The sequence below is a fragment of the Pygocentrus nattereri genome, chromosome 1, assembly GCF_015220715.1.
Source record: "Pygocentrus nattereri isolate fPygNat1 chromosome 1, fPygNat1.pri, whole genome shotgun sequence".
Taxonomy (NCBI): Eukaryota; Metazoa; Chordata; class Actinopteri; order Characiformes; family Serrasalmidae; genus Pygocentrus; species Pygocentrus nattereri.
Window position 1 is genome coordinate 26008337 of NC_051211.1, and position 68632 is coordinate 26076968.

Sequence of the window (68632 nt, forward strand, 5' to 3'; positions counted from 1 at the left end):
TGGGCGTCGGGAATGGTCTTCTCCAACTTTCCCATCAACCAGGACCCTCTTGGAGCCCTTTCATCCACGATGAGTACGACATCCCCCTCTTTCACGTTTCTTTTCTTTTCCAGCCACTTCTGCCGTTCTTGTAGGAGGGGCAAGTATTCTCTAGACCATCGCTTCCAAAAGATGTCGGAGATATACTGCACCTGCCTCCATCTTCGTCTACAGTATAGATCCTCTTTCTGAAATATGCCCGGAGGGAGTGCTGGCTTACCCTTGAGCAGAAGAAGATGATACGGCGTCAGTGGCTCGAGGTCGTCGACATCATCTGATGACTTGGTAAGTGGTCTGCTGTTGATCACTGCTTCCACTTCACACATTACAGTGTACAGACATTCGTCGTCAAGTGACTGGAGCTTCAGGACACTGTTAAGTACTTTGCACACTGTTCTTATTTGGCGCTCCCAGATCCCGCCGTGGTGCGACCCAGCAGGTGGGTTGAAGATCCAGGTAACTCCCTTCTGCAGCAGAGCTTCAGAGATCTGGAATTGATTCCATTCCTTCATTGCTTTGCGAAGCTCATGTTCTGTAGCTACTAGGTTAGTACCGTTATCGGATCTCATAACTTTCACTTGTCCTCGTCTTGCTATGAAACGCCTTACTGCGTTTATACAAGAATCTGTGTCCAGTGAATGTGCAATTTCAATGTGGATGGCTCTGACTGTAAGGCAAGTAAATAAGACTCTGTAGCGTTTAACTCGTGCTCGTCCACGCTTGGCTTCAAAGGGGCCGAAATAGTCTACGCCGACGTTGGTGAACGGTGGGTGGTCTGGCTGAAGACGGTCTGGTGGTAGATTCGCCATCTTCTGTTCACCAACAGCAGCTTGACTCTTTCGGCATTTCACGCACCTTGAAAGCACACTTCTCACTGCTGCATTCCCTTTGCATATCCAGACCCTTTGTCTCAGCCGAGCGAGGGTGTGGTTCCTCCCTCCATGTCCGATCTCCTCATGCGTGTTCCTTATGATGAGAGTTGTGACATGATGGTTCTTGGCTAGAATAGCCGGATGCCTTTTGTGTTCCGGCAAGGCTGCATGGTGCAGTCTTCCACCAACCCGGAAGACACCGTCTTGGAGGAAAGGATCCAATTTCACAATGAAACTGCTTCTCCTGATCTTATCACCCTTCTGCAGTGCACAAAGCCTGAGCCAGCTGGAGTAATGATGAATCAGCTTGAAGAGAGGATCTGTGCTTGGATTGCTGGCATTGATGATGTTCACAGTGATCTTGCGCTTCACCTCAGCATCGTCATCACTTATCTCTCTTGAGAACTCTGATAAGACTGGCCAGTGAGACTCATCCTTGGCAAGGAAGTCAGGTCCTTCAATCCAATGCTGACACTTCATGAAGTACTCTGCCTTCATTCCTCGTGATGCATGGTCAGCTGGGTTAGAAGACGTGCTGACATATCTCCACTGTGTTGGCCTTGTGTTCTCTCTGATTGTTGACACTCTATTTGCCACAAAGGTTTTAAAGCGTGCGCCGTCATTATCAATATATCGGAGGACAGTGGTGCTATCAGTCCATAGCACAGAGTCTTTGAGGTCCATCCGAAGTTCTCGCTTCATAAACTTGTCCATTTTCACCGCAATGGTAGCTGCTGTCAGCTCGAGACGTGGCACGGTGACTGGCTTGAGCGGCGTCACTCTGGATTTTCCCAGAAGAAATGAGCAATGGACTTGACCGTGGCTGTTCTTGATGCGAATGTAGCTGACAATGCCGTAGCCCTTCTCACTTGCATCAGAGAAATGGTGCAGCTGTGCTGACACTACAGGACCAAATCCCTCAGGTTTGATGCACCTCTTGACAGAGAAGCTGGTGAACTGGCTCAAGTCAGACAGCCAGGCACACCATCTGTTTGCTAAGTCTTCAGGAATCTCATCATCCCAGGTAAGTTTCATTCGACAGAGATTCTGCAAAATGGTCTTGGCAAGAAGAATGAACGGCGACAGGAAACCAAGGGGGTCGTAAATTGAACTTACAATTGATAGGATACCCCTTCTGGTGACAGGCATGTTCTTCACAAAGATGCGGAACTTAAAGGAATCTGATTCTATGCACCAGTCTACTCCTAGTGCCCTCTCCATGGGTAACTTATCCCTGTCCAGATCTAGATTCTTGATCTCCTTTGCACGCTCATTTTTGGGAAGTGATGAGTTCACGGCTGTTACTAGACCATTTAGCCAAATGGAATCCTCCGCTTGCACAGAGTGTAATGAGGTCTTTGGTCAAGGAAGTAGCTTTCGTCTTGTCAGATGCTGAGACAAGACAGTCGTCTACGTAAAAGTGCTCGAGAACTGTAGTTACTGCCTCCGGTGATGACCTATCTTTCCCATCCTCTGCAGTCCACCGCAAAGCGTAGTTGGCACAGCTCGGGCTAGACTTGGCCCCGAACAAGTGAACAACCTTCTTGTACTCACGCAGAGGCTGGTTCAGATCTCCTTCTGGCCACCAGAGGAATCGCAAAAGATTGGAATCTTCATCAGGGACTCTCATCTGATGGTACATTGCCTCAATGTCAGAGATGAGTGCAATGTGGTCATGGCGTAACCTTGTCAGGACTCCAACCAGACTATTCGTGAGGTCCGGCCCCTGTAACAGCTCCTCGTTCAGCGACTTCCCTTGGAATGAAGAGGCGCAATCAAAAACAACCCGCAACTTCCCCTTCTGCGGATGGATCACGCCATGATGGGGAATATACCATACTCGGCCATCGTTGCGGTTGAGCTCGTTAGCAGGGACTTCCACTGCATAGCCCTTGCTCAGCAAGTCTGACACAAAGGCTGTGTAGTCGTCGTGGAAGCTGGAATTCTTAGTGAGTTTCCTTTACAGGCTTGATGCTCGTTGTTCAGCAACACACTTGTTGTTTGGCATCACAACGTCTTTGTTCCTAAGAGGCATACCTATGCAGTAGTGTCTTGATTGATACTAGTATTGATTTTCTTAGTTGTCTCAGTCACACACCGCATGAATTGGATGTCTTCTCGCGACATTTCAGACTTCTCTTCGCAGGCTTGCTCTGGAAAGTCATGATTGTACTGCCGCAACAGCATGCTGTCAACACTGCTGACTGACACTCTGTTGACCGAAACACCATGGCTGAAGTGACTTGGCTTGTGGTCATTGTCTTTCTTCAGAGGGCCATTTACTACCCAGCCAAGGGTTGTCTTTATGGCATAAGGCCCGTCGTCTTGACTGTGGATTATCTTCCACGGCTCCATTGCAGAGTGAGCGTTCATTCCAATGAGCATCTCCACATCTGCGTCAATCTGTGGTAGCCGCACTTTGTTACGCAGATACGGCCAACTTTCCAGGTCTTTCTCTGCAGGAACATTCTCCCTTGTTACAGGTATATCCGTGTGGGTGTACACATCTGGCAGGCTGATGTACTTGCTCTCTGTCAGACCGCACACCTCTAGATCAGAAAGCACGAAGCAGGACACAGGCTTCTCCTGGCTCATGGTACGGAGTAGCACTTGAGTCCTCTTACCGATGACACCAAGTCGTCTCATCAATCTTTCAGAGCAAAACGTTGCTGAACTTCCTGAGTCCATGAATGCATATGTTTCTATGGTGTTGTTGCTCTTCTTGGATTTGATGCGTACCGGCACGATGGAAAGGATACAGTCACTGCCTCCGGCCCCGGTGACTGCTGAGAGTTCACTCTTGGATGACACTTGTTCTCGTGGAGTTGAGCGTTCACTGGAAAAGCCTTCACTTGACTTCTCAGGCCTGGCAATTGCTTGGTTGCCGTCTTCCTCTCTTTTCGTGTGAGTTGGGTGTTTCTTGCTGCAAATTTCACACGTGGCTTTCTTTTTGCAATCCTTTCCCATGTGCCCTTGAGTTAGACACCCGAAACAAAGACCTTTCCCTTTAAGGAACTCGATTCTTTCTTTGTTCGGCAGACCTCTAATTTTGTTGCATGCACTCAGAGTGTGCCCCTTGTTGCAGTACAGACATGGCTCTTGAAATGCGTTGCTTGTCTGCTTAGTCTTTCTTGATTCAGAAGAGTCATCGGCTGGCGTTACACTTGTAGCAAGGCCAGTGGTTCTTTTCAGTCGACCCATTGCAGATTTAGCGCTGGACTTACACTTTTCTTTGGCATCAGGAGGGTCTTTGACGTCACCGAACAGTGGATCTGAAGCTATCTTGGCTTGTCTGTTAATGTACCCTACAAGATCAGCGAAGTCTGCTCTTCTTCCTTCTTTCTCTTGGATGTCGAAAGCTACGACTCTCCATCTTTCGCGAAGCCTGAAGGGCAACTTATGTACAATGATGCGAAGGTTGCTCGGGCTGTTCATCTCCTCTAGGTACTCCAAGTCGTTTACAACATTGTTGCACCCAGTGAGAAAGATAGAGAAGCTGTGAAGTGACTTAGCATCTTCTGCTTTGATTTGAGGCCATTTGACAGTCTTCTCAACGTAGGCTGCAGCTATTCTCTGTTCATTGCCATAGTGATAAGTCAAGAGCTTTCTTGCCTCCTTGTAGCCTTGCTGTGCGCTCATGTGTTGGCAACTTCTCACCAATTCTCTTGGCTCACCTGTGGTGAATTGTTCTAAATAATACAAACGATCTGCATCATTGTCTGTCCGACTGTGAATGATGTGCTCGAACGCCCTCAGGAATGGCAGGAACTCAAAAGGATCGCCACTGAATTCAGGGATTTTTCGTTGAGGTAGGTTGGCTAGTCTTTGTTGTGTGACTAACATCTCAGTGATATCCTTCTGTTTCAATATTACTTCACTGAGTTCGACTTGCTTTGCACCAGGACGTGTGCCTGCAACATCTTCGTTTTCATTCTTCACATGCACATAAGGCATGTGCCTAGCTGGAACATGAAACGTAGTGTTATCTGGGATAACTCGAGGATAGCTAGTTGGTTTAACATCTGGACGTGGCATGGTTGTAGCTGCACGCATGTTCTTATTGAGGTATGAATTCATCCCATCTTCCATGTTCTCATACTCTTCCAGAACTCGTAGCTTTGCTGTGGACTCTGCGAGAGCAGTCTCAAAATCTAGCTTCTCCATTTGAGTCTTCATCTGAATTTTCTGGAATTTCAACTGTGCTTCTATTTGAGCCTCTTCCAACTGCAGTGCCTCTTTCTTTTCAAGTGCGGCAGCACGTGCGAGTAAAGCTGCTCGGTGAGCTTCCTCTTTCCTACGCATAGATGAAGCATAAGATGACGCATTGGATCCCTTTGAGCGTTTACTGCATACACTTTGTGCTGGGACTGAAGCATACTCCTGTTGCACCATGGAAACACTGTCATCTGGATGCATGTCTTCGGCAGCAAGCCCTTCAACAGCAAGCTCACCCTGCTGTGTCATTACGCCATACTTAGGAGCCTCATATTCAGTGGCTGCCTGTTCATGAGCGACCTTGGCTTGCTGTTTTACTTCTATTATCCACTGCTCCAATGTGACCAAAAGGTTCTCATACTTGGTGAGATTAGGCTCACTCCAATACTGCTGGTCAGCTTTTCTTTCTTCTTCTGACAGCAGCTCACTAACAGTATTATTCACTTCAATAAACTCATTCAGTAATTTTGAGTATTCTCTCAGATAATCCTTCTCTACTAAAGGTGCATTGGAATCATTTGTCATAAGATTTTCAATTTCCTCTGCTTTGGAGACAAGGCGTGCAACAAAGCACCAATACTGCTGTTCTACACTGAACACACAGACATGTGGCATTCAGTTGTCTGTAAAAAGTACAGAAATATAACTAAGTGTGTAATCTGCAAAGGTCGACAGATTTGTATCTTTGAGGCTTATGAAAAAGTGGGTAGCAGGAGGGCTCGACGGTCAGTCGTCCTTCAGTGTCCGTCCGGACATGTGGGCTATTGTATACTCGGAAAAAAAAAGCAGGGAGAGGGAATTAGTTTTATTCTGTCTGTTTGTACGTAAAACAGGGGATGTAAACATGTACAGAGTCTGGCTAATGACTCCGGCAGATCTGACTATGACAGCTTAGCTAAAAGGAGAGAACCAGAAGGACACAGACACTAAAGCACTCTGAAACAGTTTGGCATCCCTCCGCTCCACCGTCCACAAACCTGAGTGACCGCGTGCGAGCAGCGGGACGACAGCACCAGTGTCTCAGTTTACTATAATTCCCTGTGTCCATGGACCCCTGGATCTGCTGCCTTTATCTAAGGTGAACATTACCTACCAAAAGCTAAATGGAACAAGTGAGTTTTCAGCCTAACTTTAAAGATTGAGACTGTTGAAAAAGATTGAGCTCAGCCAAACTAAACACCAGCTGAAGGTAACAGTGCAGGAGCTGAGGAGAAACATAGATAGCATTCTTCAGGACAAGGACTCACTAAGAAGAGAGCTAGCAGAGTGCAAGGAAAATGCTAAAAGAGAACTTGCAGACCTGAAAGAGGATCTAAAAAGAGAGTTGGTAAGCCTGAGACAAGAGATACACCACAGAGACAACATCATAGAGATCCTCAAAGCACAGCTACAGCCTTAGACTGCCCTCCAGAACACTGCCCACACTGAGTATGCCCAACCTTCTCCAAGCCCAACAGAGCCTGCTCCTGGCAACACTAAACCAGCAGATATCCACATGACACCCCTCACACAAAGAGACCATGCTGCAACAGTCTCAGTCACACCCACAGCCCTCTACAAACAGAAAAAGAATCAACAAACAGACAAAACTCCCATCACTCAAACCTAGGACTCACAGACCAGCAAGACAGGTGCACTGCAGAGAGACACTGATGTTGCAATCCTCATTGATTCAAATGGAAGATTCCTACAAGAAAAGAAGCTCTTCCCAAATCCCAGAGCAGTCCGCCAACTCTGAAGATATGGTGCCCAAGAACAAAAGCCTGTATCATCATCCACACAGGCACAAATGACCTTAGAGCAGAGCAGGAGAGAGTTGGCGGACTGGTCTGCAGAGTAGCTCAGAGGGCTGCAGAGACTTTTCCCAGTGCCAAAATCATAGTCTCCACCATCCTGCCCCGAAAGGACTTCCATCCCGCCACCATTCAGAGAGTTAATGCAGATATCTCCAGAGGATGTGCCCTCCTCCCCAATGTACACCTGGCTCACCATTCCAGCATAACCCCTCATCATTTCTACAACCATGTGCACTTAAACAGCCCACCAGAGGCCCACCAGCATGCAAACTCCCCAAAGATCCCAGCCAGGACAGCAACCATGCCAGCACAACCTGCCTCAATCAGTTCAGCGCACCCCACCCGTCAGACCTGCACAATGCACCCCACAACCCAGAGCAGAACTTCATTACCCAGCAAGGTCACCAGCACATCAGAACGAGCCAGACAGCAGAGGTGTTGACCCGATTACTCGGAACTCGGGAACACAGCCCACAGCAGCACCGCAGCTATGCTAATGCCCTCAGAGGAGCACCTGCCACTCAAGACATGGGTGAGATCAAGCAATTATCTGCACTAGACTCATAAAAACTGCACAGGAGCTCCAGGAGGACAAAAATTACATTCTGCATTCTGTATTAAAACTGGCAAATGTTGTATAAGAAAAAATATTTAGATTCATAGGATATTAGTTGTTTTTCACAGTTCATCTCATTTTAAATAGAAAAGAATTAAATAAAAAATAGCCTCACTTTCAGTTAGTTTGTGGAATATCCAAGGCTTGAGCTCATCAGCCTTTGGCTTGAAAAACCTAAATTATTATAGAGCAGTATGTAAAAACCTGTGGAATGTGTGTTGCTAGGAAAACCCCTCCTCAGCGTGCACCACGTTTAAACCAGATCACCAGTTGTGGCCCACTGGATCTGGTTTGTATTGACTTTTTGACCATGGAGCCTGATAGCAAAGGCATGTCAAACATTCTCATTGTAACAGATCATTTCACAAAGTATTCACAGGCTTACGTTACAAAAGATCAAAAAGCCACCACGGTAGCTAAAGTCCTGTGTGAAAAGTTCATTATGGATTACCAGCACGGATACATTCTGATCAAGGTCGGGACTTTGAGAGCCGACTGATAAAAGAGCTGTTGTCCATGCTGGGCATTAGGAAGTCCCATACCTCACCTTATCATCCCCAAGGTTACCCTCAACCTGAGCGATTTAATTGCACCCTGTTGTCTATGCTGGGAACCCTTGACCCATCACAGAAGCCAAAGTGGAGCCAGCATATAGGTCTAATGGTGCACGCGTATAACTGCACTCGAAATGATGCTACAGGTTGGTCCCCATATTTCTTAATGTTTGGCAGGGAAGCGTGCCTCCCTATTGACCTTTGTTTTGGTGCAGCTTTAGGAGGTCAGGAATTAATATCAAAAGTACGTCTCTCAGATGAAAAAAGAGCTCCAGCATGCTTATCAGCTTGCCTCTGATGCAGCAAACAAAAGTCATCAGTAAAACAAAAATTGCTATGATCAGAGAGTACAAAACCAGCCTCTGGGGAAAGGTGATCGAGTTCTTATACGCAATGTCAGCCTTACTGGCAAGCACAAAATTGAGGACAGGTGGAAATCTATATCTTATGTTGTTGTTGGGCAGCTACCTAACCTTCCTGTTTACCAGGTGAGGCGGGAGAATGGCGGTGGTGTTGTGAAGACCCTTCATCGTGATCATCTGTTGCCAATAGGGTATTTGGCGCAGATGCCTAGAACAGAAACAATGGAAGATCACCCCCGAAAAACTATCATGCGGGCTAAAAATGTCCACAAACCGGATAACACAGAACAACTTAACTTGACCTTGGAGGATGAGGATACTGACAGTGACCAAAACCACAATGGGTTAGGGTTTCATGAAAGTACTCCCTCATGTCATCAAGATATCTTTGATGAAGTTCAAAGACAATGACGAACTATTACAGATATTCCCAAGACTCAACTGCCTCATGAGGAAACCATTGAATCCAATGGTGAAGATCACCAAAGCCAAGGCAGCAATAATGATGGATGTGAGTATCCCTCTTGGTAGCTATGGAACCCATGAATTCCAAACATCCAAACCCAGACGATGTGGTGGACACAGAACTGGAAGAGGGAGACATCCTCCAGCAGTTTGGCAAGGGTTGATGGGACTGAGCAGGTCCGTGTTTCCAAGCGGGAGCCAAAACCAATCATTCGTCTGACATATGATGAACCTGGAAAATCCTCAGACCAGATGTTGACAATTATACACAGAGGAATGGTTATTCAAATTAGCAAAAATATTAATCTACTAGATACTGATTAATAATTAATAATTACTTTATTTTATTAATTACATTATTACCACTGGCGCCCTGTGCTCTTCACAGATGAAAGCAAGTTCACACTGAGCACATGTGACAGACGGGACAGAGTCTGGAAATGCCATGGAGAGCGATCTGCTGCCTGCAACATCCTTCAGCATGACCGGTTTGGCAGTGGGTCAGTAATGGTGTGGGGTGGCATTTCTTTGGAGGGCCGTACAGCACTCCATGTGCTCGCCAGAGGTAGCCTGACTGCCATTAGGTACCGAGATGAGATCCTCAGACCCCTTGTGAGACCATATGCTGGTGCGGTTGGCCCTGGGTTCCTCCTAATGCAGGAGAATGCTAGACCTCATGTGGCTGAAGTGTGTCAGCAGTTCCTGCAAGATGAAGGCATTGAAGCTATGAACTGGCCCGCCCGTTCCCCAGACCTGAATCCGATCAAGCACATCTGGGACATCATGTCTCGCTCGATCCACCAACGCCACGTTGCACCACAGACTGTCCAGGAGTTGGCGGATGCTTTAGTCCATGTCTGGGAGGAGATCCCTCAGGAGACCATCCGTCACCTCATCAGGAGCATGCCCAGGTGTTGTAGGGAGATCATACAGGCACGTGGAGGCCACACACAATACTGAGCCTCATTTTGACTTGTTTTAAGGACATTACAATGTTGGATCAGCCTGTCGTGTGTTTTTCCACTTTAATTTTGTGTGTGACTCCAAATCCAGGCCTCCATTGGTTAATAAATTTGATTTCCATTGATGATTTTTGTGTGATTTTGTTGTCAGCACATTCAACTTTGTACAGAACAAAGTATTCAATGAGAATATTTCATTCATTCAGATCTAGGATGTGTTATTTGAGTGTTCCCTTTATTTTTTTGAGCAGTGTAGTTAGGTGTATTGGATCAGAGCTGTGGATTTGATTTTGGGTTTCAGATAGTTGTTAATTAGTACCTTGGATACATATATAACATTCTACCTTTGATGTTTGGACAATAATATTCAACTGAATTATATTTCATTTTCTTTAAAACTGTGAAATCCAGCTCTTCTAATTCATACTATTCTCAAAGTAAAAGTTGGCTACGACATAAAACGAATCTTCCCCTCAAGGCAGAAAGCGGAGAAACTGTGCCAAACACTTGTCACAGGCTAGTTTATATCTCAGGGTTTTTTGTACAGCCATTCATTTTCTTCTCAGGGATCATAAAGTGAAATGAATGTTTCTGTTTTGGGTCTGCTGATTAAAACTGTGATGATGATGAAGTCCACATCAGCTCAGTGGCACCCCCATTTGGTGTTAACTTGCATATCACCTGGCCTTCCTTCAATAAGATCATGTGTAATATATGTATAAGCTATGATACATATAGATATTATTATTACAGGCTCTTATATATAGGCACTTTCACAGTATAATAATAATAGTTGTAGGACAAATTGTTTCATATAAGCTGGGGTGCATCAGCAAGCATTTAATGAATATTTTTCACATTTTGTATATATATATGTATATATATATATATATATATATATATATATATATATATATATATATGTGTGTGTGTGTGTGTGTGTATGTATATATATATATATGAATAATAATAATAATATATCTGTAAACAATAAACATATACAAATACTAATAAATATATAAAACCCATAAGTTCATTTTGAGCTTGCTGAATTAGACTGCTTTGTGGCTGTGGTTGATTTTGTTTATGTGGCAGTGTTGCAGTGTTCTTTAGCTGTGGGATTAAAATACCATATGTTTGAATTGAAGTTTATTGGAACTTAAGTTCTTATCTGTGGCTTGAAACCTGTTTTAAGCTGTTATTTAGGTTAATGACTATAAAATTTCTTTATGCCATCATCATGCATCAGACAATAGCAAGCCTTTAAAAAGCCATCCGTGAAGTGAAACAGCACATACACACTAGTGAGCACACACCCTAGGGGTCAGTGAGCACACTTGCCCGGAGCATGGGCAGCCCTAACTGCAGCGTCTGGGGAGCAGCTGTGGGCTATGTGTCTTGCTCAAGGACACCTCAGTCATGTACTGTCGGCACTGGGGATTGAACCGGTCACCTTCCAGTCACCGTGCCGGCTCCTTAACCTCCAGCCCAGGACTGCCCCAATAAGATATACATGCAGCTGCTTAGGTCGCTGTCATGCCCTTGGATGGTACTGTGAATCAGTCATTAAACATGGACTCCATTACCCAAAGCACCCTGCAAGAAACCCAGGGTCCAAGAACCAATCAAAGGACTCGCTCACCCTCACCTGAGTACTAATTATTCACACCTGTATTGTTCACTATTTAAGCTCCGTGTTTGTATAGTCACATTGTGAAGCATTGCCAGATTACCTGCCTTACAGAGCGTTTCTTCATTTTTTGCATTTTTTCCGTGTCTTGACCCTGTTTTGTCTTTTGACCTCGTTTTGCCTTGTCCTATTGGTTATGTTTGCTATTTTGGTATTTTTGACCTGGACTGTTTTCGACTTCTTTTTTGGAATTGCCCTTGACAATAAAGCCCATCTTTTACTCTCAAGTCTGCGAGTGTCTGATCTGAACCCGGCCTTGACAGTCGCCATGGTAACAATGGGCCTAATCTGGGATATTACTGCACTATTATGTTGTCTAAGATGCTTGAGCGAAAAAAAGAAAAAAACAACTGCATAATCATGTCTCAGAAAATAATGTATGCACCTGGAGCTTAAAGACAATGGTATGTTTATTGTTTGTGTTTTGACATGTTAACATTTTCCCATTAATTTTGGCATACACATAGCTGAACAACAAGAAATAGGGGGGGCTAACTAAGCAGTTTCAATTTACACAGACTTTCTGACAGGCTTACAGCTTCACAAAACCTACAAAACACTGATATGGTTAACTAATTTTAAACAGTGGTTAAGAACTTTCTCTGTTAATCCAGGTTAAGATACTCATGTTTTGATTAATCTTTGCGCAAATGCACATGAAAGTGTGATGAACAGCCAATGAAAAAAAGGAAAAGGACACCATACTACCAAAATATGTGGAATGTCAAGCATTTATGATGGTAAAAAATCAATGCTGTTGCAACTGCAACAAGGGTTAGATCCAACTAAGCTTAGAGTTAGCTGAATAAGCAAGACATACTGTATAAGGAGAGAGACCTTAGACCAAGAATGCAGAGAAGGTCACTGTAATTTAAAACTTAAAAAAAAATTTAAAACCCCAAACAAGCATACAATGATCAGCTTCATATTTATTACAACCGCAATTCCAATGAAGTTGGGACTTTGTGGAAAACAAAACAGGAAAACAGAACATGATGATTTGTAAATCCTTTTCAACCTATATTCAATTGAATACACTACAAAGATATTTAATGTTCAAACGGATAAACTTTATTGTTTTTTGCAAATATTCACTCATTTTGAATTTGATGCCCGCAACACGTTTCAAAGAAGTTGGGACAGGGGCAACAAAAGACTGGGAAAGTTGAGGAATGCTCAAAAAAACACCTCTTTGGAACATTCCACAGGTGAACGGGTTGAGTGGACACAGGTGAGTGTCATGATTGGGTATAAAGGGAGCATCCCTGAAAGGCTCCGTCGTTCACAAGCAAGGACGGGGTGAGGTTCACCACTTTTTGAACAACTGCATGAGCAAATAGTCCAACAGTTTAAGAGCAACATTTCTCAATGTGCATTTCATCATCTACAGTCCATAATATCATCAAAAGATTCAGAGAATCTGGAGAAATCTCTGCAAGTAAGCGGTAAGGCAGAAAACCAACATTGAATGCCTGTGACCTTCGATCCCTCAGACAGCACTGCATTAAAAACTGACATCATTCTGTAAGGGATATTACCACATGGGCTCAGGAACACTTCAGAAAACCACTGTCAGTGAACTCAGTTCGTCGCTCCATCTACAAGTGCAAGTTAAAACTCTGCCATGCAAAGCGAAAGCCACATATCAACAACACCCAGAAGCGTCGCTGGCTTCTCTGGGCCCGAGCTCATCTGAGACGGACTGACGCAAAGTGGAGAAGTGTCCTGTGGTCTGACGAGTCCACATTTCAAATTGTTCCTGGAAGTCATGGACGTCGTGTCCTCCGGGCTAAAGAGGAAAAGGACTGTCTGGATTGTTATCAGTGCAAAGTTCAAAAGCCAGCATCTCTGATAGTGTGGGGGTGTGTTAGTGCCCATGGCAGAGGTAACTTGCACATCTGTGAAGGCACCATTAATGCTGAAATGCTCTTTTTCAGGGATATCCCTGCTTATTTCAGCAAGACAATGCCAAGCCACATTCTGCACGTGTTAAAACAGCGTGGCTTCGTAGTAAAAGAGTGTGGGTACTAGACTGGCCTGCCTGCAGTCCAGGCCTGTCTCCCATTGAAAATGTGTGGTGCGTTATGATGCGCAAAATACGACAACGGAGACCCCGGACTGTTGAGCAACTGAAATTGTACATCAAGCAAGAATGGAAAAGAATTCCACCTACAAAGCTTCAACAATTAGTGTCCTCAGTTCTCAAACGTTTATTGAGTGTTGTTAAAAGGAAAGGTGATGTAACACAGTGGTAAACATGCCCCTGTCCCAACTTATTTGGAACATGTTGCAGGCATCAAATTCAAAATGAGTGAATATTTGCAAAAAACAATAAAGTTTATCCATTTGAACATTAAATATCTTGTCTTTGTAGTGTATTCAATTGAATATAGGTTGAAAAGGATTTGCAAATCATCGCATTCTGTTTTTATTTATGTTTTACACAACGTCCCAACTTAATTGGAATTGGGGTTATAATATATGTCATAGTATGACACACAAGTGCATGAAACAAGAGTTTTGTAAAGTCAGGTAAAAAAAAAAAACATTGCTCATACTAAATAAGCATTACAGATAGTAACCAGTGCAAAGTAGTGCTTCCTTAGAATTTTCATGAAATTAGTCCACTCTCAGTCCCAAGCAACCAAAAAATTCACAATAACAGTTTAAAAGCCCATGGCACAAAACAAGTACCTGTTGTCCTTTTCCTACTAATTTCTACTGTTTTGCAGGGAATAATCCCAATTTACAGAAAAATGTACATGAAAGGGACATGTCAAGTCCAGTAGGATCCTGCTGAGCTCATTTCTTTAGGGTGGGCAGGATAATGTTTGTTGATCCAATAAGTCTCAAACATCTTTATTTGATAAATTCAAGCTGTTCCACAAGATGCTTAGGTAACCCTGTCCAGATAGGAGAAGCATATGCCAAGACTGGCTGAATGAATGTTAGATAAACTTGAAGCAGCACATCTGGTGGGAAGTCTGCATGCTTAGCAACCCTCAAGGTACGAGGGTGAACTCTCTCAATGATATAGGAAATATGATTATTCCATGTCAGATCTGAGTTTATCTGAACATGAAAAAGCTTGAAAGAATCCATATACTCCTTCATCTGTTAAAATAGGAGGATCAGGTCAATTGTGAGACTTCCTCAACTGATGACTATGGGTTTTGTTTTTAAAATACTTGTTGAGAGGCAAACAAATCTGTCACCACTGACTAATTACTTTAGCAGGTTGCATCTGTCCAGGAAGAGATTCCATCAACAGCTCGTTCTAGGTCAAATCGTCAGCATAATTGATGGATTCTGCACAAGAAGCATCTCATCTAGTGTATGTAATCTAAGAAGAGGTGATAAAAGAGGCTTGTACACATTGTTCTGAAGACACACAGTTTCCCCAGCATACAACATGAGACCAGCCACAAATAACTGAAGATACTAGGGGAGGCTAATGTAAATAAATGTTGACCATAATCAACTGTGTCAAAGGCCCTTGAAAAGTCAATAAAGGCAGCATAGGCATCCATCTTAACAGCATCAGTTGCATTCTGCCATCCTTGCACAGCTTGCAAATAAGGAGAGACAGTTTATCTGTTCTTCATAAAACCATGTTGGATGCTTCTATTTGCATTTTCAGTCTCATTGAGCAAAATGTTTTTTTTAAGATTCCTTCATTTGTCTTACTTATACAACTCAGTCAGGATATCTGTCTGAAATCCTGGGAGAACTGTAGTCTGCAGATTTTGGTAGAGCACACACCAATTCTTCAGTACCCAAGCTGGAATCTCATCATTCCCTATCGCCTCACAGCTGTTCAATTTTTGGAGAAGCAGTTTTATCTCACAGATACTTAGGGTATTTGGAGGTCTACATACCTCCCACATTAGTCTTTTCATTGACTTGAATCAGTTTCCTCTGGCTGAGTTCTTGAGATGGCCAGCTTCATTCTCATAATAGTTTCTCTTTGCTCTTTTATTTCAGTGAGTCACATAAGAGTGGATCTTTTTTATACTCACTCTTGTCTTTTTAAAAGCTTTTTGTCTCTTAACTATAGGCACCTTAATTCTGTGTCTTCCAAGGTGTGTCAACTTTAGTTCTATTAAATGGCACTACCTGATCAAAGATCTGGTCAAAAAATTGTAGAATGTGTCAACTTTGTTCTGTACTCTTGTGGCCCCTGTGATAAACTTCTGTTGGATGGTGCTCAGAAACTCGGTCAAATAAAAAAAAAGAACACTGGAACCTCTTTTGATGACTTTAATACACTTTACACTCTGTGGCAAATGTGGAGGTCTGAGCCAAGACCCTAGGAATTCATATTTTTCATCCTTAAGTTCAATCAGGTGTTTGTGTGCCTCATTATAAGATATAATGCAACACCACCCCCACTGGAAGTACCTCTGTCTTTCTGGAACAAATTGTAATCTGAAAGACCTAATATTGAATTAGGCATATCTTCCCTTAATCAGGTCTTGTTTAAAGATAGCACAACAACTTTATTTACCTGAGTATGATGTGGTGAGCGGAAACATTCTAGACACTTTAAGTAGAACCATCAGGAGTTATGGACACTGATAAAATGTTAATTACCTCTTAGTACTAGCCATCCGTGTAGCTTGAGTCAGCATGTTTTCGTAATGTGTGTGTAAATCATATGTATATTATTGCATTTTCTTTCCGTTTTGTTCAATGTTTTGTTTGTTCATGTCCAGTCGTCTAATAAAGTCACTACTTGCACTTACTCTGAGTCATCCCATTCATTTGCGCTGGCCCACCCACACAGACCTTGACAACAAGACTCATGTAAAGGCGAAGTCATCCATCATAGGTTACCATATAACACTGAGCCACTGCGTTAAGATCATAATCCTGATGCTTCAGTGATGTCACATTACTAACATGGTGTCACGATTGTCCCAGTCCTGTCCATGTGCTCCTTTGTTTTGGTTTAAATCCTGCCCCATTTGGTTACTCCGCCCCTGATTGTGTTCACCTGTCCCTCATTGTTCCGTGTATTTAAGCCCTGTGTTTGCCGGTCTTTGTTTGATGTCTCGGCCTCTGTTTGCTGGTTATTCCGGTTTATGTCATGTCTGTCCCCCAATCTGTCCGTGTTGGCTATATGAACCTGGACTGTCTCGACTATGACCCTGGATTTGCCCTTAATAAAAGTTGCTTACCTCCGCACATGCATCCGCTACCTCGCTCCCCGTAACACATGGAAACTTGGTAGTGAATTGACAGATTTTGTAGTGGTCTCCATTCCAGCAATGTTTGGATATTTTAGATTCATTTTGTTCAGAAAATCTCTCTTCCTGAATTTGCTTCTAACAATTTTGTATCAGTACTGAAATATTGCTCGGAATAAAAATCCAAATTGGGGTAAGGAGGATTTAAAATTACAAAATGCACTATTATCGTTTTTATGATGATGCAGATGTAGAAGTATTTCCTCATTTCCTCATTCATCGGAGATGTGCAAAGATGAGGAAACACAGTACACTTAAAAAAAACTTAAGCTAACAACTGAAGCAAAAACATATTCCCTTCATTTCTTGCCTTTTGATTCACTGTCACATTAGATTTCAGCCTTAGTAAAAGTGATGAAAACAGAAGATTACAAATTTTCCAGTTTTGGATGGATGGGAATTAACATGCTCTACTTTTTACAGAATCCCATCTTTAAACACCCACAAATTCATCTTTTAACCACAGCTAGAGCTTCAAATTCAAACACTGGCACAGTGATAATGGAATGAAGACTTACCTAATGAAGAATCATACAACAGCAGATAGCAACAGTTGATAAGTAGAGATTTGGAGGGCTAGAAAAAGGAGGAGCTTGGTGGAGAGATTTAAAAAATGGCTAATATGGAAATATTGTTCTCTGGGCTAAAGCAGTGAAAGACCATCCAAATAGTTTCAAGCATTAAAAAAAGATTTAAAAGCCAGGGTCTATCATGGTGTGGGGGTATAGTTGTGACTATGACATGGTAACTTGCACATCTGTGAAGGCACAATTAACACTGAATGATATCTACACATTTTGGAGCAACATATGCTGCCTTCAGAGACGTCTATCATAAAGCCATCAAGTTGCACAGCTGAAAACATGTATAGCTAAATAATCAGTGGATGCCTTCCGTCTCTAAACATTTATTTAAGTGTTGTTAAAAGAAAAAGTGATGTAACATAGTGGTAAACATGCTCCTTTCCCAACTTTTTGGAACGTATAGCAGGCATCATATTTGAAATGACATATATTTACAAAAAAATACAAAGATATAACATCAAATACTGTGTTTTTGTAATGTTTTCAATTTAATACAGGTGTTAATACAAAATTTACTAATCACTGTTTTCAGTTCAATATTAAGTCCCACAAACCTTGGACAAAAAATAGTAACAATAGTTTCACATAAAAAACGGCACCACAAAAAGAACATAAAAGGATACATTATAGACATAAAGAGAAAAAAGAGAGAAATAGAAAGAAACACACACACCAACACATACACTGACGCACACAGACACACTGTGTGTGAGTTTTAACAGGCTGAACAGACCGAATGGTGCTGGCTGTACTCATAGTGTTTGTAAGCTTTGGCACACACACACAAATTCAGAAGAACCCAGTCAACCTGTGGAATTTAGATCTAGATCTCTCTCTCTCTCTCTCTCTCTCTCTCTCTCTCTCTCTCTCTCTCTCTCTCTCTCTCTCTCTCTCTCTCTCTCTCTCTCTCTCTCTCTGTCTCTCTCTCTCTCTCTCTCTCTCTCTCATATACTATTGACATATCCTGAATTGACCTTACCGACACTCTCCACCCCACACTCAATCATCAGCTTTGTCCTTAGTGAAACCCAAACAGTTTACATTTCACACATTCACTCTCAGATCATGAGGGGGGTGGATTTCTGCAGTGGGAAGATTAAAGAATGTGAAGAGGTTTGTATGAGTGATGAGAAGACACATCACACTCCCACACACACACTTTCAAATTTTTTTGTCAGTGTGTTACATTTAGCAAGTAAACTAATTGTGCATTAAAATGTGTAGACCTGTACATGATGTATGTATGTAAATGTATGTAAAAATGTTTGCAGATGAGACTTCCAGATTTCCCAGAGAATATACTGTTAATATAATGTAATTACACTTACACATTTCATTTATCTATTTAGACATCTGACCTACAGAAATAAACATGTATGAAGTGTGGAGAGCTGAGTGCCCAGCCTTGAGAAGGCAAATACATAGGGTCCAATGAGAAACACCAAATGGAGGGCCCAGTGTAAAGCCCACATTGAACAAACACCATGTTAAGGGCCTATTGTAGAGCCCTGTGAAACACCACATGGTGAGCCTAATGTACAACGCTGATGCATAATATATGAAGAAAGTGTTCAGCATACAGTCCTGAGAAACATCACATGCTGCTTTACTCCTGAGGCCATGTGAAGTATCTCTGGGTCATTTGGTTTGGACAGGACCTTGGACACATTGTTACAGATTTAATCTCCTCCAGATCACTTAGAAAATATTTACATCTCATTGTGGCAGCAAGCCTGGAGGGAGAGTACTGTGAATCCAAAAAAGTGCGCAATGTCTGCTGTCACTGCCCCTTTTGTGTTACTGTTCGTAGTAGTATGTGTGTCTGTTTTTGGTACTACTGCTCCAGCTGCAGATCATTACAGAATTGTTTAGTTTACTTCAGCTGACTCACAGTCTGCTACGGACATATACATAATAAGAGTAGTGAATAATAACTTGACACACCCAGCTAATAACAGCAGTAATAACACTGGAGATATTACTCCATCACTCACTCTCTAACTCTACATGCTGTTTTTTCCACTCATTGGTCTCCACTCGCCTGAAGGTTTAATCCAATGAAATGGATGGTCCTCTGTGCATATAGTGTCTGACCAAATTCACTCTGAAATTTGTTTTTAGCATGACAGGTCACTGTTGCCTGCCAGTCACTCACTGTTCTCCACCTTCAGACAGTGCATGTGTGTGTGTGCATGTGTGTGTGTGTGTGTGTGTGTGTGTATGTGTATGCTTCATTGTTTCTGGTCTAGCTGAAAAAACACACCTGGGCCAGGCTTAGCCAGCTAATGTTAAATTTAATTTAATCCTAGATCTTCATGCCCATGTTCAGGATTATGGATCCTAAACTCTCTTGTATCAGTCAAGACCAATCTTCTGGTAGAGTGTAATCCACTCAGGTCCTTCTCAGGTTACACTGTTTTTGACTTGTTGCAAATCAAGCATTAATTTGTTTTGCAGTAAAATCAAAATACTTAAAGAAGAATGGCACAATAACGGCTTAGCTCAGGAGTGTCCAGTATTATCTGTAAAGGGTCAATGCAGCTGAACGTTTTCAAGCAGGACATCACCTGATTCTGGCTGTTTAATAAGTTGGTTTCAATCTTCAAGCAACTGATAATGCTCCTGCTTTGCTGTAGTGAAAAACTGCAACTGCACTGGCTGTTTCTATATAGTATACATATAATAATATTATCTGAACTTACTGATCAAAATTGAGGCCTGAATGAGCTTGTGTGCTTGCTTGTAAAACAAAACAGGAAGTCTTGTGGATCTTTTAAACAGAGGTACAGAAACAGTAGCATACAGACAGTTTATATGCTACATGCTGACATGCATTGCAGCCAGTGGGGAATTGCATGTTCTGTAATTCCTTCGGCATCAGATTTAAACATGAATAAGGAGCCATTGCCAAATTCTCAGAATGGATTGTCGGCAAAACACTCAGTTTGATAGGTTTGTCAGTAGTGGGTGGATTGTAGCCTAGCAGTAGGAGAGGTGAGCTTCTAGCTGGAAGATTCATATTCCAAGATCAGCTGGGTGTTCCTGTTTCTGCCCTTGGCCAAGGAATTTAAATCCCTGCTGCTTCAAGTCCCTCTGCTCTGCTGGTGATGCTACACTGCTCCCAGAGTGGGAGTAGTTAGATGGCAAAGTGAAAAATTTCCCTTGTAGATCAATAAAGCATAAATAACACAAAATTGTTGACAGCTTTCAAAAAATTAGTTAACCACAATTGTGTTTTACATAATATAAACTTATTCGGGCTTATCTGAGACAGGCTCCAGGCCCAGGTCTACTGATACTGCTGTTTGTTTCACACTCTCATACACACACATACACACAGACACACATACATACATACACACATACACACACACACACACACACACACACACACACACACTTTTAGTAAATGGTAAACATTATACCACATTCACCCTGCCTGAGAAAAAATTACAGTTATTACAGAAGAGTGCTTGAGTGAGTGTGTCTGTGTGTGTGTGGCCATGTTTTTGCAGTCTGGTTTTGTTTGTTTGGGTTCAGACGCTAACTGTTTGGTTAGTGCAGCATAGACAGGAAAAATATCCAGAAGAGGGGGAGTGGTGGTTTCTATTTATTTTTATTTGCAAAATCCTCAGATGTATGTGGTAATATTTATCTGTTTTATTCCTGAATTACAGAATATTTCTGCCCAAATATTTACTGAACTGTCTAATGTAGTATGTAGACATGTTGTGAGTGATATTACATAATGAGAGAGAGATGGGGGGGGGTTGGGGCTGAGATGGAGAGAGCAAGATGAGGAGAGAGAGAGAGTATTTTCAGTTCTAACCATCCATTTTCTCCCTATCTCTCTCCCTCCCTCTCTCACTGTCTCTGGCTGTCTATCTGTCTCTCCCTCTCATTTTTCCTCCTCCCTCTCTATTTTTATATCTGAATATCTTGATTAAACACACTGTTTATGTTTTTGGCCTGACCCAAGCTGTGAGGCCTCCAGAGTTATTCAGTAAACTTGAACAATGTCAACATATCCAAGGAGTGACAAGCACACTTTTACTCAACCATGCTTATTCTGTTCATCTGCCCTTTCCTGTTGATGTTAAAAATATGCAGTACATCCACACACACACACACACACACACACACACACACACACACACACACACACACACACACACACACACACACACAGCTCTCTTCTGATCATTAGATGGTCTGGTGTTATTCAGAGGCTGCACATCATGGTATTACTGTTTTATATTGTAGCTGGGCCAACCTACAAGTGTCGATGTCACTGAGTCACTGACTGACTGATTGGCTGACTGATGTCCATTGCTGAACAGCACAAGCAAGCATCGTCACAGGCAATCAACAGGCACCATTAAGTGTCACCCTCATATTCTCCCAACACTACCAATATAAGCCTAACAAATAATGGAAGGGAGCAGAAATACAATCAATAAAACACATCATTAGTCTTACAATAATGAGGATGTAATTGTGGGTGAAATAAGAGAGTGTCAAGTTCAAGCTCAAGCTATCTGACTTCAGTTGAATTTTTGCCTATAATGCTAACACTTTTAACATACATGCTACAGAATGAGATTTTTTTTGCTCATATTTTTGCACTCTCAAAAAAACATACAAGTACATTTCCCTGACCCTACACATCTCTAAGTAATCATAGACAACTGTATAAATTATCAGAGGAAAATCAGGAACAACAGATAGAAACTAGAAAAAACAGCACTAGATAGAACAACACATAGGAAGCATCACAGTGAGACTTTAGATAAACATCAGACTCAAACTAATTTTATAGTCTAATCATATAGATTTAAAGCATTAAAATATTCAACATCATTTAGTGGGTTTATCACATTTGGATCATCTGGCTAACTCTTAGCAAATACCTCATAGACACCAGAATGTTACTGCCACACCATTTAATGTAGAAAAGAAAATAAAGCTGGTAAATAAAAGCAATTCTCAGGTGAGGTATGCATTGATACTACTTCTACCAATCAACAAAACTTCTAACATGCTGTTTTCCAACTAAAGGTATGAGGTGACCCCTGCTGAGAAAACCTTTGCAGACCAGCGTGCATGCCCTGCTGGTCTAAGCTGGTCTGATGCTGGTTTAGCTGCACCCCAGCATGGCCATGCTTACTGACCAAAATACTATATGATAGATATGCTGTGTTTTTAGCAAGGTTGTGTGAACTGTTATTTGTGGTGTCATATGATCACCATTTGTCTGTTTTTGTTAAAGACTGCTTGTTCAGTGCAAACTTACGCCATGTGTGATCTAATATGGACTTGGTGGGGTTTAATACCTGAAATAATTTAAAGTATGGTGATATTGTTATGACTGACCATCAGGGCCTCCTCCTCACCATCACAAACCCGCTCTCCTGTTCATTTCTGCCAACTGCAACACCCTGAATTACATCACTGTGCCATCCAGATGTACCAGTATTGAGACAGAATGGGACTGTTTCAACTCACTCCCACTTTTCATAAAGACTCAGTCAGAGACGGCCTCTAACAGTGCAGTTTCTAAAGCTTTACCATCCAGTCTTCAAACAGAGATCCTCTTAGCTTCTATTTGGTATTTAGCTTATTAAATTGTAAATACTGTTTGACCAGAGGAGGATGGGTCTCCCCTTGTGAGTCTTGGTTCCTTCCAAGGTTTCTTCCTCCAGACTGACGGAGTTTTTCCTTGCCACCGTTGCCTCTGGCTTGCTCACTGGGGGATATGTTAGAACTGTATGTTTTCAAACTTCTGTAAACATCATTGTAAAAAGCACTATACAAATAAACTTGAATTGAATTGTTATTAGTTTTGCTACCTAGGCAGGCTACCTACAGTGGAATTTGCCATGGCCAAGTGAAATGTGCCAGTAACTAAGTGAATCAAAGATGAACGAAAAGACGAAAGCCGGCTTACCCCAAGATGTCTTGTCCCAAGAAGAAGCATGGGTGGTGGCTGTAGCTGTCATCCTCATTCCTCTGTCATCCCAGATTCCTTTGGGGTGGGGTTACTGTTACATTCCCTGCCGACATAGTACTATGTTATAGTACTCCTCACTCGATTTCACTGGCTGACTGTTGAGTCTACAAACTACATCTCCCAGGATCCCATGGGAGGTCATGTGACATCTATTCCTACAACCCCAATTCCAATAAAGTTGGGACATTGTGGAAAACATAAATAAAAACAGAATACGATGATTTACAAATCCTTTTCAACCTATATTCACCTGAATACACTACAAAGACAAGATATTTAATCTTCAAACCGATAAACTTTATTGCTTTTTGCAAATATTCACTCATTTTGAATTTAATGCCTGCAACACATTCCGAAGAAGTTGGGACAGGGGCAACAAAAGACTGGGAAAACACCTGTTTGGAACATTCCACAGGTGAACGACTGAAAGGCTCAGTCGTTCACAAGCAAGGATGGGGTGAGGTTCACTACTTTGTAAACAACTATGTGAGCAAATAGTCCAACAGTTTAAGAACGTTTTTCAACGTGCAATTGCAAGGAATTTAGGGATTTCATCATCTACAGTCCATAATATCATCAAAAGATTCAGAGAATCTGGAGAAATCTCTGGAAGTAAGTGGCAAGGCAGAAAACCAAACCAAAACCATTGAATGCCCGTGACCTTTGATCCCTCAGGCGGCACTGCATTAAGAACCAACATCATTCTGTAACAGATATTACCACATGGGCTCAGGAACACTTCAGAAAACCACTGTCAGTGAACACAGTTCGTCGCTCCATCTACAAGTGCAAGTTAAAACTGCCATGCAAAGCGAAAGCCATATATCAACAACACCCAGAAACGCCGCCGGCTTCTCTGGGCCCGAGCTCATCTGAGATGGACTGACGCAAAGTGGAAAAGTGTCCTGTGGTCTGACGAGTCCACATTTCAAATTGTTTTTGGAAATCATGGACATTGTGTCCTCCGGGCCAAAGAGGAAAAGGACTGTCCGGATTGTTATCAGCGCAAAGTTCAAAAGCCAACATCTCTGATGGTGTGGGGGTGTGTTAGTGCCCATGGCATGGGTAACTTGCACATCTGTGAAAGCACCATTAAAAAGTGAAAAGCTGAAGCTGAAAGGTACATACAGGTTTTGGAGCAACATATGCTGCCATCCAAGCAACGTCTTTTTCAGGGATGTCCTGCCTATTTCAGCAAGACAATGCCAAGCCACATTCTGCACGTGTTACAACAGCGTGGCTTCGTAGTAAAAGAGTGCAGGTACTAGACTGGCCTGCCTGCAGTCCAGACCTGTCTCCCATTGAAAATGTGTGTACCTTGCTGTACTGGCAGGTTGTTTTATTCCTTCAAGCACTAATTCATGAAACTTGCAAACATATATGCAACTAGTAAAGTGAGTGAATCCAACTGACGTTCTTGCTCTATGTAAGTACACACATTGAGAAACATCTCTTTCTCTACCTTGTCTGTTTACACATGTGTCTCTCTCCCTCTGCTTGGTTGTTATTCTAGTTCATCTGTTTTTCTGGGATTGTGTAAGAATTTACAGAGGAAGTGTGTGAGCGAAGGAGAGAATGAGCTAATAGTCTGGTGTGACCAAGAAAGTGGAAAAGGGCAGATAGAAGGAGAAAATGTGTGTGTTTGTGAGTGAGAGAGCGAGAGAGGGAGAGCATGTGTGAGGGGTGGGCGATAGAAGAGTTTATAAAGGCTTGTCATTTCTATTAGAGATTATTCACAGAAACCAAGAGGACCACTGAGAGATAAGGGAGTAAACACACAGGTAGGAAACTAACCACACGCACTCTCCTCTTTCTCACTAAATAGCAGCACAGTGTGTTCATAGTAATGTTTAATCTTGTTTGATAGATTTGACAAATCTGTGTTACACATGATCTTAAGTACAGAACTGCTTTGCTACATGCAATTTAATGAAAAATTGATCCATGTACGGTGCAAGAGTTACTGCCTTTTTAAGTCATCAAATGCAAAATTAGTAAACTGAGTTGCTGCTAAGCTCAGCTTGGCTTTCAACCTATATGGGAAGAAACCTGCTGTGAATAGAACGTCAATCATAAAATGTCAGGGATTTTCTAGAACATGTTTGCAGCTATCACTGCAGCTGAGCACAGCTAAATGTATGGCTAGCAAAGGAATGTCATCATACAATCATTCTGTCTTTACTTTGTTTTATTAATTGTCTACTACTGAATATATGAAACTATGCAACCAGGTGAAACATTTGACAGCAGTTAACCATCACTGATTGCAAGCAGGGTGCCGTAACTGGGCTCAGCTTTCTGGAAGCATCTTAACACAAGGACGATTCACAGATGATAGAGAAAGCATCACACTGGACACAGATCTTAATTTTAACCCTAACATGCTTTTGGAAAAAACTGGACTCTGGTTTTTATTCTGTATTCTTTGTAACTGGACTTTTTTCCTCCCTTGCAACAGAAAGCTCACACTGTCAGCACACAGCTAAAGGGCTAACAGCCTCCTTCAATAATTAAAGAAGTTTATACATTTCGAGAAATTTTGATTTGAAGAAAAATTTATTACACCATTTTCATGATTACATTACCACAGTAGAACCTGAATTCGGTGCTAGAGCATTCATGATTGGTTGGTGATTACCCAGCCTTAGAGTTAGCGAAACTCCATCCTCTATGCTGTAATACTAATTCTCCTGTATTCCCTGAGCCATATCCCTGAATCTTATCTGTATCTCTTATCCCCTGACGATGTATCCCCTAATCTGTAAATACCTAACCATAAGTACATCCTCTAAGTTTTGCTCTAACCCACTCAATTTAGAACTGGGATAAAGCAAAAATGCAGAACCGTTAAGGAGTAGACTGAGATGTCCTATTCTGTAACATCAGTGTTATATATCCCCTAACTCATAAATCCAAACAACTAAACCCTAACTCCTATCCCATTCCCCTACATCCTAACCCCTAAACCAGAGGTCTTCAGCTCCATACCACTGCTAAATATGTCACTGAGTAGCCAATCAATAAAATTAACATTTCAGCTGATTTAACTACCAATGATGATACAGCCCCAATTCCAGTGAAGTTGGGACGTTGTGTAAAACATAAATAAAAACAGAATACAATGATTTGAAAATCCTTTTCAACCTATATTCAGTAGAATACACTACAAAGACAAGATATTTAATGTTCAAACAGATAAACTTTATTGTTTTTTGCAAATATTCACTCATTTTGAATTTGATGCCTGCAACACGTTCCAAAGAAGTTGGGATGGGGGCAACAAAAAACTGGGAAAGTTGAGGAATGCTCAAAAAACACCTGTTTGGAACATTCCATAGGTGAACAGGTTAATTGGAAACAGGTGAGTGTCATGATTGGGTATAAAGGGAGCATCCCTGAAAGGCTCAGATGTTCACAAGCAAGGATGGGGCGAGGTTCACCACTTTGTGAACAACTGCGTGAGCAAATAGTTCAACAGTTTAAGAACAACGTTTCTCAACGTGCAAGTGCAAGGAGTTTAGGGATTTCATCATCTACAGTCTATAATATCATCAAAAGATTCAGAGAATCTGGAGAAATCTCTGCAAATAAGCGGAAAGGCAGAAAACCAACACTGAATGCCCGTGACCTTTGATCCCTCAGGCGGCACTGCATTAAGAACCGATATCATTCTGTAATGGATATTACCACATGGGCTCAGGAACACTTCAGACACAGTTCGTCGCTCCATCTACAAGTGCAAGTTAAAACTCTGCCATGCAAAGCGAAAGACATATATCAACAACACCCAGAAACGCCGCTGGCTTCTCTGGGCCTGCGCTCATCTGAGATGGACTGACACAAAGTGGAAAAGTGTCCTGTGGTCTGACGAGTCCACATTTCAAATTGTCATATTGTTTTTGGAAATCATGGATGTCGTGTCCTCCGGGCCAAAGAGGAAAAGGACTGTCCGGATTGTTATCAGTGCAAAGTTCAAAAGCCAGCATCTCTGATGGTGTGGGGGTGTGTTAGTGCCCATGGCATGGGTAACTTGCACATCTGTGAAGGCACCATTAATGGTGAAAGGTACATTCAGGTTTTGGAGCAACATATGCTGCCATCCAAGCAGCGTCTTTTTCAGGGACGTCCCTGCTTATTTCAGCAAGACAATGCCAAGCCACATTCTGCACGTGTTACAACAGCGTGGCTTCATAGTAAAAGAGTGCAGGTACTAGACTGGCCTGCCTGCAGTCCAGACCTGTCTCCCATTGAAAATGTGTGGCGCATTATGAAGCGCAAAATATAACAACGGAGACCCCGGACTGTTGAGCAACTGAAGTTGTACATCAAGCAGGAATTGGCAAGAATTCCACCTACAAAGCTTCAACAATTAGTGTCCTCAGTTCTCAAACGCTTATTGAGTGTTGTTAAAAGGAAAGGTGATGTAACACAGTGGTAAACATGCCCCTGTCCCAACTTCTTTGGAGCGTGTTGCAGGCATCAAATTCAAAATGAGTGAAATAACATAATTTCAATCAGTTTTATATAAGTGTGTGTGTGTTTGTTGTTTGTTGTTGGCAGCAGTACCATGATGACCATGCAGGCAGTTCTTCAGTTTGCGACAGTGTGTGCCATTGTGATGATTGCTGCTTGCTATGGTTTGTAAACTCCTCCACAAAGTGGCATCTTTCACACACACTTGCTTCAAAGACATACACACACTCTCTTTACAGCACTAATGAAAGCTTTGTGTGTGTGTGTGTGTGTGTGTGTGTGTGTGTGTGTGTGTGTGTGTGGTGTGTGTGTGTATTTTGTGCCTGCAGACTCTCAGGAGAGTCATGAGTCAATGGAAGGTAAAAAAAACACTTCCCTCACTTACATAATAAACAGTATCATAATATTCATTAAAGAGTGTAACATACTGATGTTTGAGGTCTGATGAACTGAGCTTTTTGAGTCAGTGCCAGTCACTAATTAGACACATTCTGCCCATGTGCAGTTTATGGGTGATGTGCATGGAAAAATGCAGAATACATGTTCCTTCCTCATGCAAATGCATTTTTTGGGAGAGTGGGGAGGTGGGAGGGGAAGCAATCATGGGAAGATAACGCAAAAAGTCAACTGACAAACCAAAACTGAGCAACTCATAGTTTTTTGCGTCAACTTTACTCCACCTTCTCCAATACCAGTAAATTTATGTTTGGATGGGAAATAACTTTGATTACTCACTCTACTCATCACTGAGGTTGCATTTTCTGTTTTTGCTCCCTTAAAACCATGCACTTTAAGAGTGGGCAACTAGTGATGAGATTGTGAACAGGGCTTCACACAGTTTGTGTGATAAGCTGCAGTCTTTGTAAATCCAATATTAAATTCAGTTGCGTTTTGACCACTTATTGCAAATGTGTGAAGGGGTATTTTGTGCTGTGTCTACGGTCATAAATAATTTGGCCCTCAGTGAGATTAGGCACACTCTATGTGTGTATGTATGTGTGCATGGCTGTTTAAGGCGGTAAGAGGTATACAGTGTCAAAACCAATTGTGAAAAAATAGTATACTAAAGTAGTGCTAACAAAATTATATACTGAAGTTATGTTATTTTGGAACCATTATTTTGTACTATATCATTACTAATATGTACTTGATATATATTTGAGTCATGCTTAATCTATACTGGGTATACCAGTTATGTGGTATTTTTGCCAGTCTATGGTGCCAAACATAACTAAACTTACATCAAAACTGTGCTAAACATTTTTGTAATATTGGCTCTTTAATCACATTATATGTATATATGGTTATATAGTTTCATTATATAATTAGCATGTTAACAGATACAGTCAAGTATACCTGCTGAATTATTCAAATACTCTTGCAATACTGGTTCAGTATAGTAATGTGTGTACTTTAAGTATTTATTAAGGTGTATTCAAATACGTGTTTAATATTCTATGTCCTATACCTCTAATATACAAGTATTTTAAATGTAATACACAGTAACATTTGCAGTATTATATATGTAACATTTCAACCCTACTAAAGTGTACTGAACAATATAGTTCAAGTGCATAACCACTGCATTTGAATAATCATTCATTTTATACTTTGCGATTTGTAATGATGGTCATGATGGTAAAATGGTTCAAGTTTGTAAATACCACAATTAATGTATTCACAGTAATGCAATTACTATTTACTACCAACATAATTAATATTTCTTAAAAACTTGTATGTAATACACTTAATACACTTATGTAAGAAATAGATAGCTAGAGTTGGAGGGGTGGACAGAGTAGTTCTGTCCCCATAACTGGTCACCATGGCTGGCAACCCAAACTTTCCTGCATGTAACTGGCTGAATTAAAATAGCTCTACTCTCCTGTCTGGGAGGAACAGGCAAGCTCAGTCCAGATTTTCTCTACTCCATGAGTTTATTGGATCTCTCTAGAACTGATAATAATAGAGTGGGAAAAAAACAAGTTAATGGTGTGACATTTTTACTATGCATTTGTGCAGTTGTTCTCATCTTGTTTTGGTAAAACATTTCTATTGAGTTAATGAGGTCAGAGCTAACTAGCAACTATCCACATTCAATAAATTAAATGAAATCCATCAATGATCAATTTTCATCTTTCAATCAGAAACTGTCACTCAATATAAGAACTTTCAAAAGCTCATATAATTTTAACAGCCTGTTATCTTACTTAAGCTAAACATGTAACATTATCAACAAAGATTTTTCAACTTTGGGTTATTTTTTGAGAATTCAAAATAATTTTGTGTTTATGGTCTTCGGAATGCCTAAAGTAGTCTTAGCTTCCCATGGACACCCCATTTACAGTCCTAGAAATGATACTCCATGCAGCACAGAAACATTAGGTTAATAATTCTAAATGTGAATTAATGCCAAACTGCCTAATCACATTACCCAAACCACATGAACCACTGCCATTTCATGGCTCTGAATAGTGCAAAACAGTGTTGAAGATTTTACTCTGTAAAGGTAACTGGTGAGAAGGAAAAATGAAGGAAAAATACAAAAAGCACAAGCATCATCCTTACTAGTTGAAAATGTAGATACAATTATGTGAAACATGCTATATCTCATTACTGAACAAGGACACAACGTGTCAAAAAAGCTAACTGGCTAACAGAGTTCACAGGGAAGATTTAAATTCAGACTGACATTCCAAAATAATTCTCAAATAGATATTATACAGCATTAGCAATTCGGTATTGCTAATATTGTTAAAATTCATACTTCTAACTTAGTGCCAAACATAGTTATTAAAAATAGTATGTACTTTAAGCTTGGAGGCCTGGAAGCAGCACTAGTAATATAAATGACAGTACTGCATGTTTAGAGTTTTATCAACACTAAAAATAGCTGGACAGATAGTTAGTACAGAGTTACATTAAGCTATATTTCATTTTAAGATAACTTACCATTAAAGTCTCTCATCTTCAGCCATCTGAGCCGCAATGTCAGAGCAGAAAACAGAAACTCCCTCGCATAGTCATTTGAATCCTGCAGCATTAGGTCATGTGATCACCGCACACTGCAGCACTGCAGAGCTTAGGGACCTGCTCTGATGTATCATGTGTACTTTGGTGGCTGTTAGGAAAAAGAAACATTAGGGCTTTGTTAGGGGCGAAAATGAATGAGGCTCTATGGGAGGAGCAAGGGATGAACAAATGACACATAGAGGAGAGAGGGTCAGTATGAGTGTGGATTAGAGCTTGGGGTCCTGTCCTAATTGAGTACAAGCAGTTTGATGACTGAGTGGCAAGAAAATAATTGGGCTTGTGTGAGGGCAAAAATGAATAAGAGTTTATGGGACGACTGAGAAAAAAAATAACAAACACATGAGTGTGGGTCACTTTTTTATGCTATAATTTATGCTCGGTTGCCTGGCCTGAGATAGTATGTGCAAGAGTTTTTCGGTCAAGCAGAAGTACAGTAGCTGGATGTACAAATTTTTACCCCTTTAATTTCAATGGAAAAAAATTCATAATTTAGCAGACTGTTAGAAAACCACCATCAGATCAAAAAGCTGTATACAATCACAACATTCCCAATCAGACCACACATTCCGTAGCTGGAACAGTATCAATATCTCAAAAACAGTGGGTCGAGTTAATGACCAAAATCCAACAGAAAAAAAGAAGAACTAGAATAGTGCATTTCCTGAAGAAATGCAGAATGGTTGCGCAGTTTAAGCGATTTCAGAATGGTATGCTAGGCAGTTGCTATGATCATTTATATGGTTGGTAGGATGTTGATAGGTGTTGTTATGGAATTCTAGGTGGTTGCTGAGGTGTTGCTAGGTGGTTTCTATAGTATCCCAGGTATCACAGCTTATTGCTATGGTGTTGTTAGGCATTTGGTATGGTAACCCAAGTAGTTGCTAGGTTGTTGCTATGGTATCTAAGGCGGTTTACAAAGGTGCTGCTAGGTGTATGCCATGGTATCGCAGGTGGTTGCTAGGAGATTGCTATGGTATCCAAGGTGGTTGCTGTGATATCATATATCATTTCATAATTGCTTGGGTAAGGTAATTACTCAAGTACAACCCCAATTCCAATGAAGTTCGGACGTTGTGTAAAACAAATAAAAACAGAATAAAATGATTTGCAAATCCTTTTCAACCTATATTCAAATTAATACACTACAAAGACAAGATATTTAATGTTCAAATAGATAAACTTTAATTTGAATTTGATGCCTGCAACACGTTCCACAGAACAGGGGCAACAAAAGACTGGGAAAGTTGAGGAATGCTAAAAAAAAACACCTGTTTGGAACATTCCACAGGTGAACAGGTTAATTGGAAATTTCTGCAAGTAAGCGGCAAGGCAGAAAACCAACATTGAATGCCCGCGACCTTCATTCCCTCAGGCGGCACTGCATTAAAAACCAACATCATTCTGTAACAGATATTACCACATGGGCTCAGGAACACTTCAGAAAACCACTGTCAGTGAACTCAGTTCGTCACTCCATCTACAAGTGCAAGTTAAAACTCTGCCATGCAAAGCAAAAGCCATATATCAACAACACCCAGAAACGCCGCCGGCTTCTGGTGGTGTGACGAGTTCTAATTGTTTTTGGAAATCATGGATGTCCTGTCCTCCGGTCCAAAGAGGAAGGGGACTGTCCGGATTGTTATTAGCGCAAAGTTCAAAAGCCAGCATCTCTGATGGTGTGGGGGTGTGTTAGTGCCCATGGCATGGGTAACTTGCACATCTGTGAAGGCACCATTAATGGTGAAAGGTACATTCAGGTTTTGGAGCAACATGTGCTGCCATCCAAGCAACGTCTTTTTCAGGGACGTCCTGCTTATTTCAGCAAGACAATGCCAAGCCACATTCTGCACGTGTTACAACAGCGTGGCTTCATAGTAAAAGAGTGCAGGTACTAGACTGGCCTGCCTGCAGTCCAGACCTGTCTCCCATTGAAAATGTGTGGCGCATTATGAAGCACAAAATACGACAACGGAGACCCCGGACTGCTGAGCAACTGAAGCTGTACATCAAGAAAGAATGGGAAAGAATTCCACCTACAAAGCTTCAACAATTAGTGTCCTCAGTTCCCAAACGCTTATTGAGTGTTAAAAGGAAAGGTGATGTAACACAGCGGTGAACACGCCCCTGTCCCAACTTCTTTGGAACGTGTTGCAGATGTCAAATTCAGAATGAGTGAATATTTGCAAAAAACAATAAAGTTTGAACATTAAATATCTTGTCTTTGTAGTGTATTCAATTGAATATAGGTTGAGAAGGATTTGTAAAACATCGTATTCTGTTTTTATTTATATTTTACACAACGTCCCAACTTCATTGGAATTGGGGTTGAAATTGCCTGAGTGTGTACATGGATTTTAGTGGCTGCTTGGCAAAGGAAATAGGGCTTAAGTGAGAGCCAATATGAACGGAACTCAATGGGAGGAACGAGGGATGAAAATCAACACATAGAGGAGTGTGGGTCAGTATGCCTGTGCAGTAGAGAGGACGTGCCCTGGATGAGTACAGGCTGTTTGGTGGCTGTGGGGCAAAAAAATGAGAGCCTAAGGGAGAAAATGAGGGAAGAGGAAAAAAGATAAACAGATGAGTGTGGGTCAAAACAACATTGAATTTGTGCTTTGGGGCCTGGCCTGAGATATTATGCACAAAACCAAGTCTTTCGGTCTTGCAGACCATTTATTTGTATGGGGAAAAATTGTAATTTAACAAAGATTGTATGAAAAACATTCGTCAGATCAAAAAGCTGTATATAAGCATACCATTCCAAATCAAACCAAACATTTCGGAGTTGGAACAGAAATCTGGCAGAAAAATAAGAAAAAAGAAGAACTACAATAGTGCATTTCCAGAAGACAATGCAGAGTGATTGTACAGTGTTTGTAGGGAGTTGCCAAGTGGTATTGTTGAAAATTAATGAGAGTGTATGAGAGGAAGCAGGAGTGAGGAAAACTAAACATACAGGGTGAAAATTAATGGGAGGATCTATGAGAGGAACAAGGGAGAAAGAATCTTAAAATAGAGGAGTGCTGGTCAGTATGGCTGTGGATTAGAGCTTGGGGACCTGCCCTAATTGAGTACATGCAGGTTAGTGGCTGCCAAAGGAAAGTATATGTCTTGCTTGTGGGCAAAAATGAATGCATGTGAGTGCGATGACCAGGGATGAGAAAAACAATACTAAGTGATAATAATTAATATTGCTCTGTTAGAGACATATGAATAACACAAGCAATGTAATTCTTATTAAATTAGTAACTGTAATGTGATTAAAGGTAAATATATTGCTACAGCATGTTAATTTGTACCCAAACTTTGGCAGTATAAGCAGTCAATCAGTGCCCATGCGCCACAAGGGGACCCTGTATTAATTAATTATATATTTATTTTAACAATCATTTTATTGCCAGAAGATATAAACAATTGCTTTGATCCAAAAGAAACACGAAAGCAGACATGGCGAATACATTATTTAAAAATTCTCTTTTCCCTATTTATCATTAGTAATTGTTTTATCTATACTCCCTCCGCATTTACAAAACGTCCCAATGTGTGTCTATGTGAGGTAAAGACTAGTTACTGTTAAGTTGGGGGATGAACTCCTAATCCTGGAATGTAGAATTACTGCAAAATATGTTGAGTTTCTTGTACAAGCACACCTGATTCAACTCTACAGTTAATACAGCTGTTTTCACGTATCTACTGGGTGTGTGTGGCAGATGTGTTCGTCAGCCCGCGCCAAGCAAACACTTACTTGAACCCCTCATATGGCCATCCAAGCACCTACAGGAAGAGGTGGGTAATATGCTGTTTACTGTTCTGTGACTTCCTTTTTTAACTTTTTTTTAAGTATATTAGTGAGCAAAACAATTCTTTTGTACCCATCCAGGCTCTACTCACAAATTTGTCTTTTTTGTAGCTAATGTTTTGAAATTGGACAAGTATTACAGAACACCATAGAATCCCATTACAGTCAGAACTCATTTATTATTAAAGTACCTATCTGTAAAGAAATCTTGATGGCTGTCCATATCGCTTATATAAGTAATTGAGTTTTTTAAAAAGCTACTATAATTCTTCAACAGTGTACATTTTCATCATTGCATTTTATTATGAATTGAATAATGGATTTTAATTGAGTAATAGAGACAGCCCTACTTAGAATGTAATAAGGATGGAATGGAAATGTACAGTGAATCACACTTCTGTGGAACTTCAGACCGCTTGTCTTGAACATACAATTGTTTATGAATTATTCAAATTATTCAAATTAAAATAAGTAACATGTCATCTACAGGAAAACAAATTTAAATCTATATTTTTTTCTTTAAAGTTTTGAGTACAAATTTGTTTGCTTAAGCTATAAAAATATATTGGACATGTTAGACCTAAATAAATGTATAAAGGTGCAATATCTTCTGATGATATTTAATGTTTCAATGAGCTTTATTATTTTTTGGATATATAAACCACAATGTGTTCTAGAAAAGTTGGGACAGGGGCATGTTTACTACTATGTTACATTACCTTTCCTTTTCATCAATTTTCAGTAATCATTTGGGGACTGAGTAGACACAAATTGCTGTAGTTGTGAAAGGGGAATTCGTTTTTTTTCATTCTTGATTGCTATAATAATTTAGCCGCTCAGCAGTCTGAGTTCTCCATTGCCGTATATTGTCCTTCATAATGCACCACAAGTTTACAAAAGGAGACAGGTCTGTACTGCAGGCAAGCCAGTCTGGCACCAGCACTCTCTTGCTACAAAGCCATGCTGCTGTAACACATGCAGAATGTAGCTTGATGTTGCCTTGCTGAAACAAGCAGGGATGTCACTGAAAATATCATCTAGATGGCAGCATATGTTGCTCCAAAATGTGGATATAACTTCAGTCAACAATCAGGATGGTTCTTTTTCTCTTTGACTAGGAGAACCCAACATGCATTATTTCCAAAATAATGCATAAAATGCAATAATTAATATGTGACATTAAAGGTTTGTCTGCATGTTATTGGGTTTATATGTGTGGTTGTGCATATGAGAAAAAAGCTGTGAGTTCTTTGGTCCCCCAATGGCTGCCATCAGACCCTGTGTGATGAATGGAGAGCTGAATTGGACAGTGGAGGATCATACAAGAGACAAACAGACACCTGAGGGTTGAAGGTGGCCCCATGAGATCCAGTCCCTATTTCACCTGTTTGTGCTTTTGTACATTTTGCTTTTCTTTTTTAACTGAAAAGTTCCAGTCTTTGCGTAAAATTTTATCCAGTATTACAAAGCTAGCCATTTGGAAAATGAATACATTCTTATGTCAGGGAGCCGTGGATGTGGTAGCTGTTTAAATGGGTTTGTTGACCACATGACTTGGGGTGGAAAATGCATATTACCAATTGGTGGAAAACTAACTAGAGATTATGAAATGACATATGATTGTCCCTATAAAGAGGTGTTTAAATGTCTCTCTCTCTCTCTCTCTCTCTCTCTCTCTCTCTCTCACTCTCTCACTCTCTCACTCTCTCACTCTCTCAGGGTAAAGTCTCCAATTGAGGTGAGGTCAGAGATTTGTGAGGATTATTATCCATGCCGTCTCTTGGCCAGTGTCCATGGTTACCAAACTGCTTATCAGACATACTTTGCCCGTCAGCAGCCTGGAAGCAGCTACCACCGTTACTGAGCAACTTCTTCACCAATATTTTCTGTAGCTGTATGAAAACAAACACTGATGTCTGACTTTTTTAAAACCATAAGCAGCTCAGAGTTCAATATTAATCATATGTTAATGTATAAACTCTTTGTGTATCAATTTATTTAATCCTTTTGCTGAACTGAGATCAGATAAAGAGCAACACTAATGTTCTCATATCTTCGATGTCCACTGTTCTGAGTAAATGGTCTCTAATTGCTATGATATAATCCTGGGCTAATATTAACTATGTTACCAATAGCATTGTAGAAATATTAGGTAGCTAAGCTAGCTACCTACAGTCATTAGCTTGAAGAGCAAGACAAGCACATAACCAGAACTAGCAAGTTAGCTAACATCATCAGGAACACAACAGCTAGATAAATTCAAAATAATCGGATGCTAATCTAAGCAGTGGATGGTGTGTATGAAGGGGACAGCATCAGGTTTGATCAAAAGACTCTCGGCTAGCCTTATCTAATTAGCTTAGTTATTTTCAGAAGACACCTTCATAAAATATGCTGCCGGGTGATATTACATTCTCCTCTTTGTAACAAAAAAATCCAATCACCAGTGGTAGGCATAAAAATATTTTTAAAAATAGGGTGGTATGTACATGCTTGAACAGTACAATTACCTGTCATATTAATAGCTAGTTTTCACAAAGGATCAGCAAGTTTATATGGTTCAGTTGTAGCCTGAAAAGGAAATAGGTATATTAAGTAGTTTTAAGCTGTGCCCATGGTTTAAGCTGAGATCACTGCATCTAATCTAATACTACCCAATTTTTTTCACAGATAAGCTGTTGAAAAGGCATTTTCCTTGTTTTCACTCCAAAGTTATTATGTTTCTGTATTTTTGCTCTAAGTGCTCTCATTGTGTAAACACATCGTTTATTGTTTCACCATTAAATCATATTCATATTCAGAACCTTTGTGTTACTGCACCCCACACATAAATGATTATATGTCCATTACAACATATATATGTTACCATAGACATGATTGCAAATGTTATCACATTGGCGGTCTGCACAGGTATGAAACTCAAGCCTGAAGCTGACCCACACCTTGGTGTTTCTGAAACTACAGGTACATGTCTTGACAAATTTGTGTTGGATACATTTTTAACATAACACATACAGAAAAGCTTAGTAGTGTCATAACCAATTATCACAGGAAAAATAGGGGAAAAAATAAAGCTAATGTAATTTGTGAAGCATATTTTGGGTTAAATTACTGGTTTTATTCATGTGATTGCAATCCACAAATTCATGTCCCATACCTGTGATTGCAATCCACAAATTCATGTCCAATGCCTGTGATTGTAATTCACAAATAATGCTAAAAATGAGTTAGCAAAACAAAAATGACATCTTTTCCATTACAACTGCTCTGAATAAATGTTAAATCAAAAGATTATCCATTAGATAGTGCTGTTTATCAGTCATCACCATTTTTTTCCTTTCCTCATTTATTATATCTGTAGTATCTGAATACTGATCAAATGAGCTATAAACTTGTCACATTCAGTATTTTCTGCATGTCCTCACTGTAACATTTACATTTAAATACATAAGATGTCTGCCAAACTAATGTAACAGAGCATGCTGTTTGCCCAAACCCTGCCTGAACCTACTCATGTGGATGTGGTTTTACAGTGCATTGCTTTGTTACAGCTGGTGATAAAATCACTCAGCATTGCTCAGGCAGCCTTCAACTTGTCACTGGTTGTTGCTAGGGGCTGTAAGAGCAGGCAACAGGAAGTTCGACTGCACTGTGTGGTCATGCAGACTACACCCTGCACTTAGCAAGTGTAGGCTACAAAACAATAAAAGTTGATATAAAAAGATAGCAAATTCATAATATTATATTTCTCAGTAGCTTTTCTCTAAATTTATACTCCAGCTCAGCAGAAATGCTAAGTATGCTAAATCATTTCACTCACATTGTTAACACTTAATCATGAGTGACCTGCATCTCAGAATAATACATGTCTTTCAATATCCATTAGACAAATTACTTGACCTATAACTTGGCCTATAATTTCAATTCACGATGAGGCTATGCTATCATTTCACTAAAGTTTAATTGTTACTGTCATCATTACAAAATCAAAGACAGGTGCAGTTTTTGTCCCCACCCAGTAGAAATCAAATTGCGATTGGTTAATTCTTCTGTCACTTCGTAAATTATGTTGATAGTCAATCTAATGCATTAGGACTTCTCTTAAGCTCTTAAAGTACTAACTAGTAGGACAGTTTGCTTAGCCTTTATCTAGGTACTATAAACAATTCCTGACTGACCAGTTTTACCCTTTTATGAAACACAAGGAAAACGGTGATACTTGCATTTAAATATGAGTTTAAATATACAATTTTATTCAATAAAAAATGATTGAAAAACTACAGACATGTAATTTTTTGGTCTCAGAAATTATTCAACCTTCTCTTAAGATCTGGAAGCCCTGAGGGTTTCATTCTGCTAAAATACACCCTACAGCCTGTCAAAAAGACAAAAAGCACCCCAAAACTCACCAAAAGACCAAATCAAACATGAAAAACCACATCCTAAAACACACTGAAATGTACCCCAAAACATGGCAAAATGAGTGTGAGTGTGTGTGTGTGTGTGTGTGTGTGTTTTGATGGAGAAAACAGGCCATGTGAACTCTCTGCACATGATTCACCACAGGATCACACAGGGTAAAAATGTTTGTGGTTTTAGTTCCTGAACAAGAGGAATGTGTTCAACATCCCAGACAGCAAAATTATACAGCAAGCAGCCAAACACATACACTGTTTCTCCAGGAATAACCTTCACAGAAACACTGCCAATAAAACACACAGCCACGTCACATACAACCCTTGCAGATGACAGCACACTACTGCACTAAATCTGCCCTGAGGCTAAGATTCACAAATCAGCATATTCCACAAAAATATACTGCACAGTAAGTTATTCTGCATCAACATATTCCACACTAATGTATTCCACACTAACACACTCCACATTTACACCTTTCACACTAATTTATTCAAGATTGACATATTCCAAACAAACATATTCAACACTAGCATATTAATGGCTAATATGTTCCATGCTATTTATTAATGGCTAATATGCTCCACGCCAATTTATTCCACACTAACCTATATTCCTACTAACATATTTCACACCAACAGTCCATACTAATATACTGCACATATTACTTACATATAGTCCACACTACCACACACCTAATCCTAATCCAACCCTCCTAGTCTAAGACCCAGTCCTCCCTCTAACTCCAACCATTTAACTCTCTGATACCAACTATCTAAATTCAATCATTCAGTTCTCCCCCACCCTTTAATCCCAACCACCAAACCCCCAAATTCCATGCCACTAACATACAATGGCACAATAAATCAACAATCAAAAAAGACAAAGATAGAACACACACACCCACACACACACACACACACACACACACATTTTCTAAGATGCTTCTTCCTCAGGGTCACGGGACAAGGATAGAACAAAAAAGTTAAATAACACATTAAAGAGGACAACAAAAATATTAGAGAAATGTACAGCTGATTTGAGTACATCTAATTAGAGCACCTAACCCCAACCCTCTAACCCTTATCCTCTAACAACCTAACCACAACTCTCAAACTGCAACCTTCTAACCACCTGACCACAACCCTCTAAACACAATACTTAAACCACCCAATCTCAACCCCAAACCTCTAAGCACCTAACCCCAACCCTCTAACCCTTATCCTCTAACAACCTAACCACAACTCTCAAACTGCAACCTTCTAACCACCTGACCACAACCCTCTAAACACAATCCTTAAACCACCTAATCTCAACCCCAAACATCTAAGCACCTAACCCCAACCCTCTAACCCTTATCCTCTAACAACCTAACCACAACTCTCAAACTGCAACCTTCTAACCACCTGACCACAACCCTCTAAACACAATCCTTAAACCACCTAATCTCAACCCCAAACATCTAAGCACCTAACCCCAACCCTCTAACCCTTATCCTCTAACAACCTAACCACAACTCTCAAACTGCAACCTCCTAACCACCTGACCACAACCCTCTAAACACAATCCTTAAACCACCTAATCTCAACCCCAAACATCTAAGCACCTACCCCCAACCCTCTAAACCCAGTCATTCAACCACTTAACCTCAAACTTAATCCTCAAACATCAATACTCTATATATTCAATACTCTTACCTCAACCCCAGTTCTCTAACCACCAAACCCCAATCCTCAAACTTTAAACCTCAAACTCAAACCATAATGGACATATAGAATTATGGTAAACTGGGTTTGTTTGTGCTTTTCCCACACATTTACTCAAATTTGATAAGGGGCACTGACATCTCAGGGAGCCATTATGTCTTTGTTAACTTGTGGCTCTCCCGTTTAGTTAGTCTCTGCTGCACTCTAAATCTCTAACATATACAAATATTTGTATAGAAAAGCGGAAATTTAATTATCATTACATACCGTTATCATTACATAGTTGGTTGAGATGAAAACAGCATATAGTGAAAGTAATGCTAGTCATAATGATGTTAATGCTAACTTGATCACCCTAATTATAGCCATAACGGCATAAATGGGCATTTAAATGGGAGATTTTGATTAAATTTGTGACTAACTATATTTCATGAATATGTACTAACATCTTATAATATATCATCACACAATTTTTAATTTCAAACTTAGCAGAGGGCACAGCCTCCAGCCTACAATCCATATTCACCCTGCTGTTAGAATCTGCAGGACTGATGTTTGAAGGTTTTTTCAAGCTGGAAGCTTTGGTTAAAAAATACCCTGATACGTTTTCTGTATGCACCTCCTACTTGAGGTAATGGGTTTCACAATATAGGAGAGAAAATGTATACATGAAAATATAAATGACCTAGTAATGCAGCTATTTCATTAAAATCCCCTATGTAAGACACACACACATCCACAGAATGTGGATTTTTTTGTGTGTGTATTTGTTATCTGATTCCTCCACCAATCATATTCGTCCCTTTGTGGTGCAGCAGCTATAAACTGAGTGTGCATGTGCTGGTCACTTTCGGTAATCATCAGATCAGGACAGAAGATGAAGACTTTAACTTTTCTGCTGCTGTCTGCTCTCATAGCTCTGTGTATGTGCACAGGTGAGTGTGTTACCTTTGCCTTATTCATTCCTGAGAGAGACATATTTAAGCTAATATACATTATAATGTGAAATTGGTATGTGTGTAATTTGTTTGCTGCAGGTGCTTCTGATTCAGACACTAAGTCTGTCGGTGCTGGAGACTCCCCCAGTGATGAAGGTAAGAAAATGCAATATGTGACAGAAAAGTTTTCCACATTCTGCTCATCACATTTGCAGTAGTTCTGTATAATATTGAGCTGAAAGTTCAGTGAATCTATAGCAGTATGTGAGTATGCCCTGACAGAGTACTAGAGCGGTGGTGTTCAACTAAAATTTGGGAAGGTCTAGTTACATCAAATATTTCTTACAAATATCTGGATTTACAAACTAACATGAGTAAATGGTGACCTCTAAGTGCTTCACCATTAATCATTGCTCCAGACAACTAATCAAATAATGTAAGACCCATAAAATATATTTTGATTGATCTGCTTTATTTTGAATACTTTTTAATCTATTGCACATTTTAAAATTACCCTGGCTAATAAATAAATAAATAGTTTCTTTCTTTCTTTTCTTTTTTTTTTTAAGAAAAAGTCCTAAAAACTTTCAAATATTAAAAAGATTGTCCACAGAGGACAAAATTCCTGTCTTTTCATAAGCTAAGAAAAATACTTAAACAATGATAAAGGCTATTCTTAATGAATAATACATGCTCTTGCACTGTCAGGGAATGGGCAGGTACTCTGGTTGGCTTTTCATGTTGAGCTAGGGTTTTACTCATCCTCAGAACTGATCTTGTCAGTAGGTTCATGTGAAGTGATTCTTTTGTTTTGCAGTGGTTCTTAATGTTTTCTCTTTTAACAAGCACCTCAGACTCTCAACAGATGAAACAACAATTTTAATTGGCTTTGCTCCAGATTTAAAAAAAAATGCTCAGTTCAGTCCATTGAAACAATCTGCTAACTGCGGTCCACCAGTTAACGACCACCTGAACGAAAGATACCCCAAGTATTTTTAAGAAATTATCATAATTCATAACTCATTTATTAGATGAGATTCCCTGTTATCAAGGGTTGACATTTCTATCATGCAGTTAGCTGGGTAACACAGCTAAATGTAGTTTTTAGATATGCATGCTTCAAGCACTGAATAGAAGCAATAGGCCTAACATTAATTACAAAACAGGTTAGAATAGAACACAGAATAAAATGCATGGTTAGGTTCAAAATACTCAAACAATCTCAATAAAAGCACTGTAACATAAAAGTTCACTGTAATCTAAAAGGGGACAAAAATAACCACGAACGTTTCAGAAAATGTGCAGAATTTCTCACAGCTGTGAAAGGGGCTCGCCTCTATGTTGTCTGCTGTAGGGGGAAATGAATCCCCTACCCCAATACTGCTCAGCAGAAATATTTTGATATGTCTGCTCTCGTTTCATGTACGCTCTCAAATTCAAAGTGGTGAATAATTTTAAAGACAGATACAAAAATATGTGAGAAATGTAAAGTATAGCATGACAACATGAAATTAGACTTAAATGCATTATAATTGGCAGCCTTGCTACTCTACTAGGGGTTTACACTGTACTTGTGCAGATTTAATAGAATAAGACTTTCAATAACATTTAGTAAATTCATCATACTTCTACTCAGCTAGCTTTACAAACTTGCTGTATTCCAGATAAAAGATACAATGTGAAAAAGACAAGGCTAGTAACATCAGCTAGGTATCATACCATTAGCATCTTAAATATTTTAGATTGACTGCCTTTTTTGAGCAAATTTCAAGCCATGTCATCCTCTTTTGGAATATATGGTCCCATTCTGCATTTGATTTTTCAATCCTGCATTACTTGCCATGTCCAGTGTGTGGCCTTTAATCTTTAGCCCATTACTCTGAAACTCTTATTCCTAAGCATTAATCATTAGACCTTGGTCAATAACTCCTAATCTTTAGCCCACAACCGTTAACCCTTACTTTTCAGCCTATGACCCCTAGGTTTTGACCCCTAGAGCTTCATTTTTAGCCCATGATTCCTTACCACTACTTTTATGCCTATGGCAACTGTATGTTTGTGTGCATGTGTGTCTGTATGTTTTAAAGGTGTGTTTGTGAAGAGAGATGTGGCCGCCGCTGTGGCACGGCAGAAGAGAGCTGGAGGAGCTGACCTTTCACAGGCCCAGTTAGAGAGGTATGAACATGCATACATGCATTTACATACAAATCCACACACACACACACATACTTACTTTCTTTCCCCCAATTCCCTTCTTTCTCTGTCTGCAGTCTGCGTGAAGTGTGTGAGGCGAACCTGCAGTGTGAGCACATGATGGACACAGAAGGAATCATCGCCGCCTACACTGCTTACTATGGGCCAATCCCCTATTAGACTGACACCTCATCAACCACTCACTGCCAGCCTGCCACAGAAACACACCTAAAATGGGCAGGCCATCAGAAAGCTGAGCAGAATATAACCCAGAAACCCATACTTATAACGGATCACAGTAGGACCTGAGTAGATTTCTTTTTTTCATGTGGATGACTGAGAGAAAAGACTGTGTTCATTTTAATATGAATTATATTATTGATGTTAATATTACCACAGTGTTCAGGTATTAAGTCATATTGAAAAACGAGAGAGAGCGGAAAGTGATTTAAAGGCTTTTAGTTATTCACATTTTAGATTATGTGTAATAGTATTGTAGCATAAATAAAGCTAAAATACCCAAACATTCTCAGTGTCTCTTTGTCCATTTAATTTTTTTAATGAAATATTGTGAAGGAACAAATACCTGACAGTTTTCCAGAGTGCTGCACTGAGCAATGAGCTCAAAAGAGAAAACACATACACCCATGCAGATTGCCACTTGCACCTTGTGCAACAGTCTGAAAATCAAAGGTTTTTCTTTTCAACAATGTGCTAACAATATGGTCAATTTGTGTGTTAGTGTGTGTAGCACTAAAATAAAAGAAATGTGATTAAAACTACTTTTCAGTATCTATCTAGATCCATATCAAGCTACATTCACATGAAGTTCAAGACATGTGCGCCTTCTGAGTGCATTTAGCAACAACCAAACAGTAATAATTACCTAAGCTGGCTGTTAAAATACAATAAAAAAACCTCTTCACATGAATATTTGCTGTATGAAACTATGTGTATGTTAAACTACCTCAGCCTGAGCTTCACAAGATTTTAGCAGTGAATATTTAACAAGCCCTGAATTGAATGTTAACACATTATACGTTTCAGTTCGATTAATTTACATATCACTCATCCTTCATGGCTTCATTCAGAGGCATGTTCACTGACTCCTCAAACTCAGAGAGAGAAAAAGAAAGGGAGGCAGCAAATCAAATCACGTTTATTGTCACATCACATTTACACAGATGCAAGGTGAGAGAAAATCTTAGGTGCATAGCCCCCTTGTAGAATTTAAATATAAACATATACTCAATATACTAATATTGCACTTTTTCCAATGTACAGTTCTATGGTAGTAAGTTATGAAATAAAACTTACTGAATGAGATAAAACATGAAAAGAGAGAGTATGTGTGTGCAAGGGCATGCGAAAGAGAGAAAGAACAAACATGGGAGATGCCTGAAAAAGTAAAATATACTCCTCTGTAGAACAATGGGCCTCATTCATCATCATATATAGCTTATGACTTCAGGCTTTACAGCTGTAGTTATAAAATCCTTATTCTCACTCATCTGGAATTTTGTATAACACCAAAGATTGATCTGCTGCAGTTCATGTATGAAGCTAAGAGATTTGCTGACAATACAGTTAATCTTGCACTTCACCATACTCTTCAACACTTACGCCCACTATTTATAGACTTCAGTTCAGAATTTAACACCGTAGATTTTGGCCCCACTCCCATTTCTTATTTTTACCACTACCCTTGTTTTCGAGTGTCATCTTGCTCCTTGAAAATGAAAACAAAATGGGACATTACATAATTATCAGGCTATCAGCGGTGCTCTGCAGTGATATCAGAAGAGTGGTAAAATTCAGCAACCTCACTACTGGTCTTTAGTTAAATTTAGGGCATCATATGCCTTCAAAAGGGGGGATATGACAATTACTTATTATTGCCCACCTCCTAATTATTTGGTGATGTGAAGCTGAAGTCAGCTGTTCACCAGCTTCTTGTTAGAATTTTCCCTTTCCACATTAAATGGGGTGCCAGAATGTAACTGCTGCATCATTTAAGGTGTAACAGGAAATTTAGTTAGTTAGCTACCAAGACATCAGCGTACTACTAGCGATTTTAATGCTTGTTATGAGGAATAGGTCCAAAATACGTTAAAATGACATTACACTAAGATAATACAATATGGTTATGATAATTAAAACAGAGAAAATACTTACATTAGTGGGTTTCTTTGGTTGCCTATGTAACATGTGTTCATGGTGTTTTCAAAGCAGTCCCACTGAATAACCCTTAACCCCTTAATAATCTGTTCGATGAGTGCTGCGATGACTAAAGAAAGGACTCGGACCACAACTCCTCCTGGGTACTGGTTCTCCTTATAATAGCTGTATGAACATAAAAATATACAGTGTAAGCTCTGCAGACAGTCTCTCTCTCTCTCTCTCTCACACACACACACACACACACACACACACACACACACACACACACACACACACACACACACACACGTGCATGCAGGTCATCACGCCCCCTTCTCTCAGTTTGCATTTAGCAGACTGAAGACACTGCAGCAGAGGCATAGCAACACCTTGACTCTTAAAGTGACAGTACACAGTTAATGAAAACTTCAAAATGAGTGATTCCCCAGTACGGATACATAAAATGCGTAACATGAAAACTAATTATTCAGAAAAATTTCTGGAAAAATCTGGATTTTGGTGGAATTTTAACAAAAATTCGCAGAAATTCGCTTTCGCAAAGGTCAACAGCAACGTACAACAACAAAACATCACACACAGCACTAAAAGAGCTGCTACCAAAATCTGAACCACCACTGCTCCTACTGATCCTAATCTAGCCTGCAACCAAGCATTAGCAGAACATCTGGCACCCTCTGATGCCCCAAACGCATCTCTTATAATCTTCAATGCATCTATGACATTGGTCATATTATCAGAACTATCAGGAATCAAAGTATAACAAGCATCCCCAGTCAAATTCAGAGCTAAACTAAGTCTACCTTGTTTGGCCAAAATATAATCAAGAGCCATATCATGTTTTAATAATGTCAATCTGTGACTCTTGAGTATTTGACAAATATTCAAACCCCTTAATTGTCTCATTCACAAAACCCTGCAGGGTGTAGGTAATGTTATCAATATGGTCTGCCAAAAATACCACACCATACCATGGAAGTATTCCTATACACCACTTCTCACGTATTCTCCAATGATAGGCATCTAATGTGTCAAATTGTGCAAGTGCTCTCTTCTGTCTACTTCCTGAAACAGCACTAGATTGACCTTCATTAGTCATTCCTCCAGACAGAAAAGACCTCATACGGAAGTTTCAATGTTGCCATATAACATCCAATCCACCCATGCGATAGAAATACACTGCTCAAAAAAATAAACACTTAAACTCCAAGTAAATCAAACTTCTGTGAAATCAAACTGTCCACTTAGGAAGCAACACTGATTGACAATCAATTTCACAGCTGTTGTGCAAATGGAATAGACAACAGGTGGAAATTATTGGCAATTAGCAAGACACACTCAGTAAAGGAGTGGTTCTGCAGGTGGGGACCACAGACCACTTCTCAGTACCGATGCTTTCTGGCTGATGTTTTGGTCACTTTTGAATGTTGGTGCTTTCACACTCGTGGTAGCATGAGACTCTACAACCCACACAAGTGGCTCAGGTAGTGCAGCTCATCCAGGATGGCACATCAAAGCGAGCTGTGCCAAGGTTTGCTGTGTCTGTCAGCGTAGTGTCCAGAGACTGGAGGCGCTACCAAGAGACAGGCCAGTACACCAGGAGACGTGGAGGAGGCCGTAGGAGGGCAACAACCCAGCAGCAGGACTGCTACCTCCACCTTTGTGCAAGAAGGAACAGGAGGAGCACTGCCAGAGACCTGCAAAATGACCTCCAGCAGGGCACAAATGTGCATGTGTCTGCACAAACGGTTAGAAACCAACTGCATGAGGATGGTATGAGGGCCCGACGTCCACAGATGGGGTTGTGCTCACAGCCCAACACCATGCAGGATGCTTGGCATTTGCCAGAGAACACCAGGATTGGCAAATTCGCCACTGGCGCCCTGTGCTCTTCACAGATGAAAGCAGGTTCACACTGAGCACATGTGACAAACGTGACAGAGTCTGGAGACGCTGTGGAGAGCGATCTGCTGCCTGCAACATCCTTCAGCATGACCGGTTTGGCAGTGGGTCAGTAATGGTGTGGGGTGGCATTTCTTTGGAGGGCCGCACAGCCCTCCATGTGCTCGCCAGAGGTAGCCTGACTGCCATTAGGTACCGAGATAAGATTCTCAGACCCCTTTTGAGACCATATGCTGGTGTGGTTGGCCCTGGCTTCCTCCTAATGCAGGAGAATGCTAGACCTCATGTGGCTGGAGTGTGTCAGCAGTTCCTGCAAAATGAAGGCATTATAGCTATGGACTGGCCCGCCCGTTCCCCAGACCTGAATCCGATTGAACACATCTGGGACATCATGTCTTGCTCCATCCACCAACGCCACGTTGCACCACAGACTGTCCAGGAGTTGGCGGATGCTTTAGTCCAGGTCTGGGAGGAGATCCCTCAGGAGACCATCCGCCACCTCATCAGGAACTTGCCCAGGCATTGTAGGGAGGTCATACAGGCACGTGGAGGCCACACACAATACTGAGCCTCATTTTGACTTGCTTTAAGGACATTACATCAAAGTTGGATCAGCCTGTAGTGTGTTTTTCCACTTTAATATTGTGTGTGACTCCAAGTCCAGGCCTCCATTGGTTAATAAATTTGATTTCCATTGATGATTGTGTGATTTTGTTGTCAGCACATTCAACTTTGTACAGAACAAAGTATTCAATGAGAATATTTCATTCATTCAGATCTAGGATGTGTTATTTGAGTGTTCCCTTTATTATTTTGAGCAGTGTATATATGCCTTATTACTGCAAACCCACCAAATATCCTTAAAATTCCCTATCGTCACATTTCCAGGCAAAACTTGATTCTGCACCTTCAATGTTACCTCCTGTTTAAGATATGGCACATAAAGAGTTACCTTATACAAACCATCCTTAGTCGTATATCTAGGCTCCCCCAAATCCATCATATAGTTATCACAGTCTGACTTTCCCATAAACATTCCCAGTGCATTATGAGTTTCATTTGAACGAAAACAGCTTTTAGCCCTAACTGCTGTCACTTCCATAGCATCAGGAATTACTGCCATTCCCTTTTCATATTGATCAAGTAAATTTACATATGGTAGCTCCCCTAACCAGGAACAATTCAACCTAGGCTTAAACAAACGCACTGACAAAGCCATTATTATATCATCTGCTGACTGTTGCTGATATAAAAACCATGATAATGCATAAGATTGACATGTAGCTAATAATGGTTCTGGCACTGTTTCTAAAATTGAATGCCATGTACCTGGTGTTGGCACTTTCACCACACATGGACAATCCAACCTGCCAGCTGATCTTGAGCCTGAGCGAGCCTCATCGCGTCACTGCGAGCGACTGAGAGCGCGTCACTGCGAGCGACTGAGAGCGTGTCACTGCGGTAATGTTTTTTGTGCCATCAGCTTCTAAATCGACAAAAAGCGGTAAGTGGCTGAAATATCATGGCTTCTGCTGGTTGTTTCGTCTGCACAGAGTGTGGCTTGTTTAGTCTAACGCCCTTTTCTGCCTCTAGCGATAGTGGCTGTGTTTGTGCTAAGTGCCAGCTAGTTAGCTGTTTGGCGGAGAAGGTAGACCAGTTAGAAGTGCGTATCCAGGGATTATTAAGGGATAGGCAGCCAGATGCAGCGTTAGCAGCTCCGGGTGCCCTAGGGAGAGTTAGTACCCCCTCGACTCCGGCGTTAGAGCCCTCACAGCGGGGCGAATGGGTGACGACACGGCGGTCTAGCCGGAAAGGCTAAAGCTAACGCTGAGGCCAAAGCTAGCCCACCGGAACACCATGCTCCTCTGATTCGCATGTTAAACAGGTTTGCCCCGCTCAGTGAAGCACCCACTGTGAAGCCTGTTAAAAGCACTCTGGTCATAGGAGACTCGATTGTTCGACACGTGAAGTTAGCTACTCCTTTAGGGGCGCCAGCGGTTACAGTTAGATGTTTATCGAGAGCCAGAGCACCAGACATTAGTGGCAACCTTAGACTCTTAGCTGATAAGACATATTCGGGGATAGTCATTCATGTAGGGGCCAATGATATCCGTCTGCGGCAGTCTGAGGTAACTAAGGCTAATATTAGAGAGGTGATTAAACAGGCCCAGACGATGTCTGATGCCGTAATCTGCTCTGGCCCCATCCCAAAGCGGCGCGGCGCTGAGGCCTAGAGCAGGCTTACGGCGTTAAACTGCTGGATGTCCAAGTGGTGTTCCGAAAATCAAGTGGGCTTTATAGATAATTGGTTGCATTTTGAGGCCAAGCCTGGTCTTATAGGTAGGGATGGTGTCCACCCCACGCGGGAGGGTGCTGCCTTACTTTCGTGCAGCATAGCACATAGTCTTTTAGTTAGTCGGCAGAGTAGTGTAAACAGCTGCTGACAGTCCAGAGCCAAGACCAGGCCGCAGACAAACAGACAGGCTAAACCGACCGTCTGCGATCCGCCTTGAGGCTTCGCCCAAGATCAGCTTTATAGAGACTGTGTCTTTGCCCTGAATTAAAACTAAATTTAATAATAGAAAAACTCAATCAGTCTGTTTAAATAACCTAATCAACATGTATCCATGTTCTGATGATAGCACTATCATAAGGTGGAGTCTATATAATATAATATACCAAAATACTCTCGATATTAGTCAGAAACAATGCGCCACTTTTACTTCCTTTGAGGTCCTCTCTATTCACGTTACAAATCCGGTCACAAAAAAGAAGGCATTTTCATTATTTAACATTTATAGGCCACCAGGGCCATACTCTGAATTTATAAAAGAATTTAGTGACTTCGCTGCAAACCTGGCTGTGTGCAACGATAAAGTAATAATTGTAGGGGATTTTAATATTCACTTTGAGAAGGTAGACGACCCATTAAAAAAGGCATTTACCTCAATCCTAGATTCTGTTGGTTTTACCCAAAATGTAACAGGGCCTACACACAACTGCAGTCATACGTTAGATTTAGTTTTGACACTAGGTCTAAACATAGACAAGCTTAATATCCTACCGCAAACCACAGCAATGCTCGGAACATCCAAAGCTCGGAAATTAGAGCGGAAATGTCGTCAAACCAAACTGGAAGTGTTCCACTCTGCCTGGAAGGACAGCCTTATAGAATATAGAAATGCTCTCACGGAAGCTCGCTCAGCATATCTGGCCTCGCTGATCGAGAAAAATAAGTATAATCCTAGAATACTGTTTAATGTGATTTCCCAAATCACAAAAAAAATCAGGCAGGTACTGAACCAGAAATTCCAGCAACTCTCACTAGTGAAGTTTTTATGGACTTCTTTAATAATAAAATTGAAAATATTAGAAAACAAATTCAACCCACAGTATCAAATTCAAATCCAGCTTGGCTGTCATCTGACTTGGCTGATATAGAACAAAACACAGCTGTAGAAAAGAGAGAACTTTTTACCCACTCCCACAGCTAGAACTAGAGAAGATTATCTCTTCTGCAAATTGCACAACCTGCATACTCGATGCAGTTCCTTCAAAATTACTCAAAGAAGTACTGTCAGTTATTATAAACCCTATTTCAACTATTGTAAACTCGTCCCTTAGTCTGGGCCATGTACCCAAAGCTTTTAAACTAGCAGTTATCAAACCCCTGATCAAGAAACCAAATCTTGATGTCGCCGTTTTGTCTAATTACAGGCCTGTTTCTAACTTACCGTTTATATCAAACACCTTAGAAAAAGCTGTGGCCCAACAACTTAGTTCATATCTACACAAGAACCATATATATGAAAAATTTCAATCTGGATTCAGGCCACACCACAGCACTGAGACAGCTCTAGTTAAGATAACTAATGATCTTCTTGCCTCTGATCAAGGCTACATATCTCTCTTAGTGCTACTTGACCCTAGTGCGGCTTTCGATACAGTAGACCACAACATTCTCCTAGAAAGGTTAGAAAACATGGTTGGAGTTACAGGGACAGCCCTATCATGGTTCAGATCTTACCTATCAGAACGTTATCAGTTTGTTAGGGTAAACAATTTATCTTCCAATTATTCAAAAGTGAGATTTGGAATTCCGCAGGGGTCTATATTAGGACCATTCTTATTTATACTATACATCTTACCGTTAGGCACAGTTATAAGTAACCATGGCGTAAACTTTCATTGTTATGCAGACGATACTGAACTGTACATATCAGCCAAGCCTGATGACCAATACAGGTTAAAGAAAATAGAGGACTGTGTAAAAGACGTGAAAGGCTGGATGTCACGTAACTTCCTCCTATTAAAACAGTAACAAAACAGAGGTTCTCCTTCTGGGTCCAAAATTAGCAAGAAGTAAATTACCAGATTTAATCTTAAATCTCACCGACTTCTCAGCCACACCTGGCTCAGCAGCAAAAAATCTTGGCGTTATAATATATTCAGATTTATCATTCGATCAACACATAGGCAGCATCACTAGGACAGCTTTTCTACATCTTCGCAACATTGCCAAGATAAGAAATGCCCTATCCCTGTGTGATGCGGAAACACTAGTACATGCCTTTATTACTTCTAGGCTAGACTACTGTAACGCACTACTGTCAGGATGCACGAGCAGGAATTTAAACTCCTACTAGTCCAAAACGCCGCAGCCAGGGTCCTCACTAAAACTAGAAAATTTGATCATATCAGCCCAGTGCTATCATCACTTCATTGGCTGCCTATTAAATTCCATATTGATTATAAAATCCTTTTATTGATGCCAAACTGTTTCAGAGTGCTGCTGTGTCTTTTTGTCCTTCTGGTTCTCTCCTTTTAGTTAAGCTGTCATAGTCAGATCTGCCGGAGTCATTAGCCACACTCTGGAAATGTTTACATCCCCTGTTTATGTACAAACAGATAGAATAAAACTAATTCCATCTCCCTGCTTTCTTTCCGAGTATACAATCTGTATAAAAGTATACAAAATACCACATGTCCGGCTGGACACTGAAGGATGACCGACTGCCGAGCCCTCCTGCTACCCACTTCAGACCAGCTGCCCATGCCCCAGCTGCCACCACCTGCCTTGGACTAGCTGCCCACCCTACACTGATGTTCTCATAGACTCCTAGCTATTCCTAATACCAATATTACTGCTATTAATATTAGTAGTACAATCACTTGTAGGTATTTTGACCAGAGGAGGATGGGTCCCCCCTGGTGAGCCTTAAATTTGATTTGATTTGATCTTACAGAATGAGTTAACTGCTGAAACCATAGGTTCCTACTAGCCACTGGATCTGGAATCCATAACACCAAAGAATCAAAACAATATGTCTTCCACTTAATTTCTCTTTTCTAATGCATGATAACGCTCAGTCATGTCATCAGGTGTCCAATCTACCTTAAGTAAAAGAACCAAAAACACTTACAACAGGCAGCAAACCCACAGTTTCCTATCAAGGAGATAATCCACATGGAGGATGTGCCCCCTGAACACAATTCCCTCAATACCACCTGCTTGGCTTCTTGTATTTATACACAGCCCAAGGGATCCTCTCTACTGACCCCATGAAGACGGGAAGAGGAACTGCAGCGAGATGTATCTAGTGCCCTACTGACAGATAACCATTTTGGTTACAAACAGTTCCCTTATTAACCCTTATTACAATTAAAACTAAGCACTAAAACCCAACAATTACTTGATTTACTCCTAGTAAACCACTATTTTTACCACAAGTCAACAAATGAAGTGAACTTCAAAGACATTGAGAACTTTGTTAACAAGACAACAATGTACAAACACCAAAACTCTACAACTCACAATAAAAATTTCAATCTTAAACAAATATTTTAGTGATGAATAAATCACTCAGTCAGTTGCCAAGTTCCTGTTAAAGAATCACAGTATGTAGTGTACACATTAACCTACATGTGTAGTTCATTAACACTAAATTGAAAAATTTCTTTCACTTGTTTATAAATGAACACACACTGGATACATATAAACAGTAATGGCTAGAAAAGGCTTTTTTTTAGTCCCCCACAGATGTCTTCAATGGAGCTCAGGTTACGTAATGCACTGGCTTGCCGCCAAGAGTTGTCTGGCTCTCTCTCCCTCTCCTCGCTCAGAAAAAAAAGAAGTGAAATAGGATACAACAAAGAATTAATCCCAATCCATTCTTTTAACAATGCAATAAATTTATACACTTTATCTGTCAACACACGGGTTATTTATATTCTATAATCACTGTTTCCCCAACTATGATGTCATATCATGCAATATGTATAATCAATATATAACACCCTCTGGTCTTTATTTACCCATGCTTATGCACACTGTATACCCTCCTGTCCTTCCTGGGGGCTCATCAGAACCATGCATCCACTCATAAGAGGCTCATTCATTTTTTTTCCAAAGTCTCTGAAAAGAGGCTCATAGATTTTTACTTATCTATTTAGTTACTCACTATATAATCAAAAGTCCTCTTTCCTAGAGCTCATTTAACAACCACTGTCCCCCAAAGAAGGCTCATTGTTGTTTATAACCATTAAAAGTAAAACAAAACATGGAACTCCTTCTCCTTACATCTCTCTCCTCCTCACAAGCAGCGTCACAGACACTTGGCACTCAGCCAACACACCACACTCCGAAAGCTCAAAAAGGAAAAGGGAGGGGCAAAGTGAACACACATAAACACACCTGGCCAACATTATACACACTTGGACACACACTCAGAGACACTCACAGAGACAAACAGGGAGGCACCTCAAAGTCACACATATTCCACATGTAAAGAGAAGGTAGAACCCCCCTTTACCAAGGACACACACACACACACACTTCGCACTCAGCCAAACATAAACTTCGCATGCATGCTTTACTCTGTGTCTCCGAAAAAAAAATGTAGGGATGCAGCGGTTTTCCTCATTTAATTCTCTTTTCTGTATTTTCTCTTTTCTCGTAACTGCTTCTCTTTGTGCACATATTCACATTTCTCTACTTATCTTTACTTCTCTTTGTTTCTTCACTTTTCCTCTATTATCCTTGCATTCCTCTATTAACTTTTTAACTACCAAATTCCCAGGGCCCAGGGTGTGCTCCCCAAATTTAAACTATTACACTTATTTCTCAAGGCCCAAGTTTCACACTGTGGCGAATGGAAAACACATGACTTACTGTTAATGAGATCAAAGGGCCGTAATCTACGTTACGCTCGCATGGTGTCAATCAATCGCACTTCTAACGCTACTCCTTGGGTATTACACTTCTTATTTTCTCCTTATTTCCCCTTTTTTATTCTCTTTTTCCTCTATTTTCTTTTTTCCCTTTATTCCTCTATTCTCCCCCCTTTTATTGTGACAGGCACCCCACAATAAAATTAATTTAGCAGAGACAGACAACACTCCACCTACACAAACAAACACTAGTAATCACAGTTATTAAAACCACAACAGATTCACACGGTGTGATACAAACGGAAAACCTCAGTCTCTACCATCGCTAAGATCAGTGCCCAAATAGTGAGAAAAATCTCACCGTAAATATGCCAGCAAAAGGCGGCATTCTATTCTATTCTAAGTTGTGTAGGTGGGGAGACGAAAGCTCTGTAGACACTATCTGGATTTAAACATGAACAACTTTATTTTAAATTAATAAGATAGTGTTAAAGCCCTGTGACAGTCACCGAGGCTGAATGTGGGATCTCTCTCGTCCAAGCTGCCTCTGCTCTTATATGCTGAATGTACGCACATACATAACATAGTTAGAGACACAGACACATCCATACATTCCCATAAAGAAACACCTGGAAAAGATTATTCTAACGCAATCAGATACCCATAAAGAAATACTGCTCTCATACCATTGGCATGCTATTCTATAGGGCGAGAGAGGCCCTCAACAGAACACACACGCGTTAACAGAGGAAAAGAGAGCTTAACAGTGCATAAAGATAACAGATATAAAAATATAAAGAAAAACATGAATATAACAATTATAAGATGCGTGTATAAGATGAGCACCTCAATAGACAGATAGCTAGATAGATAATAAAAAAGTTTGTGCATGTATTGTACCAAATAAAGCGTCCAGTGTCCAGTTGTGCAAGATGTGCAATGAGGTATGCAGAAAGTGCGAAATGTGCAGCACGCTGTCTGTATGTGCAGATGACTAGAGAAACACAAGATAAGCATGAGATTCAGAATCAGTCCTCCTTTCTCTCCACCTTTCTCTTCTGGCCCCCCTGTGGGACTAAGCAGAAGGCCTAAGACAGTTAATATGAAGTCTGAGTAGTATGTATCCTACACTTTCAATCAGTGTATAATTTATGACCCGCCCTATGTGATTTATGACCTATGATTTATGACCCCTCTGTGACAGGTGAATTTATGATCGCTCTCTCTGTGGCAGGCCAGTTTGAGGGACAGGTCAGCCTGGGGTGGGTGTTTTACGACACCCCTCTCTGTGACAGGCCGGTTTGAGGTATAGGTCAGCCTATGGTATGTGTTTTATGACACCCCCTTATCAGTGTGGTTCAAATGTGTTTAAAAAGTGCCAGAACGTCTAGACCTAGACTAAACATTTATTTAGTCTCATTGAAACTGTTTGCTCCAGAGAAAATTACTTACATTTTTTATTTTTGTTAATGAATGGTCTGGTTGTGTATACAATATTTAATAAGGTTCCGGAGTGTGACCAGGTTTGAATTTGTCCAAAGAACATGTTTTCAGTTTTGTTTTTTAACAATGTAAAAGAGACTATTACACTATTTATTCTCACACCTGATGAATTTGGTTGGAAACACGAGCGAGTTACTTTTGGTCACATGACAAATGTCGGGTAAAGTCTGGGTAAAGAAGAGTAACTCTTGTAGGTATAGAATAATGTGTAATTGTACTTTTAAAGGCTACAATAAGGTTTTCAGTTACTTACGCGCGCAAACAACAAACTACATACCGAATCAGTTAATGTTAAAGGGTTGAATGGTCCAATCAAGCGTTCTAAAGTCTTTGCTCACTTGAAGCGTCTGAAGGCAGATCTAATATTTTTGCAGGAAACACATCTTAAGCCTGGAGAACAGTATAGGTTAAAATTCTCTGGAATCGCTGACATTTTCCATTCCACTTTCAATTCTAAAACCAGGGGAGTAGCTATTTTGATTAAAAGGGGTGTCCAGTTCATTCCTGATAATATTATTGCGGACGTGAATGGTAGGTATCTGATTATTCGTGGAACCCTGTTTAGTACTCCACTGTTGTTGGTGAACGTCTACGCTCCCAACTTCGATGATCCAAAATTTATACATAAGCTATTTGGTTCTATCCCCTCTTTAAATACTCATCTTTTGATAATGGGGGGAGATTGGAATTGTACAATAGACCCGGTTTTAGATCGCTCAGACTCCTGCACTCTAGCACGATCTCTGATGTCTCAAGCAGTTTCTGAGTTTTTAGCTGAAAACAGTATCATTGACCCTTGGAGATTTCAGAACCCACTCAAAAAAAAATTTTCCTTTTATTCTCATCTGCATCAAATCTACTCCAGTATTGACTATTTTTTGTGGACAGCTCCCTTATCCCTAAAGTTACTTCCTCCAGTTACTATCCAATAATTATCTCAGACCCCTATCTGTAAATATATGGTTTTCAAATCTTTTTCAGCTCCCTGGAGACTCAACTCTCTACTACTATCAGACAATAACACATGGTATGAGTACCAAGTGCTTTTACAGGAGGAATATGGAGTAATGGGATAGCAAACTTGTGAAAATTGTCGACTCTGTTTTATACAGACCACAACTTGAAGTCCCTTAAAACAGGTAAATCAGAGTGTTATCATATCAGTCCACTATATTCCCGAAGAACACTCTTTCCTGTATTCATGGTATGAGGAACAAGTCATATTACTGTCGGGACCCAGAGCTCCCCGTCCGCCGCTCCAAAGTCGCCGACGATGTGGAAAAACGTTACTAATTAGTTAAAGTTAAATCAAAGTTTTAGTCTTAATTTAATCTATTTTCTAACTTAAAGAGTAGCAAATTAAAAGAATTGAAAAAGCAATCCTGCAAAAGTTAAAGAAAAGTAAAGAATTAATCTCACAAAAAAGTCAAAGTCAGATGAAAAAAAAACTTCAGCCGCAGGTTCGGTTCGAAGGAGAGAAAAGGCCCTCTGTATTAGTTCCAATGTGACAAAATGGCACCCAAAAACCACAATGTAGAGATAATCCAAACACATTACATCTTATACCACTCTTGGGTGAAGTTATCACCCCTCCCGGGGGTGAGATCATTGCTCCACCTATTTTTGATACATCCTGAAATCACCTTGGATACCAATAGAACTATTTTTTCTAGCTTTCTTTGGAACCCTTATTTGTCATCCAACTCAAGATATGTTTTTTTAATTAATTTTCTCTTATTTTTTTTATCAGGCCTCCCTGTCCCCCTGTTTGTAACCTTTTCTTATTAAATTGGCTCAAACACCAGTTCTTATCAACCCTTATCAGCTAGCCTTCCTATTCCCAGTTAACTTTTACTGTAAAAACAGTGTTTCTCACTCTTTCTGGCCTTCAAGGTGTTTTTTTTCGTACCACAATGGCTCCTTTCATTGAAATATCCTGCTTTGTGTTTGGAGTAGAGTTCACATTATCCCATATATGGAAACATTGGGCCTGCTTTTCCCGGTCCCTGTCTGCCTGCCTCAGTTAAATGCTTATAGGCCTGTCTGTCTCAGTTTAGTGTTTATGACTCTGTTTTTTATATTTTCCAAGCTAATGATTGTTAGAAAACTTTTATTAATTAGGGTTCAATGACATTTTCTTCAAAAAAAACCCTACATTACAGTAAGAATTTGGAGTAATAGGATGGCAAACTTGTTAAAAGTGTGAATTCGGTTCTGTACAGACCACAATTTGGAGTCCCATAAAACAGGCAAATCAAAGTGTTATCAACTCACACAAGCATATTCCTCAAGAACACGCTCTCCTGTACTCATTGTACAAGGAACAGGTCATATTACTGTAGGAATTTGGAGTAATTGGATGGCAAACTTGTTAATAGTGTCTACTCTGCTCTATACAGACCACAATTTGAAGTCCCATAAAATAGGCAAATCAAACTGTTTTCATATCAGACCACCATATTCCCAAAGAACACTCTCTGATGTACTTGTGATATCAGGAAGAAGTGATATTACTGTATTGGAGTAATGGGATGGCAAACATGTGAAAAGAGTCCGTTTGATTCCTTGTATACGACTATGACAAATCATATTCCTGAAAAGCACTATATCATGTACTCATGGTATGAGTACCAAGTGCTTTTACACAAAGAATTTGGAATAATGGGATAGCAAACTTGTGAAAAGTGTCTATTCTGTTCTATACAAACCACAATTTGAACTCCCATAAAACAGGTAAATCAGATTGTTATCATATCAGTCCACCATTTTCCTGAAGAACTCTCTCTCGCATCTGTGGTATGAGGAAGTAGTGATATTACTGTAGGAATCTGGAGTAATGGGATGTCAAACGTGAAAAGAGTCTGTATGATTCCTTATATACAACTATGACAACACTCTGATTTGCCTCTTTAATGGGACGTCAAATTGTGGTCTATACAGAAACGAATTAACACTTTTCACAAGTTTGCCAAAGCATTTCTCCATATTCCTACAGTAATATCACTTGTTCTTCATACAATGAGTATATGAGAGACAGTATTTACACTTTTCACAAGTTTGCCCATTATTCCAAATTCCTACAGCAATATCTCTTGTTCCTCATATCATGAGTGCATGAAGGAGTGTTCTTTAGGATTAAGTCTGAAACGATAACACTCTGATTTACCTATTTTATGGCAGTTCAAATTGTGGTCTGTATAGAACCAAAAACTGCTATCCCATTACTCCAAATTCTTACTGTAAAAGCATTTGGTAGTCATACCATGAGTACCTGAGAGAGGTTTCTTCAGCAACATTGTGGTATGATATGATAACACTCTGATTTGCCTATTTCATAGGACCTCAAATTGTGGTCTATACTGAAATGAATTCCAAGCTTTCACAACTTTGCCATCCCATTACTCCAAATTCCTAGAGAAATATCACTGGTTCCTCATAATTTGAATACATGAGAGAGTGATTTACCTGTTTTATGCGACTTCAAATTGTGGTCTGTATAGAACTGAATAGACACACAAGTTTGCTATCCCATTATTCCAACTTCCTACTGGAATATCACTTCCTCCTCATAGGATGAGTAAATAAGAGTGTTCTTCAGGAATATGGTCGTTTGATATGATCACACTCTGATGCACCTATTTTATGAGACCTCAAATTATGGTCTGTACAGAAACAAATTCGCACTTTTCACAAGTTTGCCATCCCATTACTCCATAATCCTACAGTAATATCACTTCTTCCTCATACCATGAGTACAAGAGAGAGTGTTCTTTAGGAATATGGTGGTCGGATATGAAAACATTTTGATTTGCCTGTTTTATGGGACTTCAAATACTGGTATATACAAAACTACACAGACACTTTTCATACGTTTGTGACCCCATTACTCCAAATTCCTACAGTAATATCACTTGTGCCTCACACCATTAATACATGAGAGACTGTTCTTCAGGAAAAAATGGTGGTTTGATGTGAAAACACTGATTTGCCTAGTTTATGGTACCTCAAACTGTGGTCTATACAGAAACAAATTCAAACTATTCACAACTTTGCCATCTCATTACTCCAAATACCTACAGTATTATCACTTGTTCCTCATGTCATGAGTACATGAAGGAGTGTTTTCAGGATTATGCTGGTCGGATATGATAACACTTTGATTTGCCTGTTTTATGCGACTTCAAATAATGGTATATACAGAATCAAATGGACACTTGGTCCTCAAGTTATGAGTACATGATACAATGATCTTCGGGAATATGGTGGTCTGATATGATAACACTCTGATTTGCCTTTTTTATGGGACTTCAAATTGTTGTTTATGTATAACCCATTGGACACCTTTCATAAGTTCCGGGCAGGGTACACAAGTCCTGCTTTCTTGTTCTTGTCCTCATAGGGGTGGTTATGGATCACACTTTGTCTGGCCTGTCACCTAGGACAAGTTTGCCATAGGAGACCCTACCAGGAGCTTTTGCTCCAGACAACATAGCTCCTAGGGTCCTTCAAGCACACAAACCTCTCCACCACGATAAGGTGGTGATCCATGGAGAGGAAGTTTGCCATCCCATTACTGAAAATTTCTACAGTAAAATCACTTATTCCCCATACCATGAGTATATGATACAGTGTTCTTCAGGAATATGGTGGTCTGATGCGATAACACTCTGATCTGCATATTTTATAGGACCTCAAACTGTGGTCTATACTGAAACGAATTCAAACTTTTCACAAGTTTGTCATCCCATTATTCCAAATTCCTACAGTAAGATCACTTGTTCCTCATAACATGAGTACATGAAGGAGTGTTCTTTAGGATTATGGTGGTCTGATAACACTCTGATTTACCAGTTTTATGGCAGTTCAAATTGTGATCTGCATAGAACTGAATACCCACTTTTGACAAGTTTGCTATCCCATTACTCCACATTCCTACTGTAAAAGCACTTGGTAGTCATACCATGCGTAAAAGAGGGTTCTTCAGTAACATGCTGGTCTGATATGATAACACTCTGATTTGCCTATTTTATGAGACTTCAGATTGTTGTTTATATATAACCTATTGGACAACTTTCATAAGTTTTCCATCCCATTACTGAAAATTCCTACATTAAAATCACTTGTTCCTCATACCATGAGTGTATGATACAGTGTTCTTCGGGAATATGGTGGTCTGATACGATAACACTCTAATCTGCATATTTTGTAGGACCTCAAACTGTGGTCCATACTGAAACGAATTCAGACTTTTCACAAGTTTGCCATCCCATTACTGCAAATTCCTATAGTACTATCACTTCTTCCTTATACCATGAGTACAAGAGAGAGTGTTCTTTAGGAATATGGTGGTCGAATATTAAAATTCTTTTATTTGCATGTTACATGGGGTTTCAAATACTGGTATACACAGAATCACACAGACACTTTCACACGTTTGCCATCCCATTACACCAAATTCCTAGAGTAATATCGCTTGTTCCTCACACCATGTATACATGAGAGAGTCTTCTTCAGGAAAATGGTAGTTTGATACAATAAAACTCTGATTTGCCTATTTTATGGTACCTCAACCTGTGGTCTATGCAGACACGAATTTAAACTTTTCACAAGTTTGCCATCCAATTACTCCAAATTCCTACTGTAAAAGCACTTGGTACTCAAACCATTAGTACATGATACAATGTTCTTCGGGAATATGGTACTCTGATATGATAACACTCTGATTTGCCTTTTTAATGGGACTTCAAATTGTTGTTTTTATATAACCCACTAGACACATTTCATAAGTCTGGAATCCCATTACTCCAAATTCCTAGAGTAAAGTCACTTGTTCCCCATACCATGAGTATATGATATAGCTTTCTTTGGGAATATGGTGGTCTGATATGATAACAAGGAGTGTTTTTAGGATTATGCTGGTTGGATGTGATAATACTTTGATTTGCCTGATTTATGCATGATTTTGCCCAATTCATGATTTATCTTCAAATAGTGGTATATACAGAATCACAAAGACACTTTCAAATTTTAAGAGATTTAAAATTGTGTTCTATACCAAACCGAATTCACACTTTTCACAAGTTTGCCATCCCGTTACTCAAAATTCCCAGAGAGTAATATCACTGGTTCCTCATATCATGAATACAGGAGTGTTCTTCAGTAATATGGTGTTCTGATATGATAACACTGTGATTTACCTGTTTTATGGGACTTCAAATAGTGGTCTGTATAGAACTGAATATTCACTTTTCACAAGATTTCCAAACCATTACTCCAATTTGCTACAGTAATATCACTTGTTCCTCTTACAATTAGCATATGAGAGACAGTGCTTTAGGACTGTGATGGTCAGACATGATAACACTTTGATTTGCCTGTTTCATGGGAGTTTGAATAGTGGTATATACAGAATCACACAGAAATTTTCACAAGTTTGCCACCCCATCCATCATCGTTGCCCGCTAGTCCAAACAGGGTCGCGGTAGCAGTTGGGAGAGCAGAGAATCCCAGATGACCCTCAGAGCTAAGTCGTCGGGAGCAATATGCTCCTGGTAGGGTGTCCCAGGGCGAACAGGTCTGGAGTGAAGACCCAGACTAACACAATGCAAAGTTTATTCTCCATGAATATGGTACGTAAAAAATCGTGTACCCTGCCCGGGAAAGGGTCACCGGGACCTACCCCTAGAGCCAGGCCTGGGGGTAGTGTTCCACGGCGAGCGCATGGTGACCGGGCAGCCCACGTAATCCGGCTGGGCTCAGCCCGAAGAGGCAACGTGGGGAGGCCATGTGGGCCCACCACCCGCAAGGTCCAGCATGGGGGAGCGGTGCAATGCCATATTGGCAGTGGGAGATGGCGGGGAGGCCCTAGTTGGGCTAGGCTAGCTCTTGGTACATGGAACGTAACCTCACTGGGGGGGAAGGAGCCGGAACTTGTGCAAGAGGTTGAGAGGTACCAACTAGATAGTTGGGCTCACCTCCACCCACAGTGTCGGCTCTGGAACCAAACTCCTGGATAGGGGTTGGTCTCTCTCCTACTCAGGGGTTGCACAGGGTGAGAGGCGCCAGGCGGGTGTGGGGATACTCACAAGTCCCCGGCTGGTGACCAGGCAGTTGGAGTTTGTCCCGGTGGACGAGAGGGTCGCCTCAATGCGAATTAAAATCGCAGAGAGGAAAACTTTGACTGTTGTCTGTGCGTATGCACCAAACAGCAGGTCAGAGTATTCGGCCTTCCTGGAGTGAGTGGGCGGGGTTCTGGAAAGGGTCCCGCCTACAGACTCCATAGTCCTACTGGGAGACTTCAATGCTCACGTTGGCAATGACTGGGAGACCTGGAGAGGCGTGATTGGGAAGAACGGCCTGCCCGATCTAAACCCGAATGGTGAGTTGTTATTGGACTTCTGTGCCAGGCATGGATTGTCCATAACGAACACCAAGTTCGAACACAAGGATGTTCATAAGTGTACATGGTACCAGAGCTCCTTTGGCCAAAGGTCAATGATCGACTTTGTTGTCGTTTCATCTGATTTGGGACCATATGTTCTGGACACTAGGGTGAAGAGAGGTGCTGAGCTGTCAACTGATCACCATCTGGTGGTGAGTTGGATCAGATGGCAGGGAAGACTGATGGTCAGACCCGGTAGGCCCAAGCGAATAGTGAGGGTGTGCTGGGAACGACTTTCAGAGGCCCCTGTTCGGAATGATTTCAACTCCCACCTCCGGGAGAGCTTTTCTCACGTCCCGGAGGAGGTAGGGGACATGGAGTCTGAATGGACCCTGTTCAAAACCTCCACTGTGGAAGCTGCCAGGCGTAGCTGTGGCCAAAAGCTTGTGGGTGCCTGTCAGGGCGGTAACCCAAGAACCTCCTGGTGGACACTGAGGGAGGCCGTCAAGCTGAAGAAAGAGGCCTTTAGGGACTGGTTTGCCCGAAGGACTCCCGATTCAGCAGATAGGTACCGACAGGCAAAAAAGGTGGCAGCTGCAACGGTGGCAGAAGCAAAATCCAGGGCATGGGAGGAGTTTGGTGAGGCCTTGGAAAAAGACTTTTGTTCGGCCTCAAAGAGGTTCTGGACAACTGTCCGGCGACTCAGGAGGGGTCGGTGTGGCTGTGCCCAAGCTGTATTCGGCAAGGGTGGAGAAAATCTGACTTCGAATGAGGATATTGTCGGTCTGTGGAAGGAGCACTTTGAGGAACTTCTTAATCCAGGAGATGTGCCTCCCTCACGGGAGTCAGGGCCAGAGGCTTCTGGGGTGTCAAGTTCCATTTCCCTGGTGGAGGTCACTGAGGTAGTTGGTAAGCTCCTCAGTGGTAAGGCTGGTGGTAAGGTGGTAAGGGTGGATGAGATTCGTCCAGAAATGCTTAAGGCTCTGGATATTGTGGGGCTGTCATGGCTAACACGCCTTTGCAATATTGCATGGACCTTGGGAACAGTACCCTTGGACTCGCAGACTGGGGTGGTGGTCCCTATTTTTAAAAAGGGGGACCGGAGGGTGTGTGCCAATTATCGGGGTATCACACTGCTCAGCCTCCCTGGGAAAGTCTATGCAAAGGTGCTGGAAAGGAGACTCCGACTGATAGTTGAACCTCAGATTGAGGAGGAACAATGTGGATTCCGTCCCGGCCGTGGAACAATGGACCAGCTTTTCACCCTCTCACAGATTGTTGAGGGGGCATGGGAGTCTACATGTGTTTTGTGGACTTGGAGAAGGCTTATGACCGTGTTCCTCGAGATATCTTGTGGGAGGTCCTCCGGGAGTATGGGGTGCCGGGGCTACTACTCCGGGCTATCCAATCTCTGTACTCCCGGAGTGAGAGCTGTGTCCGTATACTCGGCATTAAGTCAGACTCCTTCAGGGTTAGCGTTGGACTTCGCCAGGGTTGTGCTCTGTCTCCACTCTTGTTCGTGATATTCATGGACAGAGTGTCCGGGTGTAGCCGGGGTCAGGAGGGCATTATGTGTGGAGGCCGGAGGGTGGAGTCACTGCTATTTGCAGATGATGTTCTTTTGGCGGAAGCACATGGATGCCTCCAACGCTCACTGGAGCGGTTTGCAGAGTGTGAAGCGATTGGTATGCAGATCAGCACCTCCAAATCTGAGCCCATGGTCTTAGCCTGGAAAAGGATGGCATGCCCACTCCAGGTAAGGGGAAAGGACTTGCCCCAGGTGGAGGAGTTTAAGTATCTTGTTCACGAGTGATGGGAAGAGGGATCATGAGATCGGCCACAGGTTGGGACAGGCAGCAGCAGTAATGCGGTCACTGTACCGGACTGTAGTGGTGAAGAGAGAGAGGCAAACAGAGGCAAAGCTTTTACCGGTCAGTCTACATCCCAACCGTCACCTACGGTCATGAGCTGTGGGTAATGACCAAAAGAATGAGACTGCGAATACAAGCGGTGGAAATGAGCTTTCTTCTCAGGGTGGCAGGCTACACTCTATTTGATAGCATGAGGAGCTTGGCCATCCTGGAGGAGTTTTGAGAGGCATTGAGAGGAGCCAGCTGAGGTGGTTCGGGCATCTGAATCGGATGCCCCCTGGACGCCTACCAGGCACAGCCTACCGGGATAAGACCCCGGGGTGGTCCAGGGACCATAACCAGAACATCTGCAAGTTGGCCTGGGAGTGACTTGGGGTCCCTGGGAATGAGCTGGAGAAAGTTGCGGGAAACAGGGTGATCTGGGATTCTCTGCTCTCCCAACTGCTACCGCAACCCTATCTGGAATAAGCGGTTAACGACGACGATGATGATGAATATATATATATATATATATATATATATATATATATATATATATATATATATATATATATATATATATATATATTCATCATCGTTGTCGTCGTTACCCGTTAAATATATATATACACTGCTCAAAAAAAAATAAAGGGAACACTCAAATAACACATACTAGATCTGAATGAATGAAATATTCTCATTGAATACTTTGTTCTGTACAAAGTTGAATGTGCTGACAACAAAATCACAAAAAAATCATCAATGGAAATCAAATTTATTAACCATTGGAGGCCTGGATTTGGAGTCAAATTTAACACAAAATTAAAGTGGAAAAACACGCTACAGGCTGATCCAACTTTGATGTGATGTCTTTAAAACAAGTCAAAATGAGGCTCAGTATTGTGTGTGGCCTCCATGTGCCTGTATGACCTCCCTACAACGCCTGGGCATGCTCCTGATGAGGTGGTGGATGGTCTCCTGAGGGATCTCCTCCCAGACCTGGACTAAAGCATCCGCCAACTCCTGGACAGTCTGTGGTGCAACGTGACGTTGGTGGATGGAGCGAGACATGATGTCCCAGATATATAGCTATACAGTCCATAGCTATAATGCCTTCATCTTGCAGGAACAGCTGACACACTCCAGCCACATGAGGTCTAGCATTGTCCTGCATTAGGAGGAACCCAGGGCCAATTGCACCAGCATATGGTCTCACAAGGGGTCTGAGGATCTCATCATGGTACCTAATTGGCAGTCAGGCTACCTCTGGCGAGCACAGAAATGCCACCCCACACCATTACTGACCCACTGCCAAACCGGTCATGCTGAAGGATGTTGCAGGCAGCAGATCGCTCTCCACGGCGTCTCCAGACTCTGTCACGTCTGTCACATGTGCTCAATGTGAACCTGCTTTCATCTGTGAAGAGCACAGGGTGCCAGTGGCGAATTTGCCAATCCTGGTGTTCTCTGGCAAATGCCAAGCGTCCTGCACGGTGTTGGGCTGTGAGCACAACCCCCATCTGTGGACATCGGGCCCTCATACCATCCTCATGGAGTCGGTTACTAACCGTTTGTGCAGACACATGCACATTTGTGGCCTGCTGGAGGTCATTTTGTAGGGCTCTGGCAGTGCTCCTCCTGTTCCCTCTTGTTGCCCTACTACGGCCTCCCCCACATCTCCTGGTGTACTGGCCTGTCTCCTGGTAGCGCCTCCAGCGTCTGGCCACTACGCTGACAGACACAGTAAACCTTTTTGCCACAGCTCGCATTGATGTGCCATCCTGGACAAGCTGCACTACCTGAGCCACTTGTGTGGGTTGTAGAGTCCGTCATAGGTACTGAGAAGTGGTCTGTGGTCCCCACCTGCAGAACCACTCCTTTATTGAGTGTCTTGCTAATTGCCAATAATTTCCACCTGTTGTCTATTCCATTTGCACAACAGCATGTGAAATTGATTGTCAATCAGTGTTGCTTCCTAAATGGACAGTTTGATTTCACAGAAGTTTGATTTACTTGGAGTTATATTGTGTTGTTTAAGTGTTCCCTTTATTTTTTTGAGCAGTGTATATACACACACCCAATTCCAATGAAGTTGGGACATTGTGTGATTTGCAAATCCTTTTCAACCTATATTCAATTGCATACACTACAAAGACAAGATATTTAATGTTCAAATGGATAAACTTTATTGTTTTTTCAAATATTCACTCATTTTGAATTTGATGCTTGCAACACGCTCCAAAGAAGTTGGGACAGGGGCATCTTTACCACTGTGTTACATCACCTTTCCTTTTAACAACACTCAATAAGCGTTTGAGAACTGAGGACACTAATTGTTGAAGCTTTGTAGGTGGAATTCTTTCCCATTCTTCAGTTGCTCAACAGTCCGGGGTCTGCGTTGTCGTATTTTGTGCTTCATAATGCGCCACACATTTTCAATGGGAGACAGGTCTGGACTGCAGGCAGGCCAGTCTAGTACCCGCACTCTTTTACTATGAAGCCACTCTGTTGTAACACGTGCAGAATGTGGCTTGGCATTTTCTTGCTGAAATAAGCAGGGACATCCCTGAAAAAGACATTGCTTGGATGGTAGCATATGTTGCTCCAAAACCTGTATGTACCTTTCAGCATTAATAGTGCCTTCACAGATGTGCAAGTTACCCATGCCATGGGCAC

General features: G+C 41.0%; 2 protein-coding genes and 1 long non-coding RNA gene across 5 annotated transcripts; 2 read left to right on the forward strand and 1 right to left on the reverse strand.

Moving 5' to 3' along the window:
* Positions 1-23347: 23347 nt before the first annotated feature.
* Positions 23348-44086, reverse strand: LOC119264246. The gene is made up of 3 exons (XR_005130908.1): positions 44013-44086; positions 30840-31008; positions 23348-23457 (listed from the first exon to the last, which is right to left on the reverse strand). It is a non-coding gene; the product is annotated as an uncharacterized LOC119264246 (long non-coding RNA).
* On the forward strand, positions 25038-37522 carry LOC108433718 (matrix Gla protein). Of its 3 annotated transcripts, none has more exons than XM_017708455.2 (5): positions 25038-25195; positions 27975-28051; positions 28217-28246; positions 34631-34706; positions 36439-37522. In XM_017708455.2, exons 2-5 carry the CDS (start codon positions 27982-27984, stop codon positions 36581-36583), a joined length of 321 nt encoding a protein of 106 aa, XP_017563944.1. In that variant the 5' UTR covers positions 25038-25195; positions 27975-27981; the 3' UTR covers positions 36584-37522. The 3 variants fall into 3 exon arrangements, with proteins under 3 accessions (XP_017563944.1, XP_017563945.1, XP_037398282.1); XM_017708456.2 differs by having other exon boundaries at positions 25040-25195; positions 27978-28051; XM_037542385.1 differs by lacking the exons at positions 25038-25195; positions 27975-28051 and having other exon boundaries at positions 28132-28246.
* LOC108433713 (bone gamma-carboxyglutamate (gla) protein) lies at positions 41707-44420 on the forward strand. Its single transcript, XM_017708450.1, has 4 exons — positions 41707-41776; positions 41879-41935; positions 43867-43954; positions 44050-44420. The coding sequence occupies exons 1-4, from the start codon at positions 41719-41721 to the stop codon at positions 44150-44152; spliced, it is 306 nt and encodes a 101-aa protein (XP_017563939.1). The 5' UTR covers positions 41707-41718; the 3' UTR covers positions 44153-44420.
* The last annotated feature ends 24212 nt before the right edge of the window (positions 44421-68632 follow it).

Excerpts from the sequence above, each read along its gene's own strand:
- LOC108433718 (XM_037542385.1), top strand. The coding sequence starts at position 28,132 with ATGAAAGCTTTGTGTGTGTGTGTGTGTGTGTGTGTGTGTGTGTGTGTG. Across the intron at positions 28,247-34,630 it reads GAGTCATGAGTCAATGGAAG|ATGTGTTCGTCAGCCCGCGC; the intron begins GTAAAAAAAACA and ends TGTGTGTGGCAG. Across the intron at positions 34,707-36,438 it reads CCAAGCACCTACAGGAAGAG|GGTAAAGTCTCCAATTGAGG; the intron begins GTGGGTAATATG and ends TCACTCTCTCAG.
- LOC108433713 (XM_017708450.1), top strand. The coding sequence starts at position 41,719 with ATGAAGACTTTAACTTTTCTGCTGCTGTCTGCTCTCATAGCTCTGTGT. Across the intron at positions 41,936-43,866 it reads AGACTCCCCCAGTGATGAAG|GTGTGTTTGTGAAGAGAGAT; the intron begins GTAAGAAAATGC and ends TATGTTTTAAAG. Across the intron at positions 43,955-44,049 it reads TCACAGGCCCAGTTAGAGAG|TCTGCGTGAAGTGTGTGAGG; the intron begins GTATGAACATGC and ends CTCTGTCTGCAG.